Source organism: Neolamprologus multifasciatus, chromosome 4, assembly GCF_963576455.1.
Source record: "Neolamprologus multifasciatus chromosome 4, fNeoMul1.2, whole genome shotgun sequence".
In the NCBI taxonomy this organism is placed as follows: domain Eukaryota; kingdom Metazoa; phylum Chordata; class Actinopteri; order Cichliformes; family Cichlidae; genus Neolamprologus; species Neolamprologus multifasciatus.
The window spans coordinates 20,004,861-20,068,226 of NC_140442.1; the positions used below are offsets into that span (position 1 = coordinate 20,004,861).

At 40.1% G+C, this 63,366-nt stretch overlaps 1 protein-coding gene and 1 pseudogene across 1 annotated transcript; both read right to left on the reverse strand.

Moving 5' to 3' along the window:
• Positions 1–18,975: 18,975 nt before the first annotated feature.
• sec14l1 (SEC14-like lipid binding 1) lies at positions 18,976–39,028 on the reverse strand. Its single transcript, XM_085157527.1, has 16 exons — positions 38,863–39,028; positions 38,432–38,528; positions 33,794–33,943; positions 32,200–32,331; positions 30,992–31,120; positions 30,674–30,893; positions 30,240–30,349; positions 29,142–29,331; positions 28,670–28,758; positions 28,495–28,565; positions 28,214–28,385; positions 27,654–27,788; positions 26,815–26,949; positions 26,351–26,593; positions 26,023–26,201; positions 18,976–25,751 (listed from the first exon to the last, which is right to left on the reverse strand). Exons 2-16 carry the CDS (start codon positions 38,492–38,494, stop codon positions 25,667–25,669), a joined length of 2,103 nt encoding a protein of 700 aa, XP_085013653.1. The 5' UTR covers positions 38,495–38,528; positions 38,863–39,028; the 3' UTR covers positions 18,976–25,666.
• Positions 39,029–45,859: 6,831 nt separating this feature from the next.
• LOC146520345 (uncharacterized) lies at positions 45,860–54,883 on the reverse strand (annotated as a pseudogene).
• Between the last annotated feature and the right edge of the window lie 8,483 nt (positions 54,884–63,366).

Here is a 63,366-nt window from a genome sequence, read left to right on the forward strand (position 1 = left end):
GTCAAAAAATGTACCACCTCGTCGACAGCCAAACAGTCTTGGGTGCAATCCAGCGTGAGACCTTTCCAGACCTTCTTCGCAAACCGCGTTGGAGAAATCCAGAGTAGCACTGATGTCCAAGATTGGTGGTGGATTCCCGGGTCAGCAAACATTGCAGACATTCTCACCAGAGGGGCCAGTCCAAATGTCCTAACCGAGGACTCCGAGTGGCAGTCGGGTCCAAAGTTTCTCCAACTTCCTGAAGATGAGTGGCTGAAGAAATCCGCCGGAGAAGTTGCTGCCCAAGCTCGAGAAAAGGTCACAAAGCTACAGAAAAAGACTTTTGTTGCAGTCCTTACCAGACTCCACATCAAGGCAGCTCAGGACTCAGCACACGTAGAGTCGAGAAGACCACTGGCAGGAGTAGCAACCCAACAGCTAATCGACGAAAGGTGATTCAGCAACCTGAGAAGGCTGATTGGGACGGTGGCGTGGGTCTGGAGGGTTGCAAAAAAGTTCATGAGATCCAAGACCAGAGACCAAGAAAAGTGGGAGGTAGTACCATCTTCAGGTGTCCTCACAGTCAGCGAGAGACGAGATGCTTTTCGAGACCTTTGCCTAGCAGCACAGGAGGGCGTCAACTTCCCAAGCACCACAACAGACAGACTAGTCGTTTACAGAGACCAAACAAGTGGACTTCTAGTTTGTGGTGGCAGAATCCAGACCTTCAAAAAAGACCACAAAGCCGTTCCCCTTCTACCATTCCAAGCCTGGTTATCCACCCTCCTCGCCAGAGAAGCACACAGCGAGGGACATGACGGAGTGGCAGGAACCTTACTGCGGATGAGAATGAAGGCTTGGGTTGTAAGAGGAAGAATTATTGCCCAAAAGGTTGTTGACCAGTGCATCATCTGCAAGAAGGCAAAGGCAAGAACCTGTAAGCAAGTAATGGGAGACCTACCTGAAGAGAGGTCAAATCCTGCTGCACCATTCGAATTCACATCTGTCGACCTGTTTGGACCCTATCATGTGAGGGATGATGTCAAGAGAAGAGTGACCATGAAAGTTTGGGGAGTTGTGTTTTGCTGTATGGCAAGCCGAGCCATTCATGTCGAACTAGCGAGCACACTATCAACAGAGAGCTTCCTGCTTGCCTACCAGAGGTTCACTTCTGTCCGAGGCCATCCCCAAAAAATCTGGTCAGATCCTGGCACAAACTTTGTCGGCGCCAAACCTGTATTAGAAGAAATGTATGCTTACCTGAGACAGCAAAACAAGGAGTCGCTTGAAGAATACTCTGCCAAAAATGAGACCACCTGGGCATGGAAGATTCTTCCTGCTGACTCACCTCACCGAAATGGGGCCGCCGAAGCTGCTGTCAGAGTTACCAAGAGAGCCCTTCATACGCTTGGCAATGCGGAGGCTCTTATCTTCTGTGAGTTTCTGACAGCACTCCAGCTAGCTGCCAACCTTGCAAATGAGAGACCCATTGATGCCAGAATTCAGAGCCGAGAAGATCGCATTGACTACATCACGCCGAATAATCTGTTACTTGGTCGAGCCACACAAAGTGGGGACTTCAAAACTATCGACTTCACAATATATTTTTGTTATTTCATTTGTATTCTGTATAATGCATTTAATTTATCTGAATGATTAATGAAATGTTCTTTATTTTTTGTGTTGAAAGGTTTTTCACCTACCTATCCATCTACCTATCAGCTATCAAACTAGCTGGTCAAAATAAATTTGAGTGAAATTCAAAGTCTGGTCTTTTTCAAGTGTGGGCACCTCACAGACAGAACACTTGACACTCAGAATCATTTCCTATCAACTGACTTTAAAACCTTAATGTGTGACAAGATCCTTCGATCAGAAAACTGTGGTAGAAATAAGCCTTCAGCTTGCTGTGACTCATGCTGTACACACAGAGTCACAGAGTGGTGCTGCACCATGTTGACATGAGTCAGTTTGGGAAGATTTGACTTGAGCATATATTTTTTTAAAAAAAGATCTGTGCTTCAGCATTTTATATGTTGTGTTTATACCAGATTTAATTCAGTGTCGGGTTTAAGTGATGTGAAAATGAAAGGCTTCTACTTTTATTTGCATTTGTAGCAGAATTGTTGCGCACTTGAAAAAGAATGCCGTGGAGACCAGGCCAACAGATTGCTGCTGTTTTGCAGCTACAGTGCTACAATCAGAAAAATGATGGAGTTAATTAAATAGCACAGAAGCTTGGAGCAGGTAAATCTTGTGAGGATTCGGCAGAGATGTCTTTTAAGATACAGCCCACCAAATTCAGCCAAACTGGTGACACATGAGCTGTTTTAGGATAAAAATTCTCATATAAACTTGTCCTTGACTTTCTAATCTGCTGAAACCCAAACATGCGTTAAACACTACATAGTCTTCTCTGTCCAGAAAAATGCAGTATCAAATAATCCTGTGTGTCACATTGGCACAGCAGTGGTTTACCATAATCCCAAGACATTGGCTCTACACCAGGTCACAGTGGAGGGGTACGGCTCTAATCCAAGGTCACTTTTTCAACCATGTCTGTCCAAGCTCATGATTACGTTACATAATGTTCACTTTTTTAGATAGTGGCACCGCAGAGCTTTTAAGAGTTGCATGTATCTTTATTTGGAAGTGTTGTTAAGCAATGCATCCCCAAATGAAATGGTCTGCAAGGGAGCTAAAATCCATTTATTGCAAAGCTGATGAATAAAAAATAAATAATGATAAAGGGGGGGAAACAAGAAACCAGAGTGTAATCTTCCTGGAGATTTTCTGTCTGAGGGGAGCCTGAACAAAGATCAAAAGACTGTGCTGTAAAAAACAGATAAACAAACAAATAGGTAATGCAAGGATAAAAAGTAAACTGCATGTGGATACAAATGCAGTATTTCCACAGTGAGGAAAGGCCACAGTGGACAAAGTCATTAAAAGTAAGAAGCAAAATGATCCTGCCTACAAGATAAACATACAAAGGCTTTGATAAATGTTAATTGGTAACTTCCTATATTATTACATAATGTTCATATTAAAATACAGGTCCAACCTGTGTTGCTAAAATTGAGAAATACTAACCATCCCAAAGGGTGTATTAATATATGACATCCAAATGTATTAAGCATTTTATGTCCTCATAAAATGAAGAAAAAACGATCTGTTTCTTATGGTGTTTTAAAATGACTTAAATACAACCTGAGATGAAGAACAGCACATGGCATATTACATCGTGTCTTTATTTATTCAACATAAGTGAAGCCAAAACGCAGAAGCAGTGTAAAAGTAAAAAACTAAGTACCCCCTATGACTCGGTAGCTTATGTGATTAAGTTTGGAGCAGTAACTTGAAGTTTTCTGTTTGATTTTTTCCATCTCTCACATCTTTGTAGAGAAATTTTGAACAACTTTCATTGTAGTTTTGTTGCTTTGCTTGGGATGTTTTGTTTTAGCTGTGAGGCATTGACTTAATGACTGCAAGCTGCCCAAGTCGTGTGGCTGCAAAAGAAGCACAAATCATCACCCCTCCACCACCGTGCTTAACAGTTGGGGTGCTTATGCTCATATGCTGTGTTTGGTTTCCACCAAATGTGGTACATTATGGCTGAAGATCTTACCTTTCGTCTCATCTTTTCAAGACTTTTCCAGAAGTCTTGTGGTTTTTTTGGATGCAACTTTGTAAACTTGAGCTGTGCTGCCATGTTATTTTCTCCTGGCAATCCTTTCAAAGAAACTCACTTGTTCAGTGTCTTTCTAAGTTAACTTGAATATTTAAAATGCTTTCTGAGCATTTTGCAGACTTGGGGTGAATTTGTTGGGATGTCAATTTGTGGAAAGATTCTTGAATGTTTTCCGCTTGTGAATAATTTCCCTCACTTTGTGTTACTTACGCAACCAGAGCAATGTACGTCCTTGGTTTTTCTGGGCAGACACTGAGCTATTACATCCTTACACATACCTTCCAGCAGTAAGAAATCATCAGGTAATGACTCAGTGTGACCCAATGAATCTCTTCACAAAGAAAATAATTCAGGATTTAGTGAATCTGAAGAAATCATTGTGAATAGGAGACATTGTTGAAAATCAATACTGAATGGCCGTGATCTTCAAGCTTTCCGACAGCAAAGTATTAAAAACACACTTTATTATGTTGCTTGGGCTCAGGAACCCTTCTCAATACACTTGTCAGTAAACATAGTTCATTGCCTTATCCACATTTAAAATTTAACTTCTACCAAGTTCTATGCCCTTGATGTGGGAAACTGTGGGATGTCCTGAAGAAGCAAATATGAAAGTCTCGGCCACATCCTTACAGAAAAGACTAGTGGGACAATTTGGCTTTTTATAAGTACACAGATAGCCTTTTGGACAAATGAGTGCACATGCTTTTTAACTGGCGATTTTATTTTAATGGAGAGAGACAGAATAGCATCCAAAAAGCCTTCTGCCTCCTATAGATTAGTTGTGTGTCCTTGTGTATCAATTAATCAATCACAAATACTTCTGATCTCCACTCATATGCAGAGATGGGCAATAAAGCATTACAAGTAACGTGTTACTGTAATCTGATTACTTTTTTCAAGTAAAGAGTAAATTAAGGGATTACTATTGCAAAAAAGTAATGAAATTACTGTTACTTTCCCGTAAGCACGCTGCTTTACTGCATTACTAAACTGTGATTTTGTATGTGTCTGTGAGTGTCTCATTAGAATGACGTAGGAGCGTGCAACCTCTGTGCTAGCAACAGACGTGTGTAGATCAATATCGGATAATATGGAGTGCAGGAGAGAGTACGACCATGCAGTGACAAAAACATTAACGTCCGCTGTACACTCTGCGTGGGAAGAAAACTTCTTTCTACAGCAAAAATAGCAGCAAAAACTTCAAATCTCAGCTGCCACGGGAATGTGAAATTCACAGAGAAACCCCCGGACCTCCCCACTGACATGACCCACTCCTGCTAAACAGGTAAAAACACACTTAAAGAGCGACAGGACTTAGTGCTGCTGTATCTTTGATTTTCAAGTTGTGTATCATGTTTTTAAACAGTAACTAAATAATAAAGTAGCTAATTACTTTTGAAAATAAATAATCAGTAAAGTAACAGGATTGCTTTCTTGGAGAGGTAATCAGTAACTAATAACTTTTAAAGTAACTTGACCAGCACTGCTCATATGTATAAAACAGCTGTCCACAGAATCACTCTCTTTTATTCCAGCCTCTCCACCACCATGAGGAAGACTATAGAGCTGGCAAAGGATATCAGGGACAGGACTGTAGACCTGCACAAGGCTGGAATGGACTACAAGATCAGCAAAAAGCTGGGTGAGAAGGTGACAACTGCTGGTGTGGTTATTCGGAAATAGAAGAAATATAAAATGACCATAAATACTAAATGGACTGATTCTCATCAAAGCGCTTTATACAACATGCCACATTCACCCATTCAGACAAACACTTTCTTCTATGCTTTTTTAAATTGCTTTCTAACCAACATTCACACTCTGATGGATCCATTGGAGAGCAACTTGGGGTTAGTATCTTGGCCAAAGATATTTGGTATGCAGACAGGGGGACCACCAACCTTCTGATCAGCAGGACACTACAGCCAGTGTTGGTCTGGAGCTCCACGCAAGACTTTGTCTCATCATCCCAAAACTACAACTACATCATCCCAAAGCTTGTTAATGATCTGAAGGCAGTTGGGAACACAGTCACCAAGAACACCATTGGTAACAGCCCCACAGTCAAGCATGGAGGTGGAAACATTATCCTTTGGGGGGGTTTTCTACTAAGGGTAGCGAACAACTTCCCTGCATTAATGGGCCAGTGGGCATGTCCTTATACAGTAAACTCTTGGATGACAGCCTTCCCTCAACCAGAACCCTGTAAATCGGTGATTTACAGCATGACAATAATATACTGAAAGAGTCATGGTGCCAAACTAGTCTATGCATTTTCCACAATTCACAAAATTGAAGTCTTAAGCAGCTGTCATACAACAGAAAAATGTTTTGTATTCATAACAATTAGTTTCATCCTCTCACAAAGCCTTTTATGTTAGAAGACGGGATGAAGCAATTGTAAAGATGGCTGTGTTCCAAATAATACTCAATTATACTTTCTCCCAATTGTCCAAACAGCAAGATATTCTAAGAAGGCATGAAGGCATCTTTTCTATATCCTCACCACTCATGTAAACCAATAGCTGGTTGTTAATGAGAACATATAATTGCTTTTAGCTCAGCTTTGAAGAACATGATACACATTGACCTGTGCTTCCTCTCAGCTTATTTGATGTTAAATTACTCTCAGGCTGATTCAGTTTTTTGTTCTGTTTTTTTTTTTTTTTTTTTTTAGAACAGCAGCAACAACCATACAATGCAAATAGACAGCGCCTAGAAGTGCAATTAGATCTACCCCTTAAGACAATAGGCAAAGCAGCATATCATATTAGATTCGTTCTCCGCTACTAATGGGATAAAATTGTTTTTACCTTCTAACCATTAGTACTGTACAGCTCATATTGCAAATGTTTACCCAGTAGTCAAAAATACTGTACAGGAAGTAGAACTGTGTGAGTTGTTTTACAAGCTCTGAAATTTCTCAGGCTGAACCTTTTGCTCCTCTGTAAAAAATATATGCATGTGTATTTCCTGTAAAGTTTTACGTAATCTTTGGACTCTAATGGATATGCTGTGAAATTTAGTTCAGAAAAGTCATCTAAATTTTTTTTTTTTAACTTTTTTTTTTTTTTTTGAAAATCCTTTTGTGGGAGTCCAAAGAAATCAATAAGAATGTGTGCAAGCTAAAGTAAGAAGGGCCTACGGACTGTACAGCCGATACTGCCTACATGGATTTCTGTTGCTGTGACTCACTCTGTAACGCTCTCATATTCCCGTGTAGCCTCAGACAGCCCTGATCAGCACGTCAGCACTCCTATTTATGCTGATGCGCACTCCTATTCCAGCACTTTTCTTTCTGTTGTGTGAGTTGTGGCATCCAGCCATGAAGGACAACTCATGAAAGAAACTGTTTGTGTATTGATAACTAACGTACAGTCAGTACAGTCTTTAAATACAATGATTGTTCACCAAAGGGTTTCAGCACATCTGAATCCCTGTCACACAAAGCATCTTTAGAAATGTAGACTGCATGAAGAAGGGGCTCGGGTAACACCCCGACTCTAAGTCAAAACCATTCAAAATAAAACACATCTTCCTCTTCAGTCCCACAGTTCGACACACAAGAGAGCCAAACACTTCACACTGTGATAAATGGTAGCACAGTTCTAGATAGCATAGTATAAAGCATCTGTGTTAATAAACACTTTATTGGGCCCTATATCAATTCAGCCCATCCAAAGTTGTGTCACTCTATGCTGCACTCTCTCACCAAATAACAAATGGGAGCTGAGCTTTAACAAATTAATCTGGTCTGTAGATGAGAGGGAGTTTGTACATAATGAATCACACTGCCACCCACAAAGCAGACTCACACAAACATGTGCATTCAACATTTTGAAAAAGCACACACACACACACTCTAACACACGGACACGGAAGATGAAAAGAGCAACGGCGTGCCCTTGGGGAGAGGGCCAACATGGCTGTTGTGGCGCGTGTTCAATAGATGACTCAGCCCATGTGAAAACACAGACACGTGTATTTTTATTTTTTGTTTCCCAACAACTAAATTAACTGTATTATTACCTGTGACTAGCTGGGTTCATCACAGTACAAATGCCTGGGGCGTAGCTGATGCAGGGAGCATTGTTACTGTGGTCTCTCATGGCTTCTATTGCAGATGCAAATGAATAAAATTTTATTAGATGAACACAGTCTGTCTCTTGAGCTGCTGTTGCCAGTTAAAATGACAAACAGCATGCCGTACTGGCTATTGCTAACTTGTATTAATTCTATGATTTAACTTGATGAAAGGCCAAAATTAAACTTAGGCATTGTTTGATTTGCAAGCTGGTGGGGAATCAGGATTGTCACAATAACTTCGAGCCTGAAATTATTTATGAGGGGGAAGAAGCATGACTCTAATACTGTTTTGTGTCTACAATGCTTCTAAATATATGAATAATGTATTTTCAGATTCATACCTTAAGCATTTGTGTACTGCCCTCCAGAGTCCATCCATCCTCTCTCTTCCACTTACCCACTTCAGGTGTAGGGCTGGAGCCTATCCCAGCTATCATAGGATGAGAGGCAGGGTACACCCTGGACAGGTCACTAGTCTATCGGAGGGCTAACACAGAGCAAACATGGGGACAGAAGAACATGCAGACTCTACAGAAAGGTACCCGAGTCCAACTCAGTGAAGCAACAGTGCTAACTGTGCAACCATGTTGCCCTCCAATAGTTTACTGCAATAATTTAATTTATTAAAACGATAAGCATTATTGATATACAAGTTGCTTTCTTGTATTCAGGTTCTAGCTACAGATTGTACAAATTATTATGGTCAATGCTAAAAAAAGTTTCTGTGTTTTGAGTTTCATTTTTAAATTTTATTCATTATCAGAACTTAAACAGCAGTTTCGCAAAGCTGAGGATTGAAAGGATTTAGATTAATTAATTAAAATAAAAATTAAATAACCAAATAGTGTTTATCGATGGTGCCATTTCAAAAGGGATGCATTAATCAACCACAGCACATTCCTGTTTTTATTTAGTTCCAAGTTATTCAAATATAGCAATTTCCAGGGCTGGAAATTGAAGGCAACAATAATGAAATTCCCAAAACTGCCATTTAGCAACGGCCACAGAGAGAGTCACCATGGATACCAATGTTAAAACACAACTTTAGAACAACTTTAATGAATATATATGGTTAGAAACATTTTTGTGTTATATTTTCATGTTTAATTCCCATGTTGAAATTGTATTAATGCTTTAAAAGTCAGAGGCATGGCTGGTTCAGGAGACACATGCATGATTAGACACTAGATACTACACTATGTGATAGGCTTCATTTCTGCCACTCTAAGTCACTGAACTGAACCTGTTGTTTTTATTCATGCTTATGGGTTCCTGTTAAGTTTAAAATAATTCTGCAAAGAAGAGTGGGTCCAAATCCCTGCACAGCGACGTGAAAGACTCATTGCCAGTTATCACAAATACTTGAAGTTCTTGCTGCCAAGGGGGAAAATGACTTTTTCACACAGGGCCAGGTAGGTTTGGGGACCTTTTTACTTAATAAATGAAACCATCATTTAAAATCTGCATTTTGTATTTACTTGGGTTATCTTGGTCTAATATTCAAATAATATTATTCTAAAATTTATTTAATGATCTGAAAAATATAAGTGCTACAAATACACAAAAAAATAAGAAATTATGAATTATGAAGGATGAAAATATTGTTTCACAGCACTGTACACTTTGCTGACACGTTATATTTTATACAAAATAAACCTAATGCATATTGATTTTAACCTGTTTGCTACCACTGTAACCACCTGATGCTCCCACAAATACACTGGGACCATTATTCACCACCAATGTTACTTCAGTCCTACAAAGTTCAATAATGCATTACCAGGATTCCAATAATGCACTTATATTTGGCTAGATACATTAAGTCTGTTTAAGGAAGCCAGATGGAGCCTAGCAGCGCCTAATCAGTACAACACAGAGAGAGAAGTATCAAATGCTTACATCTGAGAACATGTAACAAATTTATTTTAGGTATTTTGTGGCATGACACAAAATAATTTACAGTATTAATATTCAGAATAGAGATGTTGAATAAATGTTTGCAGGTAAACAGCTTTGTAGTCATTACAGTAAAAATTACAGAAGCATAGATGCCATACATTCAACTGTTACCTCACCTAAATAAATAGGATATAGTTTATGACCTTGATTCAGCAACACAGCTATGCCGATCATCTCATTGTAACACAGTGAATCATTTTTTTTACATAAACTTCTTCATATTTTTTACTGTGGTGTAGGTAGAACTGAAAGGTGAAATTCATCCCCTTTCTTCGTTTCCAATTTCACTTCATCTAAAGTCCACTGAGACTCAGAACCATAGTTCTCTTGTCACAAAAGGCTCTGAGGCAATATTCTTCTCAAAGTTCCCTGAATGGCAAGGGTGGTGTTGACAGTTTTCATCTGTAAATCATTTGGAGTCTCAGTTCTTTTTTCATACAAGAGCAGACGACATCAGTGCTTCACTGTCTGTTATGTGCTGGGAAACATCAAATATGCACAAATGGGAAAAAGAAAAAACCCCCATAACTGACAGCATCGTGTATCATTTACACTTTGATTAGGAGCAGACATTGGTTTCACTTCATTCTCTTGCAGAACATGTGTGTGTGTGTGTGTGTGTGTGTGTGTGTGTGTGTGTGGGTGGGTGGGTGGGGGGGGGATCAGACACACTCACAAACACATAGACCATCCACTGAATACATCCAAAACAGCTACATATGACACATTATTGTCTTCTATTAGACATTATTGAAAAAATAACAACTGCAATTCAGAATCACAAATTTGACAAACGCAACACTTTTTCCATATTAAAATTCCCGGCTGTCCCCGTCGTCTGTATGTCTACAGACATATAAAGATTCCTAATTACATTGGCAAGATAGAAACCCTGCCTGGAGCCATTAACAGGCTCCATCTAAGATCAAGCAGACAAATCAGACGTCACAAGAGAGTAGGATCAGTGGTTCTGTTGGAATCTGGGATTCAGTGGAAACTCTCTCCTCTTCCTTTCCCTGGCTTTAAATCTTTATCCATTCCTCAAAATCTGTCATCCTCTACTGCATTCACCCACCTCAGCTTCTTTTAATAACCATCCTCTTTATCTCTGTCTCACATTTCTCCCTTCTGTCTCCCTGCTGAACACAACTCCCCTCTGATGAAACCTGCAATCCATAGAAATATAGTGGGCTATTGTATCTGGAGCAATTACCAGAGTCATTAGGTGGATGAGAGGTAGCCACTTAGTGATGCTATTGATTAGTGGAATAGTACACTTGTACAGAAGCATTGCAAGAAAACATACAGGGGTTGATTTAACAAGAAAAATCAGGTTCTCACTCATTTGTCACTTGCACACCAGTGCCTGTTTTAAGCACTGGTAGACTTTTACCGTAAGTACTTGTAGACTAGCAGCTCAGACTGGGATGAACAGCTTGATAGGTAAACACATGACTAAATGAAAATGGGGAGCTACAATCAGAGCAATTAGCTAACGGAAACAAAAACAAAAACACGCAGGAATAAGATGGTGACATGGGAATAAAAAGCAATACCAGCGAGAAGAATATGTGACAGGTCTGACTGACAGTTTTATTATACCAAATCCAATTTTAGATTACAGTTAGCTGGTGGAGATTCAAGTCTGGATGGCCAATCAATGTCAATCGTTGTAACCTTTCTTTCCTCTATAGCATTTCTCATGTTCGGCAGCACTGCAGTGGGAGCCACTCAGAAAATTGCACTTCCCCCATGCCTTCTGTCCTAGCATTGGCCGACTAACCCTCATTATATCAGTGCCCACCACCACCACCATTGCGCGTAATGGAACCCCAGGCCTTCTAATTTGTGCCACAGGAGTGAATCACCATGAATCACCGTCGCTCTGTTCTTTGTCTTGAAAAGTTCAGCCCACTGGCTCAGAGGCACAGCTCAATCGTCAGCCTATAGAGCCCAGCCAGTATTGATTGGGCTCTAGTTCAGACCACAGAGGAAGGAGCAAGTTACAATGCAATTTTGTTCAATGAATTAGGTACCAATAAAGTACTCATGCTTCCTAGTTGCACCTAAATGCAACTACAGTGGACGAATGCAAGCTGTTGAAAAAAGCGAGTAACACGAGGGCATTTTAGAGGATTTCTTTTTCACTTACCATAGCAACAGGGTGGAGTATTCAGAAACAAAAGTTCAATTAAGGTTTAAAAGATTTTTCTTAAACATCCTTGAACTATGTTTCTATCTTTGATTCATTTGGCAGTTTATTGTACCTGTAACATACATAGTGTGGCTTACTCAAATTTAATTTTTCATTTGACAGTACTGAAATAGACCATGTCTTTTTGAAACACACTAAATACATTTAAGGACTTGCATTAATGAATTCATTCAATTCAGTTTTGTTTATATATCCTCAATTCATGACAGCGTTCACCCCACAGTGCTTTATATTGTAAGGTAAAAACCCTACAATAGAAAGAACCCCCAACAATCATACAACCCCCTATGAGCAAGCATTTGGCCACAGAGGGAAGGAAAAACTCCCTTTTAACAGGAAAAAACCTCTGGCAAGTTCAGGGAGGGGCAGCCATGTGTGCAACTGGTTGGGGGGAAAGAGAAGAGAGCAGAGAGAGACAACTATCATCAATAAGAATTTGTTGTGGTTAATATCAGTAACAGGGGATATTATTACGATTTCGAGAGTGAGTGGCACCCAAAACCCACACCACACAGTTCATTACTGGACATCCCTATTGCATGAGATAAGAAACTAAAGTAGGATTTTAGCAGCATGGTGTTTGAGTGTTTAGCACCCACAGCAATATGTTTGTCCTTCTGTGATTTTCCACAGGTGTGCCGGCTTTTGGAGAATATGCAGGGGTAATGTTGACTATTGTGTTATGAATACTCTGGAAAAAGAGATTTATTAGTCATATTAGCTTCACTTTCTTCTTTAATAAATGTTACAAAAATAAATTTGGACAACGCATAATAGAGAATATAAAACTAGCTATTACTTTAATTTAGAAATGAGCGGAGCTGGAGGCTAAATTATTTCTGAAAGTCAAATCAAAGGCAACATCTTGTGGACTGGGTTGTAGTTAACAGCTTGCATAATTGCCTGAAGAGGCAATTTCTTTTGTACAAAATGGGCATATTGGTGTTTTTGCAATGTCCCAAGGATTCATTTGAACTAAATTACCCTTCTGCACAACAAAACACTGAAATTATGTAATGCCCAGACACGTGTGCTGTAGAAATCCTCTGTTCCAGATAACAATAAACAAGAGTCATTAAAGTGATATTTTTATATCTGACTGCAGGTTCAGTGTCACAGCAATATGTGGCCCGTGGTTGTCAAACATGGCAGATAAACAAAGCACGGCAGTACAACCCGGGAGAACAAAACCAAGAAATAATTGAGAAACACGGTCTGACGCACATGTTACCATAGAGTCAAATCTCTCCGCATAAGCCAAAGCCTCACGGGTCCCTGTAAAACCATTCAAACTGAAATTATGTTTTAGTGGTGAAGTCCCGGAGAGCGTAAGAATGAAATTCTGCACATATCAAGCACTCACCTAAGGCAAATCACTGTAATGAATTTTTATTGCTGGACAGGCAATGGGTACTGAATTGAGCGAAGATACGAGCAGTTAAAAACCTGATGAATAATTTCCAAACGTGTCAGTGAAGAGGGAAAGGTGGAATAGGGGCAGTCCGGCTTAAATAATCACAGGATGTAAGGGTCAAGATAGGATCGCACTCATCCAATCATAGGTGCCACTGAGCAGCAATGTCAAGTGAACCTTGCAAGCAATTAAATGATCAGCAGACGGCCATTAAATGGCATGACACGAAATTGCGTTTTAACACTGCGGAGTCTTCCTCTCTGACTCTAATCATTCTGAAATGGAAATCCCCATATTAGCTCAGGGCAAAGGCCTTGGATTCTTTTACCTTCCACTGGCGGATAATCCTGTCTCTGCTTGAAACCTTTGATCCACAGGCAGACAGGTAATCTGAATTCAGATGTACGAAGAGTTTTGATCAGGACTTCTTGATTGCATCTGACACAATGATCTATCTGATCACATACAATCAAAGGGTTGAAATAAGAACTATACACCCGCAGTCACTTCACAAGACATCATACAAGTTTTGGCCTGGAAAGATCTTCCTCGAAAATAACTCTTTTTATGATGGGACATCAAAGTTTAGAGGGGTTGTGAACTCATCAATGAGCTTTACAAAGTGAACAACTTGTCGTAAGGTCATTCTCGTATCGTTCTATTACATCCCGCTTTACCCTCTAACTCTTGACTATAACTACTAGCTCAGGATCACATAAAATTCATGTTATGGTCATCTGCTGGCTCACACTGAATAAATGCAGTAATGTGCAAAAGCTTTGAGCCACTAATTATTTCTTTATATTTTGTATATTTTACACACTTTTCTAAAAATAATAAGAAATACAGGTTATAAGGCAAAAACCTAGTCAAGTCAATATTTGACATGTCCACCGGTATTCTTCAGTACAGCCTGTCATGAGCACTTGAAATGAAGGCAACTGAACACTGAAGTCCAGTTGCCTTCCTTTCGAGCATTTAAGACTCCCATGACCTGGATGAATAAGAACTGACACAGACTTCAACACAGCCTCAGGCAAGACTTGTCATTTCTTTAAGTAGTCTTTAGGAATAGTTCTCCAGGCTTCTTGAAGGACATTCAAAGCTCTTCTTTGCATGTTGGCTGCCTTTTTGTTCTGTTCTCTGTCAAGTTGATCCCACACTGCTTCAACAATGTTGAGGTCTTGGCTCTGGGGAGGCCAATCCATGACTGATAGTCTTCCATATTGTGTTTTTCTATCCAGGTATGCTTTTACTGCACTGACAGTGTGTTTGGGATCATAGTCATGCTGACAAATGATGCTCACAGTACTGTGTGTTTGTTCAAAGTGTGATACTTTTATGTGTTCAGAATTCAATCAAACTATGACATAACGTCCACCCGGTTTTACAGATGGCTGCACTGACTGTTGTACCACTCTCCTCTCTTCTGTACATATTGTTGATGATTTGAACCAAAAATGACAAAATTGGAAATATCACTTCACAAGACATGTTCACACTGACTTTCAGTTCAGTTCTTGTGTAATTTGGCACACCTAAGCCTTTGACCACATCAGTAAAATGAGTGTACTGAAACTCAGTGAAAAAGCATCCTGAGTCCTTGGAAGCAAAATACAAAGTATTGATTGGTCCCTTGAGACTTAAGCACAATACTTTATATGTTTAGTGATCTGTTAAACAACTACCTACCCACCCTCAACGAGTTTGAATTGCTTTAAAATAATTGCCAATATGCACTATTTTCCTGTAATGCAAAACCCTTTCAGGGGCACCATGTAGAAACGTACAGTCCAGATTAACGGCACACTAAGAAATCCAAAAACACTGTTAGTATATATTATGTTTCAGAAACTGTTTGAAAGGCACTTAGAACATGTCTGGAGGCAGAATTTGTGATGCTTGACCTCTCTTCACAGCTTCCTGATCATCAGTAATATTTACACAAACACATTTGCTACCCCAAAGTCATAAAATACTTCTTTTCCTTATAAATTATGAATGAGATGCGGCCCGTGAATTTAGCCAAGAGCCATTCCCATCAACTTCCATCCGCAGTTCAGACTCGACATGCTGAAAGAGCCATAAACAACAACAGATGCAAAACTCTGCAGGATTCCTTGTTTAATCATACAATATGGCTCCAACTACACAAACAACGGGGTCTCCACATACGGTGACTGCCACGCACACCCACACGCAAAACAGTGTCTGATAGGAATTCGGATCAGAGTCAAGGTAGATTATATAAAGACTGCTGGCAAGTAAATATTTGTTGTGCTACCCTCTTGCTGCACTGTCTAGCTAGCTGTATTTACAATAGGACCTAAAATACATACAGTAAATGTATTAATATGTTCATACATTGTGTCGTTTTCACATAGCAACAATTAAAGGAGCAGCTAAACAGATACAGGGAAGAGTGGTTGATGCTAACTTTGGAGTCAGTTGATCAGGATTTATAGTGCACACAGGATCTCGGAGCACTTTACAAGCTGGCAGAAAATGTATGATGTGCCACTGTACTGTACTACACTGCAACATGTCAAACCTTACTTGTTTCTTTTTAACAAGATCAGTGCTCATAACTCTTGAAATGTAACATTTTCACAAGCCAGTTTGCTGTGTTTAATGTAGTTGTAACCCCGTTAGCACTTTCACATTACTTTGCAGTAAAAAGAGTTAAATTAAGAAGGAGAAGGGGGGAAAGCCCTCAGTCTTTTTACTGGGTTCTGGATTTTGCCTTTATATTCAGTTGTAAATTGTATTACACCAGGAGGACATTAATCTTGCAGTTGTCCAAGGTAATAATGAGTTTCTTTAATGTAATCTCAAGTTCTCTTTACCTTGAGAAATACATTCATCAGTGAGTCTACACATACAAGCGTGCCAGTTTTCCGACAGGTTTTCAGACTAAGTAGAAACCAAGAGTGGTTCTTTCTCAGGGTGTCTTCTTCTGTTGCTACACTATCCTTCAGCTGGTTGCTGGCGTACATGTATAATGATATTATGATCTTCATTTAAGGAGATTCTCATTTTTGTATTGATAAAAGATCAAAACAAATGGTGAAAAATGAAATTGCTTCTCCTAAAGTAGCCACATTTCAGAGCACTTTGCTCTCAGTTTGCTGGCTTTGTTGTAGTTTGTAGAGTTTTCAAAAGTGAATCCTGATTCCTCTTTTGTTGAATCAGCCCCCAGTTTGGATTTGGGGAAGGCACACTCTCTGCTTTTATGATTAGCCTTTTTGATAAAGCTTCTAAACTCTGGCACTCTCTCTCCTGTAGTTTGCCTTTTGTCTTGTCTCATTGTTCTCTTTTCCCCTCCCTCAGCCTGGCTCTGCAGGTGGTTCCATCCTGTTAAAATTGCGTTTTTCCTTCCCACTGTTGCTAAGTGCTTGCTTATTGATGTTGTCTGATTATTGGGGCTTCCTTCTAATACTGTAGTGTCTTTAAAATATAAAGTGCCACGAAGCACTTGTTGTTGTGAATTAGCCCTATGTAAATAAAACAGAATCAAATTTAATTTATTTTCAATCTAATGAATTGACATTTTTTGTCTTATCCTTTCCTTAAGCTCATTCAACAACCAATGGATTTTAACAGTCAAAGGCCCTCGATACATTACATTGTCTCTTTTGTTTTGAAGTTCTAATGATCCACAGAACAAAAGACTTGCACTAAATTTCAGCACATTGGGATGTAGCAGTGTTGCCAAAGCAAGTGCCACAAATTGGCTCTCACATTCAGGCTTTCATCCACACCGTAGTGTGTGTCTGCATGCAACAAGTATGTAATAGGCTTAACAGATCACAGCTGAAAGATCCTTGGTCAAGAGCCTAAGCCAGTCTTGAAGGCAATTACAAGCACAATGCCTTCACACAACATGTAAGCAAGACGGACAGAAAGAGGATTAGCCGGCGGAGGCGGGGGTGGTGATAGTTAAAGCTGTCATTGTTGAGGCTCTCTGCATCGGTCTCGTGTGGATGCAGAGAGGGGAGATTGATCATTTCAATATCCAAATCAGGATCTGAAAGGCAAGAAACATGGGTAACACACCAGCCCAAAGTTATTTTAGCCCTGACAGGTGATGAGTTTCCCTCAGGCACATACAATAGGCAGACCTGTCAAGCTCTATATCTCATCTCTGTTGCTTGTCAAAGCAATTTTCCCCAACTACAGGTGGGACAGTCAAAAACATTTTCCACATCTGCATTTTGAAAACACCTGCCTTAAAGGTTTATAAATGTAACACTGACACGGCGAAACCTTGAGCAGTATACTAGGATAGGGCAAATACAGGTTAGAGCATTAAAAGGAAGTAAATTACTGTATTCACGTTTTTCTTTTCCAAATGGAGCAAATTCTCCAACCTAGTCAAGACATTCAGCTCAAGCTGCATTGCTTTAGACATGCCTCACTCCCCTACGTTATACCAAGCATACACTGTCAATTAGGTGGTCTATTTAAGCAGCAAAATTTCCCATCTCTCCATCTCTCTGTCTGACATACTCTGTCAGTGCATTTCTGCCTGCTGTTTCAAAACCCTCCACCTTCAGCATCTGCCTGTCCCTGCACCTCTGAGCTCCATGGGGATATTTACTCATCACTCCCCAATTACTGTATGCAACATAACCGAGGAGCTCGAAGCGCTTGGAGACTACACAGACAAACACAACTATATTCTCCTGTAGTAATAAATAATTTTAAATGCAGTTTGCCCAACTGGACTGACAAAAACCAGCTGAATCAGAGTCTTGAAACAGCCTCCTCATGAACAGTAACACAATTTTATAAGAAGGCATTTTAAAATTCACAGAGAAGTCCAACTTCCTAAAAAATTGTTTTTTTTTTTATATCTGCATAATAAAAAAAATGAAAACCACTTTCTGGCAGCACTGTTTAAACATGAGTTGTTTAAATGAAATTCAGTGATGGCTAAACTGCTTGTCTTTCCCTACCTGATGTCATAAACTGGCTAAACCGGTGGAAAAATGGGCTCAAGTGCAGAACCCAAACGAGGACCACAGAGAATGATTTTACTTTTACATTCTTTATTTACATGTTCAGTGTTAAGTGTAAAGACAAAGACACCAGGGGGGTGGCTGGAAATCACTCCGGTCTTAGGTGAGATGCAGGCTACAGGGGAGAGACAAGAGGTAGATGGATCCCTAGTTGATGCTAGGGATAGTGCTGGCATACATTTATGATAATGTTTTGGTCTTCATTCAAGAAAATTTGCATGGTGGAAAATACTCACTCTAAAGTTCTCAAACTGATCTCCCTGTTGGAGCTCAGTCTGGGGGGGGGGGGGGGGGGGGGGGGGGGGGGAGTTATTTTTTTCTCCTTATCTTTCCTCATGTGGTGCATTTTCCATTGTTATACCTCTCTGACCTGTCTTCCCCATGTGATGTTTTGTGTAATGTATGTAAGGTCGGAGGGTAAGATGGCGCCGCCATTACGTGCAATAGGTCGGCAGCCTTATGAAATTTCCCCTTGTGGGACTAATAAAGGTATATCAATTCAATAAAGTAGCCACATTTCAGAGCACCCCTCTCTAAAGTTTCAAAAGTAAAATAGGACGCAGAGCTTTCAGCTCTCAGGCTCCTCTCAGCTCCCAGTTTGGATTTGGGAGACAAACATTCTTTTTGCCTTCAAGATTAGGCTTTAATTTTTGAGAAAACTTATCATTGAGACTGAATTAGGTGACCCTGATCTTGCTTTTGCTGTACTGCAATAGACTTAGGCTGCTGGGGGTTTCTTCCTTTGTCACACAAACCTTCTGCATCCATCGCTACATCCAAGCAGCTTCTTTGTGATCCTACTCTTTTCCTTCTGCCTGGAAGCTCTATATCCAGCATCCTTTGTCCTATTTCTTTGTCTCAAAACTGGTCAACCCGAGCCGCCCCCCTGTCCCCTCCCAGTGAAAATCTTAGCATCTTCCAGCTCGGCCTCCTGTCTTCTTGTCAGTGCCACGGTCTCTAAACCATACATCATAGCAGGTCTTAGTACAGCCTTCCCTTTCAGTCTTACAGGCTTTATGTTTTATGGATTAAACACAAACGAGGGTTAATTATTGAACATTAAGGGGCTAGTTGGCAGATTTTGTTTATGCTAAGCTAACTGGCTGCTGGCTACAGCCTTCCATTTTATGGATAGATGTGACAGCGGTATTAATCATGTTGTGCAATTCTCTGCCAGGGAGGGAATTTTTCTCTAAAGGTATTTAAATTTGTGATTCTAATTCAAACAGCATGGAGCGAATTATGAATTGCATTGACCAGTGATGGATTAAACATTCTGTAAAATTCAGATTTGAAGGTCATCGGGTTTGAAACAAGCGCAGCATTTTAGAAAACAAAAAATGATGCTTACCTACATCAAGAACCACACAGGACCCATGTTGCAGAAGTCTCTTCATTTCTTCATAACATGGGCTATAGGGAATTTGAGCCGCAGTGTGTGCCAGTTTGCATCAAACAGCCATTCTGTGTTTTCCACTAATCTCTTTCCAAATGAAAATGAGTTTACTGTCACCTGAGAATAGAGGTGTCCCTTTACTGTGAGGAAAGTTTCTTTTAATTACACAGCACATTGACACACGCAGTTTAGACAAGGACGGAGGGCTTAGATGCTACAAACACACTGAGTGGTGTAGCGCCAGCATGCATCTGGGGATCACTTACGGCCCTGGCTTACAGTAACTACCTCATAATGTTGGAGAGAGACACGGAGACAGAGCAGTGAACACCAGTGCCAGGAAACATTTTCAGACAACAGTTTGGCTGTGTTTTTATCTCCTCTTGTTCTCTGCTTCAATGCATCTGTGAAGCATTGTTTAAAACAACACGGGGAACAGACCAGACTTGTTCTGGACGGTCTGCAGAAGCCGATCTGCCATTTTTTTTAAAACTGGGTGACACTTTTTGTTCTCATAGATTTGCTGTCTTCATCTTAAAGTGCTGCTCAGATAATTTGATAGTGTCACCTTGAGTCTTGAACTGACCTGAATTGCTGTTTATATTCATTTTTTTAATTTATTTATATTTTTAGCCTAAGCTGTTAAGAGAAATATAAAATGATTTTATGAAATTACCTGTAGTTTTGTCAGCAATAATGTCCTTTTATGTCCTTGAATAAAAGTGTTTGCAGAAGATGATTGTATCTTATTTAATTTTCTGGTTAAAGACTAGGCCAAACCGATTAATTAACTAAGCACCTCACCATTAATTAGTTGGAAAAAATACTGCTTACTGATCATAACTTAAGATTACTGTACAATAGCTTATGAAGATAATGGTGATAAAATGTCCTGAGACGTTAACACAATGAAACAGAAAAGCATAGGAACAGAAAAACAGAAGCCAGAGACATCTATAGGAAAGAGAGGGAAGAGGTAATACAGTAAAATTTAGGTATGCATGTGCAGTGGATACAGGGGTGATGGCACCACGTACTGAGGCATCTTCTATAAAGTCTGACAGGATAAAAAGGACTGGCAGGTGAGCTGGCAGACGCTCCCATGAGATATACAGAACTCTTCAATATCTACATTTGCCTTGATCGTCCTGCTCCCCTCGTCCTTAATCTTACCTTCACACCTTTATGTCAGTCTCTCCACCTGTCTGTCTCGCTTTATTCTCTCTGCCTCTCAGCAGGTGCCCACATCAACCCCCCAACAGTCTGCCTTTCAGCAAGGCAGCCCTGTGTTCATTTAGAGCTGGTGGTAAGGCTTGGTTTGAGAGGAGAGCAAAGACAGGTGCTCTGAATGTCAACAGTTACTCTTTGCCAGCAGAAACACTATTGATTACCCATGAACTAACATGAAGTAGTATAGAGGAACCTTTACTGTCTATGGAAGGGACATGCAGCATCAGGCAGGAAGAACTAGCTTCCTCCTGTCACATGGTAGCATTTAATAGGACACACCTCATGCAGAAGGTTAAAATATACAGTAGTGTGTCCTTTCCACAGCAGAGTTTTTGACTTGTTATAGAAAGAAAAGCACTAGTATTTTTATTAAACTGTATGAGTGTGGCATGTCTGACTTCAGACTTCAACCAATGAAAATATTAAAGCCAAGTGGCTTGCATATCTGATTAGTTACACCTGACGCTTTAACATCATTCGTGTCATAGATAGATAGATAGATGTAGTTTGCAAGGAGGAATTTCAGAAAATGTGTCCAATTTATCATCATTAATCATTTTATCTTCACACAGACTGATTCTGTCTTATTGCCATCTTATTACTATTTTATCACTTTGGTTTGTACATGCTTTGTAGTTGCAGGCCTGCTCCAAGTCGAAGCCACCATTTCAAATTTAACAAGTCTCCAAGCATATTGCTCCCATTGCTGTTTTCCCTAGCATGAATTCTAACTAATTTAGAATTTCTTGTTCTAAATTTTCTAAATTTCTTTTTTAAAAAAAAAGAAAAGAGGAAGGCTTAATTTGATTTGCACACAGCCTTCAAAGTCTGTTGTCTTTTTATAGAGAAAAGTAATTCAATATTTTATGTGAACCCTGGGGCAGCTATTGTCAGGATTCAATCAATGGCATGATGATAAAGCGTGAGTTGGCACTCTTCTTCATTACAGGAAAGGGATGCAGCACAAAACATGTTCGTGGTTATGTCATAAACGGGACTGCGATGTGGTGCTCGATGTCTCCTGGCGTTCATTCTTACATTAGACAGATTAGTTACTCGGCACAGCTTAGTAATCGATCCAAACAAGCAAAAAGATAAGTAACTGCTATAGTGTTTCCACTAAAGCATTTATTTATTTATTTATTTATTGCCTGTCCCATTTGGTTCTTTAGCCATCAAAATTGTTGTCTGAAGACCAACAAGGATACCCAATGGATTTATTTTGCCAAATGGATCATCATGGCATTGCCAAATTGGTCCATTTGATCGACCTTTGTTTTTATTATTTATTTTATTTTATTTTCAGTTGTTACAGACGGGACAGACATGAGTGAGGGATAGGAAAGGGAGAAAGAAAGAGGAAGGAAAAGAAAAACAGAAGGGGAGAGGGACAGTGAGAAGGGGGGGTAATATCTCCTGGATCACCTGATCACCAGTCCACTAAAGCATTTAAAAGAGTGTATATGTGTGTGTGTGTGTGTGAGGGGGGGGGGGGACTCATATTGACCTCCACAGTTCAGTGACCAATTAGAGGGCAAAGAATGAAAATGTCAACTACAGCAGTCAGTGAGCCGAGGAATCCCGGCGAAATGAATGCAGGTGTGATTTGAACGCAGATGATAACAACACAACTTAAAGCAGAACCTTGACAGTCTGTTGCAAATGAGGGCAGAGCTCAGAAATTGCCCTAAATTGTAGCTAGATTGATGGTCTCTCTTGTAGCAGGGAAAAATCAATGTAACACGATATGAGAGATGGTATGAAACATCAGAGATAAATAGATGTGACTGTATCTATTTGTTTGTGGACATATTAATCAAGCCCAGCAGTATATCAAGTCAGAAAATGAATTTCAAACAAGCCAATATAAGATTAGCTAATCAGACAGGTCCACAACTCAAACGAAGGAGGAGTTTTACTGTTTGTTTTTCAGCTTCCGTACGTCACACTCAAACCAGGGCCGCGATTTAGCCGCACGGTTGTTTTGAGACCAACAATCCCGGGCAAAGTTTTCCTGCCAGTGTATCAAGCCTCCCGAAAATAATGTGGCGCACTAATCTGGAGCTCTCCTTTTCAATTAGTGGGAAGGTCAAGATTGTCAGAAGGAAGCAAATGAAACACGGCTTAGGTTTTAATGAGGCTCCACACTACAGTGAGAGCATACAACCTCATGTCTGATAAGGTTTTCTCTTTTATTATCGAGTTCAACAAGAAAAAAAATCCATTTCAGCTGAAGCCTGTGGTGGATAAAGAGAACTGGTTAAGCGATAAGTGGTTTTCACCGTATTTTTTATTATTTTATTTTTCGCTTTGTATTTTAGGCGCTATTATCAGCTGACCTTGGCTTCTCTTAATGCATCAACTTTGTTAGCTCTTGCAAATAGACTCAGAGGAGTGTGTTGACATGGGTAAGCGGTGCGTGAATCACTATTTTGCAAAGCACAACCTCCCTACCTTTTGTAATTTCTTTATTTTTTCTATTCATGAGATGTAAATACAGAACAAAGACAGACTCAAAGTCATCCCTGTGTTGCCTATTTCCATGTCTGAGTCTGGAAAAGCCGAGAAAAGATCGTTCATTATCATGTACATATTCCCAGTGAAGGATGGGATGCTAATATTGGTAACAAGTCTGAGGACTATTTCAGCAGCATATTATGAATGCAGCCCTCCTCCTGCCTGCCTGCTGTGCTCACCAAAGAATAAAGTGTTCTAGTCTTCTAGGTTGCGGTCTTATTCCAGACTGATTTTAATTTGACTGTTACTTCAGACAAGTCCAATCTCCGCCGTGGTGGGAAAGCACATTCAATCAGCCGCTTATGAGGCAGGTTAGAGAGAGAATGTGAAATGTCTTAGGGAAATAACAGAGGGATTGACTCTTCATTTGTGCCTATGGGGAGGCAAATTCCAGATAACTTTGCTGGAGACTTATCTGGGATGTTCAGCAGCGCAACAAGCGAATAAGTAATAAGAAGTCAAAGTGCAGGTGCATTTATCAGTTCTTTCGTCAAAACTGGTGAGGAAGAGAGATACATTTATATTGGACAATACATTTGATCCTAAGACCTCTCTTCTAGCACAGAGAGAGATTCCCATTTTTTGTGAGTAGCTTGAAATCTTTCAAAACATTTCAGGTTTCTTACAATTACAACTTAGGATAGATATTCAGGACATCTCTAATCTTTCTTCATTTTATCAGATGTTATAAAGTCAAAATTCATTCAGTTTACAACAAATATCTGCAGAAGAAATGTTCCCATCTCCTCCCCCTGCCCACTTTTAACATTATACTGTACCTAGTAAACATCAGCATGTGAGCACACAGGACGAGCTGTAATGATTAATCAGCCGAGTGATTTGTGGCTTCAGGTCAGCCAGGACTCCCTCAGAAGGTGGCGTCAGGTCAAACAAACAGGTGGCCACATTATGAAGTTATGCATTATCAAGTATTTCATTTGCTTATGAAATTTTACATATGTAGACATTTTCAAGCCAATGTGAGCCAGTAAAATAATTTGGCCTTAAAATATATAACAGTTATATTAACAAAAACATTTTTTACAAGAAAATTAGGCACATCAAGATACAGAAGTGTTATTCTGTGTGTGGAAAATGTGGGTTTTGGGAGGTCGTTAGAGCAGGCTGAATAATTCACTAAACAAGCTTCAGGCTAAGTCGGTGAACTTTTTCTGTCTAACAGCACCGGCATGGCAGCAGGAAGTCAGGATGCTGGTAAATCAGCCTCAAAAAGAAAAAACTCCACGTACCTGACTATGCTGGGATAAACAGCAACATGACACAAGTTTGCAACCAGGAAGACAAAAAAAAAGAAATAATAATAATAACGCCGGAAAATTCAATTAAGCTTTAGCTGGAAGCATCTGATAAGTTTATGGAAATTAAAGTTTTATGTAAATCAGTAGTCTGCCTGGCCCAGTGCCAGATCACAAGAGGCTGCACTTTATTGCATTTAAATTAGCTGCCTGAGAAAACTAAGCAGCTCTGCCTAACAAGCCCAAAAAACATTACATGAAATCTAGGGAGTGTGCTGCAGATTTTCAAAAAAAGAGATTTCATACCAGCTTCTCGTTCCTAAAACCTCACCGTTTGCTCTAAGAGCAATAACAATCTCGATGATAAATCAAAGATATTGCTTCAGCGCAGCTTTGCCAGCGCAGGTGCTGTTCGAAACACTTGGTGCAAGACACTCCAGAGACATCGATTATTATTGTGTTACAATTCTGAACAATTCTCCCTTCAATTTCATGGACAACCAAATGAAGACTGTGAGTTAAACTCCAAGCAGAAAGGCCGCTGCAGATTTGAGAGCAGCTCCAGCAGACTGCACTGACACCTTGTGGACAACAGAAGCAAGGACAGAAGCTGATGTGTGCTTTTTTAAAATTTTAACCTAAGAATATATAAACGCTACTGTGTGTGAGCCATCTCCTTTTTTCATTTTGTGCATTGTCATATTGCAAGGATATAAGACGAAAGTGCATTTTCATCAGTTATTTGCATTATAAATGTACTAGAAACAAAAATCAGTCTTCAGTGACACAGCTCATATTTGAAAAACAAAATTCTCTTTGAAGGCACCAGGGACAAGCAGAGCTGGTGGATACAAGTGAGCTTTGGTCATCGCTGCATCTGGACGTCCGCTTAACAGACGCTACCTTGAAATAGTAGAGGATGTTGTGGTGCCACTGAGCTGTGAGAAGCCACTGTGACAAGACTCGAGACTGGTCATGGAACCCCTAAAAAAACAAACAAACAAAAACAAATCAACAAACAACATTATCTTAACTTGAAGACGTAGTTACACCCAATCAAATACTAATCAATTATTCTAATCTCTGCGGCAAATAAAAGGCAGCTTACGCACAAGCATAAGGAATACATGTCTGGCAAACTTGAAACACAGTTTGCATAAATGTCCCTATATATATATTTAAAGTCTTACATAAGACCCGTGCAGTGAAAAAGAGCCTCAGTATAACACCAAAAAAATAAAAATACCAAACTGACCTGAAGTCACAGGAGGCAAGGACCTCGGTGTAGTACATGATTTTACACTTGTGGGAGGAAACCTGCAGAGAGGCCAGCACATCATCCACTCGAGGCATGCTGGAGGCTGCGCAGGCTGCGGAGCTTAGGAAACGCCACTGGAGGATGTAGAAGCCGGGCCAGCGTGTTATGTGGGAGCCCTGTTTCAAACCAGAGAAATCTGCAGGATCAATTTGTGTTCGCTGTGACGGAGGATTAAGCACTTAAGACGGCGAACGGGGTCAAACTAAGGTTGTCTGAGACTGTTAAACAAAGACAGATCGAAAGAGCTTTTTATGTCCTCTCTCACCTGCACACTCTCTCCCTCCCGACACATGAGGGCTTTCTCCACCATGCTGTAGTCCTGGCCTAGTACCCAGCTCTTGTCTATAAGCTGTGGATTAACAGCCCCTAGGGAAGCGATACCATGAGTTTCCTTTCTGGGAGGCTGAGGGGCTCTCCTGGAGTGGTAGATGTTAAATACCACATCTCCTTTAGACACATCAAAGTCCCATGTGATGACAGAGGAGGCCTCTGTGGTCTCTATCAGCAGCTGTAGAAAGATGTAAGAAGATTAGAAACACAGGTCTGAAGACTGCAATTCATTAATCACGCTATATATTTTAAGCATGCAATGCATCGTTGTTCCAGTAGGTGGCACTATTACACAGTGCATAAACTCTATTAAACGCAAAGAAATGTCCCCTTTCTTGCCCTGTTGTTAACTCTTATTGTCATAAAACTGGAGGCAAATCATAAAAGTTGAGACTGCACCTCGTATGGAGCCCCCTTGTAGATACTGGCACTTTTATAGATGGAATCAGTCAACAGGCGGTTTTCTTCACTCTCTAATTCTTCTGCTGTTCTGTACAGAAATTTGGGGACCATTCCTCCTTCTGGGATGTCACACTGAAGAAGAAGAAATAAATGTGATTAAAGCAGAACGCTTACTAATATATATCAAAATATATGTAGACATACTAGCTTGTTTTACAATAAGCATAGTGTAATAAAGTAATATCTTATGTAATAAGTTTTACTGCAATTCATATGCCATGAACTTAGATATGCAGGTTCAGTTAAAGGATAACCTTTCTCAGTATGAAATGCCATTTTATAGTTCCAACTAGCTACAGCTCTTTCACTTTCACTGTTTGCAGCTGAGCAACAACTTGTTGAGTGCTCACAGAACTGACTGAACTGTCACAGAATTCAAACACGCGAGTCTTCCTGTAAGGACATCGTGATGTGCCCCAGATGCAATTTTTTTTCCCTTTATGTCAACAAAAAAGAAAAAGAAAAGAAAACCTGATCTTTTATGTGTGCTGAGTCTGAGCCAGCTGAGCTGAGGCAGATGTTCACTGGCTAGTGGGTACAGTATGTTCTGGTCCTATCTGACAACCTGCAGCTATAAAATCTATACAGGCCTCCAATATAGCATTTCTTCATAACAAAACAACTCAGGGTCAAAGACCTGAAGTGCAAGGTGATGTTCACTGGATTTGTAGAGAAATGTCTACCCAGATGTAGCTATGCTAAACTGCTACATGCTGGTGAAACCACATACTGCAGGTATGATATGTATGGTCAATAAGCTGAAGACTTAACCTCACCATGCAGTCTCCTTGCAGGAAGTCAGGGATGATTTCTCTGTCGATGTAGTCTACCAAACCTCCTGGACCCTGGTAGTCGTTTCCAGCATAAACAAGGAACTTCTTACGAGTGTTTTCATCAATAAGGGGGCTGACCTGGTGGTGAGACCGAGAGAGCATGCAGGAAAGGGCAAAGTCACTTATTATGGACTGTGAAAGCCAATCCATAATCAATGAATGTTTCAAGCGTGAAAAATGCACATGTTAGCTGGTTGATGGTGTTACTAAGCATCCATAGTATTTTATATTGACATCATTGTCCCAGTAGCTCATTCTCTTTCTGTAATTTCTTACAATCCTGCCATCCATGCTACTGCATACAGCAAGGATTAAATGTGCCCCTATGGGTTTTAGTTTTACAGTCATCTTTCCTGGTCCATAAACTGATTTTTCTTTGTTTATTAGTTGCTCATTTTTCCAGCATGGCTGGACTGCACTTAGCTATTTATAATCTCTGCATCTGTACTCTACAGCTTTATGAATTCTCCCATATTCAGGTGATCCAGTCAGTTTATTCTCACCAGGGTCCACAGCACAGGGAAAACTCTCGGTGCCCGCAGTATGAGCAGGCGACCCAAAGTTTCAGGGTAATTGGCCTCAACAATTTCGATGATTCTCAACAGCGCCTTAATGCCAGGTCGCCACAGATGACGCATGTTTAGACCGTCCAGATCCACCAGGCAAGTCCAAGAACTAGCGACACATAAAAACAGACATCGCATTGTTTTGGTTAAAGTGCACTGCTCATTGCTCATTAACCAATGGGACACGGGCAGGATTAAACTAAATACGATTTAGGTACCTAATAGGTTGTCCAAAAACTCTGGTGTTTTCCTCACAGCGCCTCAGTCCCTCCTCATTAATGGAAAGCACCTGCAACATTGTCACAGTTAAGCGCCAACTTCATTTAGAATATCTTCACTTTTTGCTTTGTTTGCATGTAAATTAAGTCATATATTTGTATTAAATTATGTCACCTGTCTCAGCAGCGCCTCCTCACCCAAGGCTCGTACTAAACCCTTAGTGTCCATTTGACCCAGACGCAAAATGTACAGAGGACGGCCATCTGAATGAGAAGGAAACACAGAGAACAATCACAAACTGCACTGCACACTTCCACCTGTAAACAAAGCTGGTGTTTACCGCTCTAGAAAGGGTATCGGTTTAGCATGTAAACACTCAAGGGGAACATCCTGTGTTCAAGTCTTAACTGTGATCAGTTGGATCAGCTGAGCTGTTAAAAGCAATGAAACCTTTTCCAAACATGGGAGTGAAGACATATGGTGCTCAGACTTTGCAGTCAATAATTAACAGGCTGTTTGAGAACTATATAAACACAAAAGCTTAAATCCCTGTGGCTTTTAAGATTAGCTGATAAAATTTCCCTCTGCCTGGAGTAAAAAAGCCTCACAATAATGGCAATATCAACCAGCATCGCTCACTCAGTACCTTTGTCGTGGTGGTGCCAGCCTCCAGAGTAATAATCCTGAAGCAGTTGAGGGCGCTTCCATGTGTCTAGCAGGAAATCCACCTGATGCTGTCTCCTCCAGGTCAGTGACTGGCAGAGGAACTCCCTGGCCTTGTCGAGGTTGAAATCTCTGGCCCTGAGGAAGCGTAGCACATGCTGATCCTTTGGAATCTGTACATAAGAGGTGCATCGTTAAAGATGCTGATGAATCCAAAGAATTTTTAATGCTCTGCTGGTGACAATCTTTGCAAATTGCATGCAGTGCAGTGAAAAAGAAATTGCGCCCTAAACTGAATAACTGGTTTTGCTTCGTTGGCAAAAAGGTCCTGAAACAGCAAAGCAGCCCCAGACCATTACACTACCACCACCATGTCTGACTCTTGGTTTGATGTTCTAATTATTAAATGCTGTGTTAGTTTTATGCAGATGCAAAGGGACTCAAACCTTCCATAATGTTCATCGTTTGTCTCTTTCTTATTGTTGAATCATGAACTTTGAGCTTATTTGAGTGAGGCCTGGAGGTCTTAAGATGTTGTTCTGGGTTCTTTTGTGATCTCATGTTGTTGTTGTTGATGCACTTTTGGTGCAAATTTTGGTGGGCCATCTGCTCCTGGGAAGGTTCACTACTGTTCCAAATTTTCTCCATTTGTGGATAATGGCTTTCATTGTGGTCGACTGGAGTCCTAAATCCTTAGAATTGATTGTAACCCTTTGCAGACGATGGCAATGACTTTTTTGCACGGGGCCAGGGAGGTTTGAATGACTTTTTTTCCTTAAATAAATAAAACAATAATTTTAAAAAATGCCTTTAGTATTTACTGGGGTTACCTTGTGTCATATTAAAATTTGCTGGATGATCTGATGAACATGATAAATATGCAAAAAACTAAGAAAACAAGAAGGGTGCAAATACTTTTTCACAGCACTGTATGTCTCTGAGCATCAAAACTGAGCTAGAGTAAGAGTGGAAGCAAGAGGAAAATAACAGGTTGCGTGAGTGTCTTAGAAATAAAGGCATACTGTATATCGCAGCACCAACTGTTCACTAATGAAAGAAACTGGGTTTGTTTATTTGTGACCTTGCCCTTGTGGGTTTCCTGCAGCCATTGACGCAGCCGAATAAGACAGCTCTCCTGCAGAGGCGTTAAATCACCTAGGTAACGTCTGATGTAGTCAGCATCCAACTTGTCTACAGGCCAAAACACAATAACAGCATAATGTTACACAATATTGCATGCAACAGACTGAAGACTATGGTGCAATTTCAGCATTTTTTAAAATAATTAGACACGGTGAGTTTTGCAGGTTTTTATCAAACACTTAAAATGTTGCTTCTGTTTGTTTGAGGTTTTTTGGCAGTGCAGTTATAGGAGAATTCCTGCACTGCTGTATAAATCACCCACTGATCTATTTCCCACACTTTTAATATCTGAGTTGGTAAATTCACTCTATGTAGTGTTATCTTTTGACATTTATATTAAACCTTTGCTAGGATTAGCGAGCGCACACTGACCGTCAGGCGAACCGGTCACTAGCTCTGCAGAACATGATGAGTCTTTACAGTGCAGCCCGTCCTTGGCACTGTTCACTGGGATGGCTCTGGCAGCAGAGGGGGGCGGCAGCTGGTGCCTCCAAGTGACTGTGCCAGAGTCAACAGTGGAGGTCCAACGAGGTATATAAGTGACTCCTTCTTTCTCCAGCTCTCTGAGGTAGTACTCAATAATTTCTTTACCCTTCATCAGTAGAAGGAAATGAAAGACTGAATTAACTTTGACAGTTAGGGAATTATCTGGACCAAGAAGTGAAGGCAAATGAAGTAAAATATGCAAACCTTTTTAATGCTACTAGCATATTGCTTCATCGCTATCTTCTCTGCGGTGCTTTCAAAACCAAAAAAGGACTTAATATCCAGACTAGCCGACTGTTCGAAGCAAGTCCAGCTCTCATTCTCTGGATGAACCTGTGGAAGAGGACACGCATATGAATTTGAACTTGAACCAAACTGTTCAACCAAACTCTTTGTTATGTAAACAAAGCACAAGCTGAGGTTTAATACAACATATTACATCAGTGCATACATGGTTACATATCTCGTCATCACAACTTTAACTGCCTTTTAAGTAAATGGTAGGTACTGGTGCAAGGTACTGCACATACACTCACAAGCCACTTCATTAGGTACACCTTTTCAACTGCTTGTTATTGTAAATATCTAATCAGCTAATCACTTAGTAGCAACTCAGTGCATACAGGCATGCAGACATGGTCAACACAATCTACTAAAGCTCAAACTGAGCGTCTGAATGAGGAAGAAAATTGGTGCCAGATGGGTTGGAGTATTGCTGTAGTCCATCTCTTTATGACTACAGTGTAACACATCATTTCAGAAAGCTCAGATTATGCCAAACTGGTTTCTTGAACATCACAATGAGTTCACTGAACTCAAACGGTTTCCACAATCGCCAGATCTCAATCCAATTGAGCTCCTTTGGGATGTGCTGGAGCGAGAGATTTAGGCCACAGATGTGCTGCTGACAAATTATGCAACTATGTGATGCTATTATGTTAACATGAACCAAAATTGATTGAATTTGTGCCACAAAGAGTTAAAGAAGATGAGAAGGCAGCTGTAGCAAGGTATACCTAATGAAGTGGCTGGTTCAGTAATTGCAAAATTACTGTCATACAAAATTCTTACTTTCTTCTGTGCAGACTGCCACATGATACAGAGCAGACATCAAAAAGTTGTGTGAAGAATCTTTTAACAGGGAGAGCAGTATTATAGTAACTCTGACTGAGACAACAGCAGCTTTAAAGACACCTGGTGACACTAGCTCTTTAGTGCCTTGAGCACACTATGGGAGGGTCACCTAAGATGAATAATTCATGCACCACATATTGCATTGCCTTTAGCAGGGACTCTGTACCATCCGGCAAGCACTAGGCGTTGTGAAAGTTTATATAAAAACAAAGAAATAAACCTCCTACACGCTGCCACATTCTAAGCACCTGATTACCACGTTTGACTCTCAGACTCACCGTGTAGTTGCACCTCTCACGGACAATGACTCTGTTAGAAAAAGTCTCATTGTGAACCTCAATATGGAGGGTCCTGTCTCTGCGGTTCAGAGAGTTTTTTTGGATGAAGTACAGATAATCCACACCGGCGATCTGCATGCAGAAGAAACAAAAAAAGTTACATTTGTTGAGCATTTTCACAGGAGGCACATACAGCAATTTGAACAATGACAGCTACTGCAAAACGTCACATCTTTTATCCTCCAATAACATGTGCAAGGCTGAAATGCATCATTTACAAGTATTTCACGAAATAAAGGGTTAAGCATTCGATTTTTGTACTTCACAAAAAAAAAAAAAATCACATTATAGTAACCAATTCCTTTGCTTTACCGCCCTCACCCCCTATAACAGGGGTCGGCAACCTGCGGCTCCAGAGCCGCATGCGGCTCTTTAGTCCTTATACTGCGGCTCCGCGTGGTTTGGGAAAATAAATTAGTATTTAGCTGAAGTGTATTTTATTTGTGTTTAGTTCTTTTTTTTAAACTTGTAGTTCTAAATTGGAAGATTATTGTGATATTGAAATATAAAAATAAAATTATATTCTATTATTTTTTCATCGCTCAAAATAAGAGTCACACTCGCGGAAGCCGGTGTACCCGCCGAAACGCCATGCATTTATCGAGACTTTCAACCCAGGTAGGCCAATTATGGATCTTCGGATCCACATTATGTCAGCAGCTATTCTCCACCGTGAACTATGTTAAAGACAAACACCGCTCACGCCTGACAGATGACAGCTTACAGTCCTGCGTAAACTGACTTCGTACAGCCCCGATTAGCAGACGCTGTGCGCAGAGGTTCGGGACCATAAGTCTTATTGTAAACATATCACGGCAGACCGACGATGTTTGCATGAACACACTTTTCAGCATCTCTTTATTGACCACTTTTCACACACGGTTGCTGTACGCATACAGCCGGCTGTAGCTTTTCAGCTCACAGCCCGACATACACCACCAACAACACAACAGCACAGATAGCGCAGACGTAAAGGCAGCGAGGCATGATTGCGGGTGTGGCTCAGGGGCGTCCGCCTCCCCTGCAGCGGCGCTGCAGACCACGCCCCGCCGCACACATTAACCTGGTAAAATACATATTTAGGCAGAATTTTGCAAATATCTATTTTTAATTTTTCAGCAGCATAGTGCTTTTTTACCAATTATTTTTTAAAAGTCAGGTCAAGGCTCCAACAGCCCAAAGGCGATATAAGGGTGGTGGCTGACAACAGTTTTTGTTTGCTACATGGATCATTTTAGTTCAGGTTGGTGTCTTTCCTTTTGTTATATTTCTTTAAGAGTTCAAAATGTGTTGATTACATAAATAAAATGTAATTTTCTCTGTAGCACTTCATGGATTTCATAAGCAACACACCTTAGTTGTTCACACAAAGCATAAAGGTAAAAAAACAATATATACAGTGTTATCTTCATTTTAGATGTCAAAAAGTATTTGCGGCTCCCAGTGTTTTCTTTTGCGTGGAAACCGAGTCCAAATGGCTCTTTGGGTATAAAAGGTTGCTGACCCCTGCCCTATAAGGTCAGAGTGGAAGTACCCGTTTGAGAAGTCGTGGGGCTTCGATGTCGATCGTACAGCGCCTCTCAGTCACCAGCACGCATCCATCATCACTTTGGCTCTCACTTATGATCTCGCTGTCCACAAACATTGGAATCAATGGACACTTTGGGAACCGTCTCACGTAGGCCTGAAAGACATTTATATAGAAAAATTGATTGATTGGGTTTATTATTATGTTGTCTGTATTAATGGCTTGCCTGGGTCCATTCAGTTTGTTCCACTGGGAGCTCTGCCTCAGTGAGGTAGCTCACTGTTAGGAAGGGAAAGCTGCTTATAGGAAACTATAATCACAACTGCTGACTGAATAGATTTATAGCACTGAACTACTGTGTAAGGTTAGGGTGCTTTTTTCTGTAGTTGGCAACTTTAGTTTATGTAAATGCCTATTAAAATGTTATGTTTTGCAGACAGCAACAGCCTGCAGCATTTACAAGCAGTAATTGCCACGTGTTTTAAAGACCAAAGTATGTGACCATCTGCCCTCGCTACCTGCAGCCAGGCAGGCGTTTCAAGATCTGCAGTAAAAGATGTTACTTAACAAGGGGCAGTGCAGCTTCTGATAGCAAACTATTGACAACTAAGCAAAAGCAGGGGATGAACTAGACCTTTATGATACGGACAGCTGCCTGTGTAATGGCGCGGATAGAGGGATAAGCATTTCACCATGGGATAGAAAAGTGCCGTCAATGTCTTGAGGAACTGCGTTAAGCAGTAAAATCACTAAGTCAGTAAGTTAAGATTTTAAAAGTTTAAAAAGCTAAACTCTCAAAATCACACACACACACAGACAACCTCGCACATCCTGCACGCATCAATACAGCACAGCGTATGAACAATCCAATCAACAGGATGAAATTATTCATTAAGAAAATTATTGGGAAATGTTTCTCTGCTAATTAAGCAGCAATGACTGGTGCTGTGCAACAGGCAAACTAACAAAAACAGTATGTTTCACTGATTGCAGACAAATTGAAAGCTCTGTTCTGCTTATTCCCCCTTCAGCATTATGAGCATAACCACATAATGGAGGCACGAAATATTTAATAATATATATAAAGGGGGGGGGGGGGGGGGAGAAAACATGGGTTTCTAGTGTTTTAGACAAAGCAAGCCTTGAGGACTTTGTGTAAGCCAAATGTCAGACAGACAGCACTTTTCATTGTTTCATACCATTTTATCTTGCATTGGCAAGCTCATTCAAATCATGTTTTACTCTTCTGATTGATCAAATGCAATTCTACAAGTGTTGTCCATTTACAGGCACCTATCTCTGTTACATAAAGGCCCCGGAGAGTCATTAAGAGATGTCATGACAGGAACAACAATGGCGTCAAGGTTAAACATTCAGTAATATCCAGGACACTGATTAGCACTGTTTGCCTGAACAACAGCAGTAGCATTGAGAGAGCTAATGAGAAGCTCTGAGGTAAATGGAAGCAGAAGAGGATGTTAGCTGTTCATTTGGATTCTTTCTCTTTTTAAAGGAGCTGTTATTTAGCTTTCACAAAGGGCTTATTTTGAGAGTCTTTTCAATAACCTGCAGTGACGCAGGAAGAATTTCAGACCTGCAAATGTTCCATGGGGAAGCATCAAATGGCTTTGGTGTAGGTGTTATCCACACAGTCTATTGTGTTAACTCTGTATAGCAGCTGCACGGCAAACTGTAACTGCTGCAGCATCGCAGTCTCTACAACCCTTCATCAAGGATGTTGTGCAACACTTTGGCTTAATGTGTAACTTAAGAGAAAACACCGAGAGCAACCGCACAGGTGAAGGTGCCCCTCACGGAAATCCGTATTTATTTTTCTTTTGTCTTACTTCTGCTTTGCCTGGTGTTCTTGTGCTTATGGTTTTAGCCCAAAACTGCAATTTGCAGTGGTGGGAAAGCAATGCATCAGTATCATAACAAAAAATATTCCATTTAAAGAAAAGCCAGCTTATAGCATGGAATTTTAATGGATTTTTCCCCCTGTGTAACTATTGAATACCGTTGGAATAATGGAAAGTGCGTTATATAAATATAGCTGCAAAGTTTTCTGCTGACAAACCTTGCTGTGGCCTCTTTTTCTTAGCGTTGCATTTTGTTTGCTTTCTAAAGGATAAGAGAAGTGGTCAGCGTGGCACTTACATAACTTACAGCTGTTCTAAAACACTGTCCCACAAAACAACTCGAGAACTCCCGACCTCTGCCCAGGCAGCACATGATAAGAAAACAACAACCACGCTGAATGACTTACAGACACCTCAAATACACACTCACCAGCCACTTCATTAGTTACACCTCACTAGCACTGGGTTGTACACTCTTTTGCATTCAGAACAAACATTATTTCTGAGACGCTGGAAACATTCCTCTGAGATTTTGGTCCATGTGGACATGACACCATTACACAGTTGCTGCAGATTTGCTGATTTCACATCTTTGTGGTGAATTTCCCAAAGGTGCAATCTATTGGACTGAGATCTGGTACCTGAGGCGGCCAGTTGAGTACAGTGAACTGTGGTCATACAGCTTTGGACATGGTCAGCAACAATACTCAGGTCGGCTGTGGTGTTTAGGCAATATTCAGCTGGTACTAAAGGGGTCAAAGCGTGTCATGGAAATATCCCACAATCATTACATCACCAGCAGCCTGAACCGCTGATACAAGGCAGAATGGATCCATGATTTTAAGTTGTTTACAGCAAATTCTGACCTCACCATCTGAATGTTGCAGAAGAACTCAAGACTTATTACACCAGGCAATGTTTTCCAATCTTCTGTTGTCAAATATTGGTGAGCTTCAGTTTCCTGTTATTAGCTATTTGGATTGGCGCTCGGTGCGGTCTTCTGCTGCTGTAGTCCATCTGCTCCATCTGTGCTGTGCACTCTGCTTACCTTGGCAGCCCAGTATCACAGCGTTATGTAAAAGACCATTTCACACTTTGCCTTTCCAAATAAAATATACACACATGTAGCACTTGCAGTAACAGCAGAGGGAGATACTTTATTTCAAGCCAACATGAAAATAATCATGGGAGGAAGCATTTAAACTGACATCGTTAACACATTTACATGTAAATATATAAATATAAATATACTATCTCCCCCTGTCGGTAATGCAACCATTATCTTTTTTTCCTCTCCAAAGTTAGAAGTGGACAGGGTGTACCGGCGTGTTTATTACACATTTTGCTGTAATACTGGGTTGACTTTGGCTGTAAGGAGTGGTTCCTTTCAGCTCAAAGCAGTCTGGTTATTCTCCTCTGATTTCTGACATAAATAAGACAAAAAGTCTAAGAAATGTAATTCTAATGCAAAAAAAAAAATCACAATAGATCAGCAGTTTACAAATACCCCGAACAAGAACGATGCCACGTTCAAGGTTACTTAAATGACTTTCTCATTCTGATATATTCTTGATTAAACCCCACAACCTTTGCATTTGCCAGACTCTGTTTAGATAAGAAATAACGAGATTGACCGAAATTTGTCCGTTTTTGATATTTGCGCCAAACGAGCAGTTAAACTGATGTACCAAGTGAAGTGGCTGATGAGTGTGTATATCAGGGGTCGGCAACCCTTGGCACGCGTGCCACAGCTGGCACGTGAAGGGTTAAGTGATGGCACGGCATGCAGTGAAATAATCTGAGAAGGTGTATTTAAAAATAAATATCTAAGGCTGGGCCACCAATGCATATCACAAATTAGCTCACACAGAGCTAATGACAAAACAGCTAATGGTCTTTTATGCCAATTTGGACGGAAGACTGAGGTTTTGTGCAACAAAAAGATCGTGCTGTATGTGCCCTTTGTCTCGAGAGTGTTGTTTGCCGGACTTCCAGTGTTAAACGACATTTTGAGACGAAAAATCAAAAAACCTTCAAGGATGAGGCAGAGAAAGTTGAATCAATTACACGTGCTGTGTCAAGATATGAGAAGCAAGCAAGTACTGAAGCAGGTTATCGTATTGTTAATGCAACGGTTGATATGGCACTTTTTTAGATGGCACTCATCATCAAAAAGGTTGCCTACCCCTGGTGTATATAAACAGAGTTTTTGCATAACCATTCAACATCAAGGCCAGTTGCCAAAAACTAAATGGCAAGTCTGGTTTTGAAAAAAGGAGTCTTTATTGTGCTGTGTGTTTTCATGCAAAAAGAAAGAAAAGCACCCTTCAGGTTATTGTATTTAAAGCAGCACAAGCAGGCAAGAAAAAATATGCAGCATTCCAGTAAGTCAGTAAACACGCAGCACAGACTGCAAGTAAGTGAATATCAAGAATGAGATAAATGACCCTCTGAGGCAGACAAGGCTACAGACTATTTTCTGAAAGTGTCTGGTCTCTTTTACATTGCCACCTAACCATGGAATGAGCTGGAAAACCTTTGAAATCTAAAATGTATTTATTTATTTATTTTCATGAGAGGAAAAGTTAAACAGCATCTGGATTGCAAAAGGTCAGTGCCCTAGAGTGAAAAGCAGATTGCCAAACTTTGATCCCTAGTTTGTGTATAAAGGATATTTTGCAAATATGAAGCTCATATTCAATGCTGTGAGCTGGGAGGCTGCATATATACATAGGCACACAATCTGTGAATTCAAAAGATTCCTCAATATAAGCACGTCACTTACCGCCATTATCAACTCAAACGGGTGCTTGTAGACCCGAACAGGGGACTGGTACTCCTGCACCATGGCTGAAGCTCAGTCAGCAGCAAACTCTGTTAAACTGCCACAGAGATATGACACGGCAGCTGTCAGTATAGATTAGTGGAAAGGGCACGTCTTCTTCTTCTTAAAAGAAAGTCTACATAACATGAGCTGAGTAAAGGTCAATGAGGGGAGAAAGAGAGGACAGTGACATTCACATGACCATAATTAGGGTTGAAATATAAGCTGTGTGCCGCAGAAGGAGAATTTCAGAAAGTGTTTTTGGAGTCAGTTGGGATGTTTTGATCGTTAGAAAAAATGTCAAAGTTCAAAGTTTGTTACAATGTAATGACACATAAGCAAACACAGTGACAAGCGGTTTCTATAGCGGAAAGAAAGACACTTTGACTTACAGAAATGTTTTCTTTCCGTGCCGGCAGGTTGGCTTACTGTAGCTGTCCAACTATATGAGGGTCCATGTCGTCGGCTGAGAGAAGAACGCGAGCCTCTCGCCTACTTTCCTGCAATGAAAACCGCAAAAGAAAAACATTTCCTACTCGTGACTTTGACCGTACAGCAGACTTTTGACCCCGCCCCCTTTCGGCCAAACAGGAAATCAACGTGATGTTTGAAAAAAAAAAAAAAGTCGTTTTGGTCGAACATTTTCAAGCTAAATTTCATCGAACAAAAGACTGTAAATTCGTGATTTTTTTTTTTTTTTTATCTGTCTAACATTATTGAATATTTTCTACCGCCTTTCTGGACGCGGACACAAACGTAGGAGGGCATATATACAAAGCTTTTTAAAACTGTTGTTGTTGTACCTTACCAGACGACATGATAAACACGGAAAATGTTTTTAAAAATATGTCAAAAGTTTGTTGAACAAAAATAATGTGTATTGTTATTTATTAGAAAAATGACAAACTTCACATTTTTAATCTAAATTTGAAGTCAGAAATTAATGAAACAAAATATTTAAACGACTAAAACGAATTCTGTTCAGAAATTCATGTAAATTGCTGGCATTTGTCATCTTAATAGAAAAATAATGAAAACAATAATAAAAACAATGGGCTTTACTTGTTTTTCTTCTTTTTTTTAAAACTGTAAATTTAAAAATTCATGGATAGCAATAATTATTAACATATAGTAACTTAGCATAGTAATAGCAGTAATTATATTTATAGAATTAAATGTGTTATTTTGATCAAACAGGTTGCACATATTGGTATGTTTATTTGCAAAAAAAGTGTCTCACTTCCCAGTATTGTTGATTTAGGTCACAATCCTTTCATTGGGTCAGGAAGACAAGAGGGGTCACGATTAGTTCTCTAATCTACAGGTGAAACTATATATATGTGTGTGTGTGTGTGTGTGTGTGTGTGTGTGTGTTAATGAGAGTTAAGGTAATAGAAACAAAAATAGAATTATGATTATAAACTCATGGCCAATAATAAAAAGCTGAGCAGAGGGGGATTCTGACTGTGTGGTAGGATGTCCAAATCTAACAGCTTTGAAAATCTGTGAAAAAAAAACAACCCAAAATCTTTACCCCTTTGAAGAAAGGGTTGGATTTCCTAGAGCTGAGCCCTTCCATTGGAGCACAGCGTAGCTCTGAATAGCTCTTCAAAGCCTTGTTCAAATGAATCAGATTGAATAGATTGCTCATCATCTCTAAATGTGACTGTGCCTCTGGTTTCCAGCAGAACATTGCTCACTAAGTAGTGCTGTTATAACATAAAACATGGCATGAAAGCAAAGTGAAACTATCATAAGTCAAATTGTCATTCTAAGTGAAGAGGGACTCCTCAAGAGTCAGGTCATGACTACACTGAAGCTTTCTCTAAAAGGCTTTGTAGATAAGAGATAAGTTGTATCTAAATCAGAATCAGGAAGGTGATAAGTGACCATGCCATCATCAGCCACAAACCTCTACCATTATTAAAGATTTATGGGGCATAAAGCCAAACACTACAGACATTACAAGAAGCTCTCTGGAACACTGTCACATTGTGGTGGGGCAACGAGTGTACTCTGCCATTAAAGGAAACAAAGGATGCAGACCAAAACTTTCTCAAACACATGTATATTTCATTAGACACTTAAGCCACTGCTCAAATTATTAAGCTCATTTTGTCATTTGCCAATTTGTCAATTAAGTTAAGAACTAAAACGACAAAGATTATTTGCTACTGGCCACAGACCTTTGGACTGCACTGAATATACAATAGGCTTATTAAATCCATCACTGCTGTTCTGCCTTGTTAGAGTGATGACAGGCATGGCTTTGATTACTGGGACACATTTTTCATGCCATTATTTTGCAAAGGTGTTTACTGTGTCCTCGCTGCCTAACATTTGCCGTCCCATGGAGTTACAGCTGGTCCCACATTGAGACTCCAGAAGCAGCATCTGTGGGGGAATTCAAAGGTTCTGGATCTGGCAGCCTACAAATGGTAGTGCGGTCCAGCGGGGGACATCCTGAGAGGGGGAAGTGGAGTTCAGATAAGCTGTTTCTCCTAATCAGCCTCAGGCACAAAGAATAACGTTACCATGGAGCAAGCTGTTCTTACCAACTGTCTTTGCAACAAATATGGATCAAACTGCACCTCGGTTGTGTAACTGCACTGTCACTCTGTTTTTTTATTTCTTGCAAAGTACCACAAAAGATGTGACATTTGTTTAGTTTAGGTTTAGGTTTTTTCTGTCAGGTTGTCAACCGTTTTAAAGGTTTGGCATTTACAAAACTATGATTTCAGTTGTTGATGGTGCTAAAAAACTGAAAATGAAATCACGGCGAGTGTACTTAGAGATTGAAAGACTTAATAAAATGTGCTTTACACAAAACTGACTGTGTATTTCCGATGAAACCAAAGTCAGCCATTACTCCAAGACAAGTTTTTCTGTTTTCCTGCGTGGGTGTTTTAGTTGTTTTCACCGTGGGTGTAAAAGTTGGCGTGTCTCTTCCATTTGATACTCTAATTATGATCAAGGGCCATAAAAAGCATCCTTGACTCTATTATGACAAAGATGATTACTTTGAAATTCATATCCTGCCATATTTCACAGCCTAGGCGAAGAATATCACAAACACAATGACTCATCTACTCCCTTTGACTAAAATGATCACCTACACCCTCAGATGTTTGTGGTAATAGTCTGACGGGGGAAAATGCACACGGAAGTTTAACTGATTGTTTCCTTTGAGCTCGGCTCATCACCTCTCTGAGCTCATCATTCTTTTCAGTCGCTTCTCAGCTCCCATGTCTAATTAACTGTAATAATGACTAAAGCACTTTAGATTTATTTCTGTCTTCAATGCTGCCCAGACTTCACAATGACTCCACGCATTTCAACCATACAGTAGAGCATTGCATTCATGCATTGGTAATTCAGAGCATAAATACATCTCTTTTGATCTGCCTTTCAGCTTGATATGAATAAGGATGCCCAAATATGATTCTCACAAATGAAATTGTCACGCAGTTTCCAAAATTAAAGCACCTTATGGCCTTGGAGAGTCCATATTTAAAGCACATAAATCCATAAATATCAAACAAAAATCAGCAGAAGCTGGATTTTAGTTGTTTCTGCTTGGAATATATATTACATTTATTTATTTTTGTTCAACATTAATTGAATAAGCAAAATGCATGTGCAGGAATGCAGATGAGGCTCTTTGCAGTTAATTAGTTTAAGTGATTACAGGTTCCTCACAGTTTTTCTCTTCTGTTTCTGCTGGGAAAGCGCCTGAAGCAACAAGTCAGTATTCATTAAAATTGAGGCTATTTAAGAGAAAAATAATAGGCCGAGCTGTGAGGAATTTCAAATACTTTTCAGACAAACAGAGAATTATTCTGGAAGGCTCCGTGTTTAGCAGCATGAAATAGATAATTTGAAATTCAATTTAAATACCCCCTACCTGTTCATACCCAACGTGCAGCGGATGAAAAAGACTCCACTGTGAATTGGATGTCTATATGCATACCTGTTAATTTATTTTAAGATGAGTATTGGATGTTTTCAGGACGCCCAGCAAGGGGTAGACGCCCTGCAACTGCCAGCGAGTGTGTGGACCACCTAATTATAATACTGTGCAAAAATCTTGAACCACCACTCATCTCTTTATATTTTGCTTCCAAGGAGTTCCAGTTCTCCATGTTTTCTGAAGGACTTTCGAAGTGTTTCTTTGGATATTGACTGCTTATTTCTCTATTTTCAGTCGAGTCCTTGTACCTGACCAGAGGAATGCTTTCTTGTTTTTTTTGTTTGTTTGCTAAGTCACCAAACACGGACCTATGAATCATTCAAGCATAAAAACCAACTCAAACACACACAGATAACACAACGTTTAGAAAAGAACCAGCTATAAATTTTATCTGTTAAAAAAAATATAATTTGTTCCCATTTTTTTTAAGTTGAATCTATTGAAAATGCCAACGATAACACAGTGTGACAGACATAAAAGGATATTTTTGCACCAGCGAGATGATCGCCAGACAGCTGATAACTAAACACATATCTCAGCTTGGTGTGCAGTGTGTCCTTTATAGAATCTGAGGAAACTGGATAAGTAGAGGGCAAATGGAGAAATGGCAAACCTAAAAAACTATCCAGGTGAACAGTAGCCATTTTTAAGGAAGGAAAACAGGGAGAAAAGGTTGAAATATGAAAAATTCCACAACAGCTGAAATGAAAAATAGCAGCAACAGATCTTATGTATGGATGAATCCAAATCTCATCATTCTGCTTCAAAATGTCATCAATATGTCCGGAGAGGTCAGGGGAGAGGTGCAACAGTTTCAGTAGCTATCTGTAAAACGCGGTGGAGTCTGTATCATGGGATGGTGCTGCATTTCAGTCAGAGGTGTTGGGGATCTTGTCAAAACTGATAAAATAATAAACACAGAAAAATTCTATTTAGAAAATGTCTGATTGGCAAAAGCAGTGTGTGATGATCTTGACAGAGAACAGAACAAAAGGTAGAAACATTCAAAGAAGAGCTTTGAAATACCTTTAAGAACCCTGGAGAACAAGAAAGAGCGATAAATTAGCTGGGCAGTTATTAAGTAACTGGAGTATTTAACCAAACACAGTGATGGAAAAGTCAGACAACATGAGTAATAATGACATAGTTGAAAGTAGAAATAATAGATAAACTGTGGCAATATCGTATTATTATTATAATTATTTATTAACAGAAGGATCTGGGAGGATGGAGCTACACTTGTTAGCAATGTTGCCTCACAGCAGGAGGGTTGCTGCCTAGCTGGAGCTTTCATGTGCATGTTCTCCATGAGTCATTATGGTTAAGGTTAACTGAGGATTCCAAGCAAGCTGTAGCTGTGGACGAAGGTGTGGATGTGGGTATAAATGGTTGTTCCAGTCTCTGTTTGAACTCAACTGTAGCTGGGTAAGCAGTTAAGAAAACTTACTTAACTTAGAAAAATACTTGGTTAAAATGTGTGTCGACTTATTACAAAATATGAACAAACTACTGCAGTTTTTTAAGCTTTCATTAAAAAGGTGAAAGGTTAGCACTGTTTCGGTGTTCGGCGTATTATTCCTTCAGGTTTCATTTCTATTTACAGTGTAGGGATTCCACATGTACAGTTAAAACAGTCTTTGAGTAAACACACTGGGAACCACACAGATTCTGTTTGTTTGTAGTGTCTGCGATGCATTTCAGCTCCGTTCACTGTGCCGTGTTAGCTTTCAGTGAGATCCAATTAAGGAGCGTTTTGCTATCATTACCATAAAAAGCTTTACAGAAACGCAGTCTTTAACAACATGCATCCCCAAATGAATGCTGGCCTGAGGTTTTGGCAGATAGTCAGATGAGACCTCACACACCTAGTCAGACAACATAAAGGTTAAAATAAAAGGACTGCATTTATTAGCCATTCAATCTATGGCAGCTCCCCAGAGCTGCTTTTCTTTGAATGGGGAAATTGTGTGTTAGATGGAACGCAAGGCCAATTATGTCAGGCTTGATAAACCCCATTAGCACAGCGTGTTATGACCTTTTCATTCCTGGCATGTGGCACTCACATAGATGGTTGTTGTTCATTTGCCATCCACTTGAGGTCCTCAGTCCATTGTTTTGTTATTTTTTCTAGTTTTTGCCAAAGGGACATTTTATGTGAGGTTAATTGTTTCCTGTCATATAACATCGAATGCTCCTGGAACACAGAGATCACCCCTCTGCTAACAGGTGGAGGTAAGTTCTGTATAAGCTGTAACCCAAGGTTAAACTGTCTAAGCATGATGCTTCACCACAATGTCCAATTTTAGACTAATATCAGTTTTCGAAGCTTCTCCATAACATATCTGAAGTGCAGGGAGCCTGTGTTTCCAACTCTGGGTCCTATTAGCTGTGAGATTAAGATGAAGTAAATTTTAAGATTTGCAAAAAGACAGAAAAAGTGTAACAGGATTTTATTTTAATATTCCTACCACTTTAGGTAGTGGTGCTTCAGTGTAGCAATAGCACATTGTATAGTGTGAACATAACAATGAAAGGAAACTCATTGACCTGCACAGTACAAATGTTCACATTCTGCTCTGTTAGTTTCAGAAGAACCACATTTTTACATGCGCCCTGTGCCTGGGGGATTTTTTTTTTTATTATCGGGTATTTTATTGAAGTGGGAGGAAAATGTGTAGCTATTTAATTCAACTGGTGTAATACAAATACAATGTCTGAGATATTCTGCATGTTTTTTCCTCTTTCTTTTTTTTTTTTTTTTTGAACAGCACAATTTCCTCCACTGGCCTCCTCCACCCACACACACTAGCCTGTGTATTAGCAGCATGCTTTTGCCAAAGACATTCGTGAATCTAATCTTAAACCAGGCTAGCGAGGAAAAAAAGAACAACAAGCATGAGGCATTTTTTTTTACTTTCTCGAGGAAAACAGATCAGAATTATTTCGATTAATGTTTGTCCAAATAAATGTACCAATTTTAAAGATGTATTCAGAAACTGATTCACAGATATAAACAGTATGAGAGATATTCATATGTTTACTGAATGGCCACTTTATTAGTTGCATGTTTTCAACCACTTGTTAATACATATGTCTAGTCAGCCAATTACATGGCAGCTACTCAATGCATTTAGGCACTGAGACATGGTCATCATGACCTGCTGAAATTCAAACTGAGCATCAGAATACAGAAGAAAGATGATTTAAGCGTCTTTGAATGTAACATGACTGTTAGTGCCAGATGGGCTGAAACGGCTGATCTGCTGGCATTTTTCCACACAACAAGAGAATGGCCAAAAAGAGAGAGAAATTATCCAGTGAGCAGGAGTTTTCTGGAAGAAAATGTCTCTCATCTCTGAATGCACAACATGCTGAACCTTGAAGCAGGGTTACAGCAGCAGAGGACCAGGAACCACCTCTGCAAGTTAAAAACAGCAAACTGAGGGGACAATTTATATGGGTTCAACAAAATTGGACAACTGAAGATTGGAAAAATGCTGCTTGATCTGTTGAGTCTTGTGTTTCGGGCCAGAATTTGGTGTAAACAACATTAAACATGGATCCGTCCTGCCTTCTATCAGCAGTTCAAACCAGTGGAGGTGTAATAGTGTGGGGGATATTTTCCTGGTACACTTTAGACCCTTTAGTTCCAAGAGAGCATCATTTAAACACCACCTACTTAATAAATGTTGCTGAGCATGTCCATCCCTTTATGACCACATTTCTGATTGCCACTTCTAGCAGGATAACACACTATGTCACAAAGATCATATCATCTAGAAGTAGTTTCATCAACATAACAGCTGTACTTAAATGGCCTCAACCGTCACCAGATCTCGAACAGAGCACCTGTGGTATATGGTCAGAAGGGAGATTCACATCTTGGATGTGCAGCCAACAAATTTGCAGCAACTGTGTAATGCTGTAATGTTGCTGTGGACTAGAATATTTCAAGTACCTTGTTGAATCAATGTGACAAAGACTTATAGCAGTTATTAAGGAAAATGGTACTAGCAGTACTAGCAAGGTGCACCTAATAAGGAGTGGTGGTGCAAAAGTCATATCTGTGTGCAGAATAGGGGTTATGTATTTATTTTTACCTTAACATTCCTCATACATGTAAAGTATTACATACACATGTTCACTTTAGTACTTTAGTACTCACGGCCCCCCTCCTGGACCCCCTGCAGTTTGCGTACAGAGCCAACAGGTCTGTAGACGACGCTATCAACATGGCTCTACACTTCATCCTGCAGCATCTGGACTCCCCAGGAACCTACGCCAGGATCCTGTTTGTGGACTTCAGCTCTGCCTTCAACACCTTCCAGACCATCTCGAAGGCAAGCTTTCCCAGATGAATGTGCCTGATACCATCTGCCGGTGGATCACTGACTTCCTGACGGACAGGAAGCAGCACGTGAGGCTGGGAAAGAATGTCTCGGACTCCCGGACCATCAGCACCGGCTCCCCTCAGGGCTGTGTTCTTTCTCCTCTGCTCTTCTCCCTGTACACCAACTGCTGCACCTCCCCCCACCAATCTGTCAAGCTAATCAAGTTTGCAGATGACACCACCATTATCGGACTCATCTCGGACGGGGATGAGTCTGCCTACAGGAGGGAGGTTGAACGTCTGGTGTCCTGGTGCAGCCACAACAACCTGGTGCTAAATGCCCAGAAGACAGTGGAGATTATTGTGGACTTCAGGAAGCACACAGCCCCACTCCCCCCCATCATCCTGACTGACACCCTCATCACCTCTGTGGACTCATTCCGCTTCCTGGGTACCACCATCACCCAGGACCTGAAGTGGGAGCCCACCATCACCTCCGTCATTAAGAAAGCCCAGCAGAGGATGTACTTCCTGAGGCAGCTGAAGAAATTCAACCTGCCAACACGGACGATGATGCAATTCTACACTGCAATCATCAAGTCCATCCTCACCTCCTCCATCACCGTGTGGTACGCTGGAGCCACTATCAAGGACAAACAGAGACTGCAGCGTGTTGTGCGCTCTGCTGAGAAGGTGATTGGCTGCAGACTCCCATCTCTGCAGGACCTGTACACCTCCAGGACACTGGGGTGTGCAGCTCGGCTCTCAGCTGACCCTTCTCACCCTGGACACAGTCTGTTTGACCTGCTCCCCTCAGGCAGGAGGCTCCGGTCCATTCGCACCAGAACCTCTCGCCATAAGAACAGTTTCTTCCCCTCTGCTGTTGGACTCATGAACAATAACCATAGGACTGTTCCCACCACTAACACATGACCCTACGCTGTGTTCACTGCATCATTCCATGTTTGGCACTGATCACCACCTGCACTCATGTATATATCTATCTACTTAGCACTTTTCATTCTTATTTTTATTTTTATGTTGATTTAAGCGTTATATGACAGTATGTTTGCACTAAGTACCGCAGCAATTTCCTGATGTTGTAAACCTGCTCAACATTTGGCAATAAAACCCTTTCTGATTCTGATTCTGATTCTGATTCTGATATGTATATAAATACATGTCAAGTATTGTAGTGAGGTTTTCATTCACAGCCTGTATTTTCTGCACAATATGCCACCTCCAGCCGTCACCTGCAAGCTTTTTTTTTTAGTGCAGTGTCAGATGTCCAGTCTATCACACATCAGTGTGGTCACACTTTGTAGCCATAGCTCTATACAATCACACAGTAATGAAATACATGCCATCCATCCCCTGTAAAAACTCTACATCAGAATGTGGCAGCTTCTATTACACCCCCTAATGTGAAAAAAATGAAACAGAAAAGAAATGAGGTATGATTTATTAAATCCCATGCCTCTCATCTAAGAAGAAAGATTCTTGTAGTCCATACTCGTTCAGAGAAACATCAAGCAGAGTAGGGGAACTTAAAATTTGCAGACTAAAATGCCTCTAAGACAGAAAATCATGTTACTATGTCTTGGCAGTGGGCAAAAATAATTTCATGTGAGAGGAATACATTTCAACATCAGATTAAAGAGGCTGTGGAGAATAGGAAACAGACCCAGCAGACAGTGAAACAAGATGAGAGACCAATCAGTGAGCCCACACATGCAAAACTATCCCGAAAAACACATCAGATCTCATATTCTTTGAGGGAAAACATGTATATAAGCCCTGGAAATAATACATGACTACAATTAGTGGGGCATTTGGTGCACAAACAGTGAGCAACTTTAAAGTATGCAACTGTTTTTCGACAGCCTGTTTGCCACATGCTAGTATAGGTGCACATGGAAGTATCTAGAAAGCTGCAATTGCCAGAAAACATGCATTTTCTACAGACTTTGCAGCCAGTTCTGACCCAGGTCTTATGATAGTACACAAAGGTCTAATTAGTAAATCTTTAATGTGCTGGTCTTCTGATATATATATAAAGACAGATTCAGGGTTCTGAACTTTGAGACACAAAATGACAAATGAGTCTCCAGACATTTGTGTCAGAATCAGTCATCTTGATGTAAGCTTCCACTGCCCTTTCATATTCAAATGAGGAGGACGCTGGAGCGTACAGTATCTGGGCAGCTGCGAGAATGTGAATCCATTCAGGAGGTTTAAAGGAGCAATGATCACCATCTCAGATTAGCCGTGTTTGCTCATCCTACTGCATTCCAGTTCTGGAATGTCAATAGTTTATCGGATATTTTTCACCCATTAAGTCAGGAATACCATCTTACGATCTTGCGTTCATGAGGTGTTTGTGTAGTGACTAGCTCAGGGAAAATATTATATCCCTTATGCTGTTATAAGGCACAATTAAAGGCAGAGATAAAAACTACAGATTGTAGTTTTTATCTCTGCCTGACAGATTGAATTTAAAAACAAGGGATTTTTTTTCTTGTTTTTAAATTTTTTGGTGGTGATGATTGAAGCCATGGCTATCAGATGCTTAACAGTAATGACTAAAAGCAGGAAAGGGAACAGCTAGTCTGCCTCTGTCCAAAGATAGCAAATCACCACACATTAAAATCAATAAATAACAAGTACAGTTCCCAAATGCCAAACTAATACTTTAAATAGCTGCTTGTCAAACTCTAAAGAGAAACAGACTGTAGATTTAGCATCTGCAAAGCTCAAAATCTGAGTTTGTTCATTTGAAAATCGACTGGGACTGAACTGGTTTAAATTAACTTCCTGCTGTGATTTTTTTTTTAATCTTGCGTTCACATGGGGCAGTGTTTTAAGCACAGGCAGGCTGCTGGAAGGTGATTTTTCACAGCAGACATTTTGACTCGGGGCTCCAGGGAAAGCACAGGTGTATTGATGTTTCACAAAAGCAGGCCCTCCCTTAAGTAGATTGTAGTCATTACTAACGCCCCCAGGCTTTTCCCACTGTGACAAGTCAGAGTGTCTGCTGTGAAAAAGGCCCACTTGGGAAAGGTCAAGTCATGGCTGAGACACGCATACGAGGGACAGTCGCTGTTTGGTGTTTGCGGGTAAATTATTAAAGTTTCGGTGTTGTGGCATAATAAGCTCAAATGCAAGCCCACGCGGCCGCAGAGTGCATTTTTAGGAGCTTTTGAAAATATTTTTGTTAGCATCTCTGGTGCTCGCAGCGATTCCTCTCTGTTTTACTATTTTTGAAGTGTCCATGCTGCAACTATGATGATGATGTTTCCTTTTATGTAGTTCCTTGCATTGCAGTGCATTAAACTCACTTTCATAAAGATGTTCCCATGCTCAATATTGCTTAAAGCACATAATGTAACCTGTGTCAACATTTGTTCTTCTATAGAGCAGAGTGTGTAGGAGACAATATTCAGTCATGTGTTCTGATTGTCTCAGCTTTATTAAGCCTCTTTTTTAAATTAATTACTGCTATGAGACCATTCTATGTTGCCAGAATTAACTTGGTGTCACATGATCATTGTGACATGTACTTAGTCATTTCTCAAAGTGGCTGTAATGGCTGCGTCAATTCAGAAAGCTCTAACAACTTAAATTAGATCAATTAAGGCCAATCATAGCAAGACATTATAGCAGGTAGCGTGACAGTTATGTTCCAGACTGAAAACCTGTCCATGCCAGTCTGATCCATGCACCAAGACTTGGTAGCAAGCTTGATATCGCACAAAGAAACACACTCATACAAACTCCCTTCCTCTTTTTGGGTCTACCTAGTTTTAGGAATAAAAGAAGAAGAAGAAAATCAGTAATGATTAAGTTTCCACATGTTAAGGTTTTGCAACTCAGTGATTTACTTTTACGCTGTCACACTGTGAAATGACTTTTATGTAGCTTAAATCAATCGAATAAGCATCTTTTTATAGTACCTTTTTATAATTATCATGGGTTTCTTAGTTTCTCTCTTAAAAACGAATTGGTAGTGACAGAAAATGAAGCGTCTGTCCAAAGAATCTGCGAAAGAAGACCCAGAGAGGTTTCATGGGATTCACTCTTGCTGCTTTCATCTCATTTGTAAAGATCAGAAAAACAGATCGCACACAGAGGTCAGCTCGTATCCCACGAGGACCTGCACAAACAAACGCAGCACTTTCTGTGATACAACCCATAACTGAGTCATGGATTAATCCAAAGCACCAACCAGGATCTTGTGGGAATTGATTAGCCGAGTGTTGAATCATTTATCAAACACCATCTTACGCCTGCTCTTAGTGTACCGTGGTACACATCTGAAGCTTTTCAGGCAGAAAGAACGTCTTTAATCATGAGTAAACATCTTAATGATTTACCACACAGGATGTGCATGTTGGCACAACACCACTTGCTGCTTAGAGACATCATCCATGACAGGACTTGTGGAAGGCTGACAGAAACACTGTGCAGGACAATCTGCTGTAGAAAGCAAACTAAATGTTTTTACTGTTATTTAGACTTAAAACTGCTATTTACAACCTTTTTAATAAGCTTTGTTAGAGCACGGAGATCGTCCAATCACAGCCTGACATCCGTGACTTGGTACAAAGACCCATGAGGGGTCTCTTCATGCTTAACGTTTATGTGGATCTCTAAGAGAGTGTTTTTTCCCCGATTACTAATAAACCAACACCAAACAATAAGATCTAAATTGTAACTGACTGGGTGACATTTATATATTATATATATAATAATGTGTTATGAGTGTCACTGTAGTCAGAAGTAGTAAAGTGTACCAAAAATGAAAAAGTACTGTTGTAGTCACTGACACTGAACATAAAAGTCATAATTCCTCTTCAGTAGCTTAAAACTGCAGAAGTCGTAGCCCAGAATCATGCACATTCTAGATTAGTGGTGTCAAACATAAAGCCTGGGGGCCAAAATCGTCCTGCCAAAGACTCCAATCAGGCCCGCTGGACGGCTTTGGAAAATATGAAGGACGGCATACATTTTGTGGCTTTTAACTCTATTTTTTGTAAGTTTTACAACTTTTGATTCTGACGTCCTCCACAGCCATTCATACAATGTCAAAGTGGATAATTAACAAAATCGATACTTTTAAAACGACAGGACCGTGTGGACATTGAGCTACCAGAGGTTTTTCCTGCAATTTTACACATTTATCATGTAGAAAAGGGAGATGTGCTTGTTTAATCACTGTTTTTTTTTTATTATCTTATATTAAGATATCCCAGGGATTAAATGTGCAGTTGAGCTTCTTTACATTGACAGAATGTGCAGTTTCATTGTTCGGCTCACGTAAGATCAAGTTTGAAAGATGGCAAAGATCAGGTCATGAGTGAGAAATGAGATGATGAAAATGAATGCTTAGGCTGGTTTGAGCAATTGTGGAGGTGAGCTGAGATTATATATCATAGCTCATTCTTCTGTTCTAACATGTTTGCCAGCTAAGATAGAATCAGACCCATCTTATTTCTTTCCATTTCTGTTTTGGTGCACTCGGGCATTTTTGGCCAGTATGACCTGTTTAAGTGCAAGTATTCATTGACTGCTAACTTAATTCTCCTGCTTCAGGGACAAACAGCGTTTAAACACCGGCATGGCACTTTAACTATTTGTGCTACTGATTGCTGCGGCGCTCTCTATCTTCATCTCTTCGAGGTTGTCCACAGAAGCACCAATAAAAATTTGAATATATTCGCATTGCCTTTTCCCCCCTTCTGTCATTACTCTTATCTATTGCCACCCTGGCTTTTAATCTTGCAGCCTACTTTTCAATCATCTGTCTCTCGTCTATATCTTCTTTCCATGTGATTCATTTTCTCTGCAGGGTGGTCAGCCTTTTTCCACTTTTTCCCCCCTATGCCTAATTCCTCTCACATCTTCTCAATCACTTCTATTACAGTTTGACAGTCTAATCAGACAGCAGGGTCATGAGGGCGGATGGGCTGTCTATAAGGAATAAGGATCTTTCTCTCTCATTGCCTCCCATTGCTCTTTCCACCTACCTTTTTTTTGTCAGGACTGAATGTATGCAGTCACAGAGGCTCTCAAATCAAGCCAAAAGATGTTCCACAGACAGCCAGCTCTGCTCTTCAGGCAAAAGTTGCCACTTTTCCACACCCTAGCTGAGGATCTATGAAGAATTGGTTCCTTTATCTCTAGCTAGCTTTAGACGCAGATCTAATAAATCCAGCGACAGAGTGGCTTTCGGTATTGTACGGAGGCTGCGGCCTGGAAGTCTGTGCCTGCGATTGCCAGCTGGCAGTTCAAGCCAGGATGACTCGGTAACTGAGAATGACTGTGGAGTATCCTCTCGACTTGTCATTGTGCACTACGCTGCTACTCAGGACATGCATTACTGAAAAAATACATAGAGATATGTCAAATGTGAAATGTGATTTACTCTAAGAGGGTGGAATTTCCTGCAGAACGAGGCACAGCCTGCAGGCTATAACTCTGTCAGCAGGAGGCTGGAAATGTAGAAATCAACACACAAATGTGAAAAAGGATTTACCACACACGTCTCCCCCCGTCTAGGAAAAAAAGACACATCTGCATATTCAGCTTGACTTTACATTTCTGTAAAGTCGACAAACTGACTTTAAAACAAATGATGGCACAACTTAATACGTACGATGGGAAAGTCAAACATTTAGGGGAAAAAAAAGCTTGGCAAACTTGGCTGTAACAAAAGTATCTAACATCTACGAGCCCTCAAAATAACATGTCATATCTAATTTCTCCGTTTCAAGACTAAAGAAGACTATATTGTTGTTATACTGCAGTACAAATACAATTATACTGGATATGCATCCCTTGCTTCTATGGACAAATGGTCGATCCATTCTGTGGTGGATCCATAAAGCCTTATTCCAAAAAGGATTAAATGACTTTTTCACCTCAAAATTCTACATGCACAAACCCATAATGACAAAGTAATACAAATACAAATTATAAACAAAAATATAACATATACATAAATATTCGCAGACCTTGCTGATGCACTTTTGGCAGCAATTACAGCCTCAAGTCTTTTTGAGAATATGCTACAAGCTAAGCACACCTATTTCTGGCCTGTTCTTGTCTTTGCAGAACCTCTACAGCTCCATCGAGTTGGATGTGGTCAGCGGTTTTCAGATCTCTCCAGAGACGTTCAGTGAGGTTCAAGCCTGGCAGAGCCGGTCAAGGACATTCACAGACTGGTCCCAAAGCCCCTTGTTTGCTATCTTGGCTGTGTGCTTAGGGTTGCTGTCCTGTGGAAAGATGAACCTTTTTTCCAGTTCAAGGTCCAGAGCACTCTGGAGCAGGTTATCATCAAGGATGTCTACTAATTTATCAGTTTTTGCCCCTGAAAAACATCCACATAGCATGATGCTGCCACCACCATGCTTCACTGTAGGGATGGTACTGCCCTGGTGAGGAGTGGTACTTGATTTCCTCCAGACATGATTCAGGCCAAAGAGTTTTATCTTTGTTTCATCAGACCAGGGAACTCTCACGGTCCGAGAGTCCTTCAACCCACATGAGCAAACTCCACGTGGGTTGTCGTTTGCTTTTTTACTGAGGAGTGGCTTCCATCTGGTTACTCTACTATACAGGCCTGATTGATGGAGTCCTACAGAAATGTTTTTTTTTTCTGGAAGGTTCTCCTCTCTCCACAGATCAACACTGGGGCTCTATCAGGAGTGACTATCAAGTTCTTGGTCACCTTCTTGAATAAGGCTCTTCTACCACAATCTCTCAGACTGGCCAGGCAGCTAACTCCTGGATGTCCCCAGAATCTGCGTACAGCTCTGCGCCAACGATCCAGACAACACACTGCCAAGACTTCTGGTCCTGTTTAGTGCAGCACAGTACAGCAGTACCATGCAGTGATAAACAGTTTCAGGAAAAAGGAGATCTTGTGAAAGTCTGCCCAGCCTTTTTAAACATAGATGGCAGTGGAGGTGTGTACAGACCAGGAGATGACCTTAGTGATATTCAACCCCAGATATTAGAAGCCGGGGACTCTCTGTGCACCTCTTTTCTTCTTAAAATCTACCACAATCTCCTTTGTCTTATGTTTAGGATGGGATTGGTGGTAGAACACCATGCTGCCAGGTTTAACACCTCCTCACTGTATGCAGTCGGTTAATCAAACCAATGACTGTTGTGTCATCCATTATTTTGAGCATACATCCACCCTTTAAAAGTACCTTATGTTTGCAGATGTATGGTGTTAGAAAAATACATATAAAAATCTTTACAAATGTTCAGGCAGATCGATTTCTAGTGCTAAACAATAAATAATGCCTCTTCTGACTCAAACTGCCTCAACAGTGTGTAACCTTTGGTGAACTTTCTAGCGAACCATGAAAGAGTTTTAACACCATCTGTGGGCAACACTGCAGATCAAATTTGAAGCGTATCCTGTTTTAATTATAGTGTGTGTTCTGGTTTGGCTGTACTGGAGGGTGTGAAGCTGAAAAATCAACATGAGTCTGTTTGCTTTCAATACTTTCTCTGTTTGCACTTTCTAGTTGTCATATCTCTAAGGCCCCAGTTAAAATGAGGTCTGCTTTATTGTGGTAGACAATGAACTTCGCTATATAGCAGCAGACCAATTTTAAAATGGTAAGCATGTGCTAGTAAAAGACAAAATACAGTTGTGGTCAAAGGTTTACATAAACTTATCATGGACATGAATGTCATGGCAATTTTGGGCTCTTAATGATTTCTTTAAACTTTTCTTTTTCCAGAGTGGAATTATTCTACAGCATGAATCTTTAACAACTTAACAACTTTGAAATTCAGCAATTGGATCCACAAGTTTCAATTTATTTTGGATTACCTCCAAAAATATACATACAGGGTCAAAAGTTTACATATGCCAACCCTAAAATTAAGTTAAAAGTCCCTTAGCAAGATACTTTTGGTATTCATCAGCCAACTACTAGAGTAATTCTGGCAGTATATTTGACCGCTGTTCTTGGCATAACTGGTAGATTTAATTTACACTGGTTTACACTGATCATAACACTTTTCTCCAGGAGGCATTAAGTTCGTCCATGTGGACAGCTGCAAATCTCAGTCAAGCTTGAATGTGTGAATTTTGGAGCAGGAGCTTCTTCCTTGGTTGGAACCCTCTCGTTTCATGGAGATTTAAAACTTCACAACTTCACAGTGGACAGAGACACTGGTGTATCAGCATTTTCCAGTTAATGGCAGGCTTGAGCCTTGGTGAATTTTTAAACAATTCCCTCTCATCTGAGGGTGACAGTTTGGGTCTTCTTCCAGGACATGGCAAAGTATTAACACATCTGAATAACCAGTAACTTCAAACAGCAGTTTCAAGTGATGATATTGGAGTCTGCAGTTGCTTAGGAATGGCCCATAAAGCTTCTGGGCTGGCCTTCACAAAACCCTGATCTCAATTTTATTGAAAATTTGCATGCCATGTTAAAAAGCCAAGTTGATTTGTGACTGTATATAAACACCACAATACATAAAAGCTTTATTTTTTGCTAACTCTGAGTAGATGATCAGGAGTTAAGACACTGAAACTGGAACAAAGGTGCACATTTGCTCCCTGAAGATTCATATATATATATATATATATATATATATATATATATATATATATACATGTAACCAAAATTGGATTTTATCATCTAAAAAATATAGCCAGAGTCCGCCCTATTCTCTCTCGGGCCAACACGGAGATGTTGATGCATGCTTTTATTACCAGTCGCATTGATTACTGTAGTGCCCTGCTCTCTGGTCTTCCTAAAAAGAATATTTCAACTTTACAACTTTTACAAAACTCTGCAGCTCGTGTGCTGATGAAGACGAGAGGGCGGGCCCACATTACACCGGTTTTAGAATCGCTGCACTGGCTCCCCGTGTGTTTCAGGATCGATTTTAAAGTTCTTTTATTGGTTTTTAAATGTCTTAATGGTCTTGGGCCTTCTTATCTCTCAGATCTGCTTTTACCATATGAACCCTCGCGGACCTTGAGGTCCTCTGGTACTGGCCTTTTGATTGTCCCTAAAGTCAGGACACATACTCACGGAGAGGCAGCTTTTCAGTGGTATGGTCCTCGTCTGTGGAACAGCCTGCCGGAGGAGCTCAGGGCCGCAGAGAACGTACATGTTTTTAGGCTCAAGACCCACCTTTTTAACTTGGCTTTTACTTAACGTTTATTTATTTTACGCTTATTTATTCTATCCTGTTATTCTATTGTTAATTTAGGTTTTACCTAATATTTATTGATTTTATTCTTATTCATTTTTTAATCTTCTTACTCTATTTATATTTATATTTATATTGTATCCCGTTCTTATTTATTTTATCTTTTTACCCAGTATATACTCTTATTAGGTCATATCTCCAGTGTTTCCTCAGAGGGCGCTTTCTGCACCGGGGCTGTGATCGACCGTGGCCGCTGGGGCTCTGGGGGTCCTCTCAGCCTGGCTGGGGGGCTTCTTTGCCTCCCTCCTGCTGTGTGCCCAGCCTGGAGGCTGCGGTCTGTGACCGGCTTCCGGTGCAGACGGCTCCCCATGATAGTGTTTCCTCACTTGGCTCATGCGTACCCAGTCCAATTTTACTTTTTAAGTGTGCGCGTGTGTGTGTGTGTGTGTGTGTGTGTGTGTGGGGGGGGTGGGGGGGAGGGGGGGCTGCTTTTAACCATGTAAAGCACTTTGTGCTACATTTTTTTTTGTATGAAAAGTGCTTTATAAATAAAGATTGATTGATTGATATATATATATATATATATATATATATATATATATATATATATATATATATAAGATTCATATATATATGAATCTTCAGGGACATTCTATAGAACCTTAGAATGTCCACAAAACATTAATTTGGGTTGATATGGGATTATCATGTTGCATAGCAACCTTGTAACAATGGACTAAATCCACAAATCAAACAATACTGTAATCAATTATTTTTTATAGCTGATAGCCCACTTAGTTGTTATTCAGTTGTGATGAACAAGTTGAAAACAAAAGGTTGAAATGAAGGAAAGCAAACAGACTGAAAAAGTATGTAAATCTATAAACCCACAGAGGACATTCTCCATCAAAGGTAGTTCACTGTTTCTGAAGTTATCTGCCTCTGCACCAAACTGAATGGATTCTTGTGTCACCTCTGGGTTAGATTTTGTGTAATCATGCTCAAAGACAAAGAAGGAAGTCACCAGATACCACTGGCTTGGTTCTCACTGTGGCAGAGATACTGTCTGCAGTGACTGCTGGAGAGGTATCCTCTAACAAAACTACATTTGAAAATCATTTTTTCATACATATTGGTGACCAGAAACAATACAGTTCATCTGCCAAGTGATCTGTTTACCTCTCACCAAGAATACACAAAAACTATCAGATCAAAATTAGAACTTGTTGGAGACGTGGGGTCTGGCAAACCAGTGAACCGATAAAACTTTGATGTGGTTCACCGTCTTTAAAATGATGTGACGCTGGCTTTGAAGGTGGACGAGTACTTTGAGTGCTGTTCTAGTTTAGATCACAATCTGACTAATATTTCTTTCAGTCCATTACGTTCTGTTAAGTACTCTCTCTATGAGAGTGTCGGTTTTTCACACCTATTGTTATAGAGAAGGATATCCACATATAGAGTGCACACACGGGGGGCAGAACCATTATGTGTGATACATTTATCTTTGTGGGAGGCAGCGGTGAAGCAGCATGAACAGAAGGCAGCACAGCCCCCACTCCATCACCCATACTAAAAAGATACGGGCTGAAGAGAGAGAGAGGGGGGGGGGGGGGAGCTGTTTGAAAAACAGTATCAAAACTACAGCAATGTTAAGGATGGGAATTGGTCATGGAGAAATTTTCTTTAAAAAAAAAAATAGGGTGAGGAAATAAGAAAAAAGGAACCATTTCAATTTTGAGGAAGGGATGATGGTGGTTTCAAAAGAGGCAGAGGAGAAAGAGAAACCTGTGTAAATTGAGAAGCACTAGAAAAAGATGAAACGAAGAGGAGTTGAAGAGAATAAGGGAGCAGCGAGGGGCACTGGTGAGGAGCTGAGCGTGAAGCGGGACGAATGAAGATGCCTGCGGTGTGTTGAGAAAACGTATTAATCCTAGTCTGTGTGATCTCTCTCTTTGAAAAAGGTGGCCTGCCACACCATGAATCATATAGTGACGTGTAAAAGTTGGTCCGTTGCTAAAACTGCTGCTTAAACAGCTAACACATACTGAACATATGTAGGAGATTACATGCGATTCTTAATGATGACAGATCTGGACTAAAGTGATCACACTGCCCACGGTGTCACCGTCTCGGAGGAGTGGAGCTGGGCGAGAAATGCTCGGAAATCAGGGGAAATGCTGCACTGACCTGTTTTTTAAATCGTAACCTTGGGAATTTCCCAAACGTGGCATCCCAAATTTAGAAAGTTTGAAGGGAGTAGGTTATCTTCATCTTTATCTTCACTTGGAAGTGAAACAATTTGGACAATGTTGGACTGTCTTAGCTGAAGCATCTCTGTGCTGTTTGGAAGCTGGGGATACAGCCAATGGAAATCAGGGTATCATACTCAGCCTCGTATCCAATGTTTGGATACGAGGAGGCTGTTCTCGTCAGCTTTTAACTTCCAGGATGAACTGCAGCCAGCACATTTAACTAATAAGTTTGCTCTCTCAAAAACCTAAACAGTCTTACCAAAATCACTTAACATAACAATTATAGCTTGCTGTCTTCCCTGGCTATGGCTGGATAAAGACATTATGTTTCAACATTATTTAGCTATAGGCAGCAGTAACTTTAAACGGCTGGCTTTTTGAGCTGGCATTATGTCTTAACCAAACTGTGTGCATATATTAATCAAAACGCAGACTTGAAATAGATTTTCTTTCTTTCTTTGGCTACAGAGGGGCTTCACACAGCTGAGCTCGGAGCTCGCAGGCCTTCTTTCTGGAACACGGCAGCAGCACACAGGCCTGAGGCCTGACGTCAACGGGTCTTCAAGACAAAACACGTGTGAAAGAAACACATTTTATCTGTAAGATGTCAACCCGTCATTGCATGGTTTCTGCAAAATCCGTTTCTTGCTGTGGCAGTTCTTTCTTCCTGGAAAATTAGGGATATTTTTTAAGTGGTGAAAAGGAGAAAAAGAGAGCTGAATAGAAAAGCACTTAAAGGTGGGTGCAGCTTTTTAGGGTTACCTCAGAAAAAAATACCATCTAAAAAAAAAAAGCCTCTGAAGTGTTACATTTATATTCTTTATACGTGAGTTTAAGTCTAAGAGGTTTTTGTTCAACACTCCATTTCTCGCCATAAAAGTCCTAAAAGATTCAAAGCCTTCCTGACTGCTCTTGCCACACACATATAATTTTCATCCTGTGGTTTCGGAGGATCAAGAGAAATTTCAATATTAGTTTAGAGATTATAAATTGGAGAGGAGAAATGGGCACATTGTGAAATGGTCCTTACTATCAGTCAAAGAAACACTAGCGCCGTCATTAAATGAAAACTGGCAAATTCTAGCTCTGTCTTCAGAGGATTCTCATTAAAATCCTCTTATCATAGTGACGGGTTTCAGCTTCAGTGGAGCAGCGGCTCACATGATAATGACTTCAGTGACATTGCAGCCATTCTGTGCATATTAAAATGTCCATCTGTAAAGGTGATTTTAAATAGCTCTGAATATTCAACTTCACTTAGTGGTTTCATAAATCCCGCACAAAAAAAATCAAAAAGGGAGAAAATGCAATAAAATTTTAAAAAAAGAAGAAAAAAAACACACGGAAAGTTTTAGCATTGATCGTAAAATATTGCTACAAATTTTCCTGTGAAGAGTCAGTGCCCAGCAGAGCAGTCTACATGAGGTTAGAATAAATCATTTTTAAACTAGATCAACTAAAGCGTTGAAGAGTCTTTAAAGCTGAAGTTACAGAGAGCTGCTTGCTGATGCTACAGGTGGGAGAACTGATCCAAATATCCATAGTATCAATACCAACACAGGTAATAGTATAGGAGGTTAATAGGATCAATGCACTATGAGCAGTACTGACCCTGAATTTACTTGGTATGAGATCAACACAAAGGACTGCAGACTCACACAGCACTCATTGGTGCTAGCGCCCCATGAAAGTGTGCCAACGTTAGTAAAGAAATAAAGGAAAAATGCTAACATTACTGTCAGTAGATCAAAGCAAATGAGCAGTATAATGATGACTGTAAAAAAAATCATTAATGCACACTATAATGACCACTGGCCCAAAATTGAGTGATCACTTATGTGTGTGCTAACATGGAGATTCATTGTTGAAGGCATTCTATACACTACAGCCACCATAAACCATACTGAAGTATGGAAGAAAAAGAAAAGTGGGCACGTCCTTTTTTTTCTTCTTTTCCAGAATTCTGAGATTAAGGTTGGAATTCTGAGATCAATTCTGGAAAAGTTTTAATATGCAAATACAAAATAGATGGAGTGATTTATTAAATGGAAACACCTAGTAATAAATAGAATCAGTTCAGCTTGAATGTTAATGTTTGATATGACCACCTTTATTCTTTAGCACATCCTGAAGGTTTCTTAAAGGGCATTTAAAGCTCCTTTTTGGATGTTGGCTGCCTTTTGCTCCAATTTCACTCAAGATGATCCCACACTGCTTCGGTAATGTTGAGATCCAGGCTCAGGCATGGTCAGTCAATAACTGTTAGTGTTTCACTTTTTGTTTTTCTATCCCGGTATGTTTATACTGCACTTGTGTTGTGCTTTGTTCCATTTTTCAGAATGACAACAGTCAGATGTTTTCAGGATGGTATTGTGTGGTGAATCTTTTCTGTGTCCATAATTCCATCAGTTCTGAGAAGATCCCCAACACCACTGACTGAAATGGAGCCTCAAACCATGACACAGCCTCCGCCGAGTTTTACAGATGGCTACAGTCATGCACTGTTGTACCCACCTCTTGACCTCCGGTGTACATATTGACAACAGATTTTCAGTCCAGTTCTTGTGTAATTCGCCATACCTCAGCATTTTCTCCCCGTTTCCCTTCCTTAAGAATGGCTTCTCGCCGGCCATCCTTCTGCTGAGACCATTTCTAATGACGATTCAGTGAACAGTAGAAAGATCAACTTAAGGGTTAGATAAATTTCTGAGGTTCTGCGTCAGGTCCCTGCTGGAGTTTCATGTCCTTTCTTAATGACATGTTTTTATATACTGTTCATGCTTTTATTTAGGATAGAAACATCTTCTTTTGTCCTGTGTTTGTCAGTTTTCACTTGATACACTACACATCAAATTGAAATATGCCAAGTTTTCAGCTAATATTGTTTTAGAAATCACATTGTTGGTGCAGGAATACAATTTTTAAGCCTGTCAAACTGTTAGCATTAAACGTTTTTATAGAAGTGGGAACAATTCTGTGTTTGTGCAACAGTATTCTAGCAGTGAGTTTAAAATTTTAAATTTTAAAATTTGGTTCTTCGCTTTTAGTTACTTATTTTTTCCTTGAATAATTCATAAGTCAGTATTAATTGGCTGAAAAAAAAAATAAACAACCCATTCCTGTGAAAATGTTTAGGTACGAGGACTGGACCGGACCTTCAGAAAACCTGAAGAACTATACTTCCAGACCCCTTTAAAATAAAATTGAAATAAATAAATAAAAAATACTACCTCATGGTATACAGCATATTTTCTCCCTCAGTCTGGAAAAGGTACTTAAAGAGAAGTGTGTGGGAAACAGCTATTTTCCATCTTCACTGTGCCATGCTGTGAAATTTGAAATACTTTATAGTCCATACATATATGCTCTTTTTATAGTTGTTTTTCTAGATAAAGATATTTTCTTTAACAGCAGAAGCAAATGTAAAAAAGATGATAGTAGATAGCAGCATTACAGTGAGTGATGTATGTTAGCAGGAGATAAAATCACTGATTTGCCAGTCTGCCAAGATACAACATCATATTGCATATGAATATCACTCTTGAATAATGTGTCTCATTACTGCTGACATAATTTAAATATTTAAAATCTGATGCAGTTTCTCATACGTCCTGGGTAAAATCCATCTTTCCGTCATCGCCAGCCTAGTCTACATATATATAAATACACACACACATACTGAAGGAGTCTCTGGACCCTGTAATCATTCAGCCAGTTCACTATGGCTATGACGAGCTTTTGTTATTCAGTTGTAATGAAAGAGAAAGAGGTCAGTCTCCACAGTAACACAAGGCTGCAGTTAAATCAAGTAGGTACATAATCTTACTAAATCATTTCGTTATAAAAAAAAAAAAAATCCCTCCTTGCGCCTGCTATGCATAAAATAGTGCTGAAAAAGTAAGGAGGAAATTTTGTGGTGAAAACTGTAGATTTTCTGCACCTTTAGCAGGAAAGGAGTGATTTCATAGGCAGTGTGAGCTGGAGAATAAATACGGTTACCAAATGAACACTATTCTGATACGACCTGGTAACAATATTAAACCCTTTCCATGAGTGATATAGAAGCATATTGTAAAATGTGTCTTGGGTTGGAAAGCTGTGTTTTTATCATCCAAGTATTGAAGTTTGATGTCTGACTCCATTATTTTCA

What these genes read in the sequence shown, in the direction of transcription:
- sec14l1 (XM_085157527.1), bottom strand. Translation starts at nt 38,494, where the DNA reads ATGGTGCAGGAGTACCAGTCCCCTGTTCGGGTCTACAAGCACCCGTTT. An exon ending in CGTTTGAGTTGATAATGGCG is followed by an intron (nt 33,944 to 38,431) that starts GTAAGTGACGTG and finishes AATGTCTTTCAG; the next exon opens with GCCTACGTGAGACGGTTCCC. An exon ending in AGGAAACCCACAAGGGCAAG is followed by an intron (nt 29,332 to 30,239) that starts GTCACAAATAAA and finishes TCTTATGTACAG; the next exon opens with ATTCCAAAGGATCAGCATGT.